Source organism: Taudactylus pleione, unplaced genomic scaffold (assembly GCF_031769625.1).
Source record: "Taudactylus pleione unplaced genomic scaffold, aTauple2 ptg000016l, whole genome shotgun sequence".
Taxonomy (NCBI): Eukaryota; Metazoa; Chordata; class Amphibia; order Anura; family Myobatrachidae; genus Taudactylus; species Taudactylus pleione.
Window position 1 is genome coordinate 30,377,724 of NW_028284418.1, and position 72,089 is coordinate 30,449,812.

Consider the following 72,089-nt stretch of genomic DNA (forward strand, 5'->3'; position numbering starts at 1 on the left):
TAGGAACCACAGACTTGTGATATGCAAGGATACTGGTCTGGTACCAGGGTAAACAGACAAGGTCCACTGGGCAACCCCTCGTTTTGTGACCTGTGATGGTCAGTAAGACCAGGAATATACTCCAGCGACAAGGGTGAACTCGCCGGCTCAGTACTGATAGGTGATGGTACAAAGGTAGATGAAAATGATATACTTGCTGACTGAGTTGAAGTGGTTAGTACAGGTTTGTATGCAGTGTGGGCACTGCAGTGCTGACAGATAACAGATCAGCGTGGACGCTCCAGCGCTGACAGGTAATGGAACATAGCGGCAGATGGAACACAGGTCTGTATGCAGCGTGGGCAGGTAATGGAGCACAGCGGCAGATGGAAGACTGATCTGTATGCACCGTGGTAGCTGTAATGAACGATACTCAGCATAAATGGTAAATAGGAAGAACCCACAAAGTAGCAGATGAAGAGGACATGGACACAGGATACAGGAGTAATCCTGGAGCATTGAATTATACGGGGTATGAATACGTTGCTTAGGCAATGGGATGCTCACAGGATCTGGTTTAAATAGGAGGTGGTCAATAGTCAATGGTCTAGCTGACCAGGTGAGTATACAGGTGTTTCAGTTAATCACAGGGAGGCATAGAGGTTGCAGAGGGAGCACTTGCTATGGAACCCGGCGGCTTAAGGGGCCTGCCAGCCCATCATGCAACACCCTGCACCCTGCCGAATCCTCCAAGTCCTGGCCGCTGAACATACACCATGTTAATTACAAACTAAAGCAGCCTCGGTGCATTGGATGGCTTCTCCACTCCTAATAGTACATAGGTCTCATGGAGAGTGTGCTGAAGCAGATGCAGGGGGGCTGTGGACCTGGCACCCCCCACTCTTATTTCTTCTCACTGCCATGGAGTGTGTGGAGCCCGCTGCTGGCATGCAGGGGGCTGAAGACCACCCCCCGGCTGTGTGTCACCCGGCTCGGATCTTACACTAACAGCGAGATAATAATACAGACCTGGGGGAACATAGCGGGGACCAGGGAGGAGAACCAGGGACTGGATGCTGCAACCCTTCACTGTGAGTACACGTTATACTTATTATTACTGCTTATATAGTAGCCGGCAGGAAGGGGGCGATCTTGTGGCTGCAGCTGCCGGGCATGGGATGGGGAGAGCACGCTGCTACTAACTTGTACAGAGAAGTGTAATCCGCTGCTGGGAATCCCATGCACTTATAATGGGGAAGGCTACAGGGGTGGGCAGCAATGTTCCCGGTTAGTAAGCCAAGCAGTACATTGTGGCATTAGTGTGGTACATGAATAATAAGGGAATATGAGAAATACTGTCCTATAGTATACCTGATTACTGAAACAGTTACCCTTATTTATATTTGTTCTGCAGTGCAAATCCATCCTACCTGCTCTCATTAGCAACCAGGCTGGGCGCTGCTTTGTACATACTGTAGGGCGATAGTGTGTGCCTGTGTTACAGCGAGTTGGGTGACAGCAGAAGGTGTATATGTGGCGCCCTGTGCATGTCACTGGCGGCAGTCCCACACGCCACACAGGCAGTGGCATAACATATTAATTACAAACTAGGTGCTGCCGTACACCGCGCGCTGGGCTCTACACGGGTAGGTGCCTTCCACCGACATTTATCCAATGATGGACTGAGGAGGAGGCGCCACTGACTTACTACTAGATCGCTGTCTGTGGCTGCGCTGTACTGCCAGCAGCACCTGACCTTCCTGACAGTGGGGAGAAGATCCCCGGAAGGGGATGTAGTCCGGAAGCCGACGGTCTAAATCCCGACCACCGGCTTCCAGACACTGTAATCCCGGCGTGGTACTAATGACAGGCGTCGAAAACTTGACACCTGTCATTAACCAGACGCTGGAAGACCGATGCCCGGCATACTGAACAAAGGTAAGCCAGGCACCGGGCGCGGGCAGCTGCAGGGGGGAGAGGGTTAGGGTTAGGCAAGGGGAAGGGAGGGTTAGGCACCCCCGGGGGGACGGTTAGGCACCCCCCCCGGGAGACTTAGGTTTAGGCAGCGGAAAGGGGGGGTTAGGTTTAGGCACTTACAGGTGGGAATAGGGTTAGGCACTTGGAGGGGAGGTTAGGGTTAGGCACCCCTAAGGGAAGTTTAGGGTTAGGGTAGGGAATTAGGTTAGCGATACTTACCTTAGGATGATCAATAATGGACACAGAAGGGGGATATAGGTAATGGACACAGTTGGGGACATAATAATGGACACAGAGGGGGGATATATGTAATGGGCACAGGTGGGGGGCAAAATAATGGACACAGAGGGGGGACATAGGTAATGGACAGAGAGAGGGACATAATAATGTACACAGGTGAGGGCATAATAATGGACACAGACAGGGGCAAAATAATGGACACAGGGGGGATGGATGGGCCATAATGGACACAGAGAGAGCATAATAATGGACACAGAAGGGGGATATAATTAATGGAGTAGCACAATACAGAACATACAGATAAGGTCAGGAGCACAACACAAAACATACTGCATATATATGTGTGGATGTATAAACATACAGTATATACACTATATACACGTATAAACATGTAAATATGTGTTTATACTCTGTTTGAGACCTGAGTTGGAGGGGGCCCTTTAACAATTTTGCTATGGGGCCCACAAAGTTCTAGTTACACCTCTGGTGTTAATCAGTATAAGGGATGTAGGGATTATTTATGAGTCAAAATCAACAATTAATGTCCTAATCATTGTCATAATCAATGTATAGTGTTTAATGTGCCCAAGAGAGATAGGGAACTGGAAGGTGGCATTGCATTTAGGCACACCCTCTTGTTTTACTACCTATATTCATGGTGGCAACTTAAGAGATGGTCCTTATTATACCACTGGCTGGACACTTGGCTGCTAGGAACATCTTTCAGCTAGATGTCAGGGTTGATCAAGGAGCCGTCTACTACTGCTTTTTTCACTGCCAGGGATGCTGTACCCAACTGGACAGCCTCCCCTATTCATTCAAATACTGCATACAGAACATTGTATAGTGATATCTTGCGTTATTTCAGCTGTGCGCTCCTGGCCTGACACAGCTGTTACATTTCCTTCTGTGGAAATGGAGAGTATTGAATAGACGTGGTGTTTACCTGTATGAATGAAAAGGTGACCTAGGTTTTGCAATTATAATATTTATTTTTCAATAGCTGGTATTTTGAAAATACCCCCTAGAAATCCTGCATTACCTCTGAGCTGGGTGTGTCTTATGAGCAAACTAAGGTTCCTCTCTGGCAGCAGGTTTAGAGGAGGCAGCAGTTTAATTGTGTCTACCTCTTTAGTTGAATTATGATCAGTTAAGGTAAACAATATATTTTATTCCTCTAATCCTAGTCATGTCATAACATTAGCATTCATTAGAAGTTCTGGTGTATTATAGGCTTCCTGTTGTATCTCATAAGGAACCATAAAACCATAAATGTATAAAGGCTCCTGGTAATGTATTTTTTCACTGGTCACAGGCGCCCTCTAGAGGAGCACAAAATTCTTTGTGTATTTTCTTATGGAAAGTTGTATGTGCTGACTTATAACTAACAACCATTACCTGTACAAATACTGAGTGGTTAGCAGTGTAAACTGCTTATACATAATACTCCATATTGTATACTGAACTACTTAATTAAGGGCATTGCTAGGCTCTCAAAAGACCAGAAGCTTGGCATCACACCACCAAACTCACCACATGAGTAGTTGTTCCCACAATGCACTTAGGAGGTCATTTATAAGCACAGTGTGCTGGAGAGGCACATAGGTTTATAGAACAAGATGGCACCTTTTGTGGAGATACAGAAGTTTGCACAACCAAAGAGGAGGAGTTGTGCACACTGAAACGGACAGTACCTAGTAAATTACGGAATCAGAACACTGCTGTCCCTTATTAAGCAGATATGGTTTCCTTTTTCAGAGCTACATTATTATTAAATAAAGGTGTTGAGATATTGGATTTTTAGGGGCACAGGGAGGCCTACAGCCATTTTCATTTTGCAAAAAAACTTCTGATCAGCGCCGTAGGGGGGGGTGTGCAAGCGGTTCCATCGCCCAAGCTGCAGGGCCCTGGGGGTGGCACCGTCACTGTCCCATGGCCCCTGCATCTGACTAGCAGGGTGCCTTGAACGGCACCCTGCGGTGGTGGCGATGCTGCAGTGCTGCTTGGAGAATCCAAAGAATTCTCTGGGCACGCACCCTGCAGAGTGTAGAGCTGCCCAGAGCATTGCGTGACAACACACGTTTGCCGCTTGTACAGGGTGCTGGGGAGCTCTGTCCTAGCGCTGCTTCTGGTCTTCACCAGTTGATGGTAATACACATTATGGGGTCTATTTACTAAGCAGTGTTAGGAGACAGAGTGAAAAGTGATAAGGTGCCAGCCAATCAGCCCCAACTGTCATTTTTCAAACACAGCCTGTGAGATGACAGTTGGGAGCCAATTGGCTGGCACCTTATAACTTTTCACTCTGTCTCCTAACACTGCTTAGTAAATAGACCCCTATGAGTCTTGAGTTACATCTGAGCAACATACTGTAATGACTTTTCACATACACATTGTATGCCTTAAATTAGGGTAAACCAAACATTATCTAAGGAGAAATTCAGAAAAGTTATATAGTATGTTGTAAAACAGGGTATTGTAAATTGGTAAGAGGTTAGTCTGTAACGTGACAGTACACCTCGAGTGAACTAACACAAGTACAATTTACAGAGTGCTTTGCAAATTAATCTTGCATATAAAGTTAAAAGTGTTAATTTTTTTTTATTGTTGTTATACTGGTCTTGGAGTCAGTCAACAGTTTAACTATATATTATTTACCATAAATCGATAATACAAATGTCTCAGAACTTGGGAGCAATGCTCGTCTATATTTTTGTATGTTTTCTCCCTCATGGAAATATAATGTAGGACACTAGACTAATGCTGGGTATACACGTAAAGATTTTCTGTCCAACCATCCAACTAGTTGATTGGTTGGAATGAAAATCTGGTAAGGTATGAAAGCAACTGACAATCAGCAATTTGCTCCCAAACGCTGGAAAATGGACAAAAAACTGTTGTTTGAACAAATTATTTAGATCAAACATTTAACAAACTTGTCTGACGACCATTTTCATCTGTGTTCTGGCATTTAGGAGCAAATTGCTGATCATCAGTTACTCCCATACCTTACAATATTTTCATTCCAACCAATCAACTAGTTGGATGGTTGGGCAGAAAATCTTTACGTGTGTATGCAGCTTTAAACTATTCTCATCTAATAAATTTTTTGCTTGTGAAAGGATTAAAGATTTTGTACATAAAGAATTATTTAATGAAAAGCAGGTTTTCATTTGGTAGCAGAGCTCATTTGTAACCTTTTAGACTCAGAATTGCAGAGAGGAACGTTTTCGCTCCATTTTGCTACTTTTTGGTTTTTTAATTTTATATCTATGTGTTAAAAATGTATCACTTTTTATATATTTCCTGTTCAATTAAGTGTAAGTTAATCTTCTATTAGAAACATAAGCTTTGAATCATGTATGACGCATGCTTTGAGTTATCGTGTAGGCGATGAGGAAACAGATCCTTGAACAACCTGTTTTTTTTTTTTTTGTTAAGGAAATAATCTATACAGGCAACATGTCAGCACATTTCAGTAAAGTTTAGTGTTTCTGGATGCATCTCTTCTGTGCCCTCTTTATTCAGTTGTAGATATTTCCTCACCATCCATATTAAGATATTGACCTAAACATTGTATAATGAGACAGTTATGTGTTTTTCTTTGTGTGAATTTTATGATAATAAAAATGGCCCAATATAGTATTAAATGTGCACATCCACTACACGATTAAAATAAGCGATTGAACGATAATTGTTCATTAAAATGTCTAAAATGACCAGCTATGCGCGCTCCCGCTGGTCGTTTTAGACATCTATCATCAGCCAAACATGCTTAACAACCTGACGATAACGTCAGGTTGAGCATGTTAGGGGATGATTGATGTGCCTACACTGCACTGCGCGTTCAGTGTAGGCACAGCACAGACTGCCAAACGACTGCACGATTACAATTTCGTAATCATGCAGTCGTTTTGAGGTCTGCTAGTGGATGTGTGCCTCTAGGGTTCAAAATATGAACAAGACCCACGTGCTTTGATTTGCTACTAGGTGTTGCCTGGTGCTTTGCCCACAATGAAATTGTTTCTGCCAACATTATTTAAGGTGTTCTAGTTGTATTACTTTATATAGGGGCCCTGTCGCAGAGTGGCCCACGTGACCATCAGCGCTATACAGACTGGTGGCAGCAGCGCCTTTACTCACCACTCACACCAATGTCACTGTGTTCCCTGTTCACCAACTGTTATGTAGCCTATCCTATTCACCCTCCACTCACACCAATGTCACTGTGTGCCCTGTTCACCAACTGTTATGTAGCCTATCCTATTCACCCTCCACTCACACCAATGTCACTGTGTGCCCTGTTCACCAACTGTTATGTAGCCTGTCCTATTCACCCACCACTCACCAATGTCACTGTGTGCCCTGTGCACAGACTGCTATGTAGCCTATCCTATTCACCCACCACTCACACCAATGTCACCGTGTGCCCTGTGCACAGACTGCTATGTAGCCTATCCTATTCATACACCAATGTCACTGTGTGCCCTGTGCACAGACTGCTATGTAGCCTATCCTATTCATACACCAATGTCACTGTGTGCCCTGTGCACAGACTGCTATGTTGCCTATCCTATTCACCCACCACTCACCAATGTCACTGTGTGCCCTGTGCACAGACTGCTATGTAGCCTATCCTATTCACCCACCACTCACACCAATGTCACCGTGTGCCCTGTGCACAGACTGCTATGTAGCCTATCCTATTCATACACCAATGTCACTGTGTGCCCTGTGCACAGACTGCTATGTTGCCTATCCCATTCAGTGACTACGGGCCCAAAGCACCTCTCCCCCCCACTTCTTACCGGCTGCTTACATGGTGTCACACCTATCTCTTGCATTGATGATGTCAATAAATATTGCTTTTGTTATTGCTCAGCTTTAACTTGATGGATCGAGATGAAACAAAGTGCAGGTTATTTCAAAGAGTTTCCACTACACAATGATGCAGTTTTCATTAAAATCAGTTCAATCAATTTTGCTCCAACTTGGAACAAATAGACAGATACAACACTCTTATTATATTATTATAGATATACACCCAGATTTGCAGTATATTATTATTGTTACCTCCAATAATGAAAATCTTTGTTTTGTAAATATATATGGCATTAATATTGCCACACAGCTGGCACCATGTACAATATGGGTGAAACTGAGCGCAGGCAAATTTCTTTTCTATTTAGGGAATAACCTAAGTCACACTCCATGAATTTATAGAAAAACACTGCTAACTGAACCATGCGGTTCCAGAGGGTAAATGGGTTGTTTTCATAAAAAAACATAAATAGCTTTACAGTTCCTGTAAGTTATTAGGTCAAAGTGTAGTCAGATGCATTACACAGACTGGGATGGAATCGGCATGAAATACTGAAAGCTGAATAGCCGGCTGAACCTCCAACGCCGGAAGCCAGAAGGTTTAAGATCCCGACTAGAGGTGTGATAGTGTTAAATACAAGAAATAAAAATATAACCCTAGCCCTCCCCTGTCCCCCACTAACCCTAACCCTCCCTTGGTGGTGCCTAACCCTAAAACTCCCAGGGTGGTGCCTAACCCTAAGACCCCCCTCCCCACGCCCTAAACCTAACCCTCTCTGGAGGTGCCAAACCTCAACCTTCCCCCGCGGTGCCTAACCCTAAATCCCACCCCAGGGATGGCTAATCCTAACTCTCTCCCCCTCCCCCCCCAGCGGCTAATGCTACCCATTCCCGCTTGCCTTTTTTCGGGATGCTGGCTGTTGTGATTTTGGCGTGGGGCTAAAGATAGCTGTCAGGATTTTGATGCCTATCTTTAGTCCTGGGTCGGGATTCCACTGTCGGGATTCCCACGGCCAGCATCCCGGGCTGCCGGTAATGTCACCACATCTGTTTACACACCATTCAAAATGCTTCAGAAACATTGAAAGGTAAACAGCTACTATATATCTCAGTAAAAGAGCCAGGTTAGCTGCTGTCTTTTCTTCAACAACTCTAAAGTCTATAAAAGTAAAAAAAAAGAAGAGTTTGTCTTTAGGCTGTGGGAGTTTTGTTAGGTCACTACCAGAAGGGTCACTATTAGAGCAGTGTGTTGATTTAATTTAACAAAAAATCTATCTATCATTAATGTAGAGAGAACATCACTCCAAAAGAGGTCACTGCATAAACTGAAAAGTTTCAGATCACAAAGATCCTTTATCAAGCTTTACCTTTAACTTTTTGCATCAACTACCTTTGTTTGTCCTGTCCACTATTACAAATCTATCTATCTATCTATCTATCTATCTATCTATCTATCTATCTATTGGATATATCTAACTTTTCCTGTAAAAGTATTGTATATAGCCTTACATCTGGCAAGTAGTGAAGTCATCACTTATAATTTGGTACATGGCTATACAGTAGTAATAGAAGTAAACCTTACCTGGACATAAACAGCACTCCATGGAAACATCTTGGTGTCTTTTAGGCTTTGGCCTTCTGCTTTTATATCGTCTTGGACCTCCTCAGTAACTTCTAGTATCCTTAGCTTATCATGTAGGGTTTACATTATTCTCTCTAAATCAAACACAGTTCTACGTGGTGCAGGCAATATGCTACACTGCATAAGTAACCTTGCTCCCTGCCACCATTGCTGCTGCTGCTGCTGTTTATATAATTTTACTCGCACAAAACACTCCCATTGTGCTCTTCTTCCCAAAAGAAATAGTTATTTTTGTGTTAAAACAAAGACTACTCGATGCTGTAGATTCTGTATGTGTTTATTCAGTGACACTAATGAAAAATATTAAATGTTAGAGCATGGGTTTTCAGGAGCGCATAGGTAACATCATGTTTACAGACTGTTCTTTTCTTTTGCCACAGTGCACAAAACATTAAGCTTTCTTTATCTTCTTCTAGCTGTCTTATTACATCATCTAATTTCTCTCTTACTGACCAGTTTAAACTTTGCCTGCTTTCCATTTACACAAAAACCACCACAGAGAGCTACGGTTTACATTAACATACAAGGGGAAGCCTGGCTGCTTTATAAATAGAGCACATTGGGACGTGGCATTGATGTGACCTGTGCCATTGGCTGATAAGGAGTCACAGTATTTTGCAGATGTTTTCAGATGGCTTAATGAGGTTTGATGGCCATTGGGACAGGTCATATCTGTAAATTCTCATAAACCTACAGGCTGCAGATATTTTTGTCCTGGGGATCTGTGGCTTTAGAGTTCATCTGTTTCGCCATCAACGGGCACGGTGATTTCAGTGTTGTAGTTTGTGTTGTCACCGGATCCCAACCAGCCAATTGGTGTCCTGTTGAAGGACGGTCTGTTGGTGACAGTTGCGTTGAAGACAGTCACAGGCTCTGGTTCTTCAGGTCCAGCATCAAATTCAGGCATCTGGAAAGTCATCAGTTTTGATGCTTTTTCGTACCCTCCAAAAGGCATTGCTGACCTAAAAATAGACAATAAACATACAGTAACTGGTGAGCTGTGGCAGAGCCAGGTTAATAGATGTATTATACATAAATACATGTATACTGTTCTGTATGATGTTTATAAAAAATAATGAAAGATACTCTGGGGGTCATTCAGACCCGGTCGTTAGCGCTGATGCGCTCGGACCGGGTCGATGGCCCCCCACAGAGCATGCGCACGACGGCGCCGGCGTGCGCATGCGTGAGACCCGCTACGACCGACAGCGCCAGTCGTAGCGGGTCTCGATCCAAAGGGGGCGAGCTGTCGATGTTGATTGACAGCTCGCCCCGTTTGGAAGGCGGGCCGGGGGGTGGCAGCCCAAACGGGGTCGTTCCTATGGGAACGCCTACAGTTTGGGGGCGGCCCCACTGACATCACTAGTGATGTCAGTGGAGTGCTTCCGGCTCAGACAGAGCCGAAAGCTCTCCGGGGCTTACGACAAGGGAGACCCTACCCTAGGGTCTCGTCGTAAGCCCCGATGGTCACGATGGTCTTGACCATCGCAACCATCACCTTAGGGGGTCGTTAACCCACAGCCTTACCACCGCAAAGGAGGACGTCTTGAAAATTCAAGAGGTCCTCCCCTCATTCAGACCGACCGCACGCTCTGTGCGACCGGCTCTGAATGAGGTCCTCTATCCTTCACGTTGCTTGGTTTATTTTATTTTTCTTAGTATCCTGTTTACTTTTTGTCATCTTAACATCAAGCCTAAAAATTAAAGTAATGGTGGAGGAATAGTGTGTTTTGTTTTGATTGAGAAACAAATGGGAAGAAAAAGCCTTTTATATCATCCTAAAAAATAATAATTCCAGCATTTCAACATCCTTCCTTTTGGCTTGTTACAATGTTTTAGACATTTAGAAAGCTGTGTTATCTGAACACTATTATTATTATTATTATTTTTTATTTGCTAGACTGTACCAATGGTCTGTAGTGCTGTATGTAGTTGTGAACAGGGAACACATTTAACAGTATAAAATAATGCACAGACAACAATTAATAGTACATAGTAAACAGTACAAAAGTATACACTGACCAATCAACAAGTATAATCAGGGCATAGAATTGCAGATCCAGCTAATAACAATGCAGTGAGCATCAGTGCACCTGCGTGAAGTATGCCAGAGCTCAGGAGCACGGTCTCGAGAGACAGGGCTGGTGAGATGTGCAGTTGGGGGAAGGTAAACATAAGGAAAGAGGGCCCTGCTCATGCCAGCTTTCATCTTAGAGGGAAGGGGCAGGCACAAATAGGGTGGCACTAATAAAGGGGGTAGATATGATAGCAAAGGCAGAAGAGTTTGGAGGGCTTATAGGTTAAATGAACACATGCATTTTGAAGGCACTTTTGACGCCTTGGAGACTGGTGGTGAAACTAATGTGACGTGGGAGTGTGGTCAACAGGTCAGGCAAAACCCAGGAGGTGGGCATGTGAAGTGGTAATTAGTGTGGTAATGAGACAGTAGTTGTTGGAAAAGTGTATGGGGTGGGAGGGAGTATAATTAGTAGTGAGGTTGGAGATGTAGGAGGAAAGAAGTGGCTGTGGACATTGTAGATCAGGGAGAGGAGTTTGAACTGGGGAGAAGTGGTCAGGAGTAGATACAGAATAGAAGTGGATAGTGAGGTAGGAGGTAAATCAGGACTGGACAGTGTCACGAATGCTGATGGAATGGAGGGTTTGAAAGAGAAGAGGTTTGTTGATGAAAGCAGCAAAGTGGTCAAGAAGGATAAGGATGGAGAAGTGACCCTTAGACTTATCAGTGAGCATATCATAGGTGACTTTGATGAGGACTGTTTCCATGAAGTGGAAATAGCAAAAGCCAGTTGAAGTTGATCAAGGATGGAGGGAGGAATCACTGTATTAGTCCATAAATATCTTGGATAGTGATGGGAAAGCTGATATATTTCAAGGACTGCACATGTGGCCCTCTAACCACAAGAGGGATATGCGTATTACCCTTCATTTTAAGAATTAAATATGTACAAAATCAACTTCATACTCCACATCACTCATCCCAAAATACCCCCACATGCCCCTTACTTGCTCAAAATTACACCACATGCCACTCAGACTCACACACATGCATTCAGATCCATACAAACCCTCAGATCTAACATGTGCTTTAATGCTCCACCTCATGCCTCCAACATGCCCTAAACACATGCCCCCAGACCTCATCACATACTATTGAGAATTCCCTACATGCCCCTCACATGCCAATTGGACCTCCTTATGCTCCCATTACAATAAGTCCTACCGCGCATGCCAATCAGGCCTCTCCCACATACCACTCACATCTCACCCACATGCGTCTACCATGTCTCCCACTTCTACTTCTACTATCTACTACTCTCGCTCCTGCCTGAAAACAAAGCAGGTAGAGCATACAGCACCCCAACCTTTTCTGGTGTGATGAGGAATCTTCCTGCATTGTGCCAAAGAAGAATGTTTAAAACACATGCAAAAAGCAGTATGGTTTACAGGGCTGGATTAAGGGGGGGGACAGGGCGGTCGTCCCGAGGCCCCCACCACTAGAGCATGGCACGCTGATAGTGACAGAACAATTTCCTCTGCTAGTGTGGCCAATGTGGGGGTGGAGCCAATACGACAAGCCCCGCCCCATATGGCACGCGAATTGTGGGATTACGGCGCCAGGGGCGGAGCCTAATGAAGGGAACAGCAGCTGTATAAAATGTAAATGTATGTGTACTGTTTTATTGTTTATATTTGTGTATGTATGTATATATGTGTATATGTATATGTATGTGTATATATGTGTATGTATGTATATATGTATGTTTATATGTGTATGTATATATTAGGGATGAGCGGGTTCGGTTCCCTGAGAACCGAACCCACCCGAACTTCGGGGATCCGGGGCGATCCGAGCCCAAGCTCGGATCTCCCTGTCTGCCCCGGATCCCTCTCCCGAGGCAAAACCTCGAGATCTGCTGTCGGATCTCGAGGTTTTGCCTCGAGCGGCCATTTAAAAAAAAATGCCTTTGCCTTTAATGGGCAAAGTGCTGATTGGCTGACAGAGCCGTCTGTCACGGCTCTCAGCCAATCAGCATTATGGTGCTCATTTGCATGTAGCACGGACTCGTGAGATCCGTGCTACATGCATCTGTGTGATTGACACAGAGCACTAACGGGTCCGTGAGACCCGTCTGTGCTGCTGTGGTAAATAAAAAAAAAAAAACCTGTGTAAAAAGAGAAAAAAATGGCGTGCCCCCCCCCAAAAAAAGAGCAACTAGCCCCGGGCATTAGTGACCCAGTGCTGGGTGTGCTTAAATACAGGGGACAAACGACGTAGGGGTCCCCTGTACTTAAACACAACCAGCACCGGGCTAGTCAGAACCAGAGCTGGTTGCCAAAATACGGGGGACAAACGACGTAGGGGTCCCCCGTATTCTGCGCAACCAGCTCTGGGCTCTGATCCGGTCCTGGTTCTGGAAATACAGGGGAAAAAAATAAGTAGGGTTCCCCTGTATGTTCCAGAACCTGCACTGGACTTTTTCTAGCGGGGGGCTGATGCCACAGCCAGGGGAGCCCTTTCACCGGGCCCCCCAGCCACAGCATCAGCCCTGACCGCTAGTCAGCCCAGGCCGGGGATCCCTGGAGAGCTGGGGACCCCCCCAATAAAGGGGTCACCCTCTCCAGGGCACCCCAGGCCCAGGCTGATAGCCCGGGGCTATCCCCGCCACCCCTGGTGGCGGTGGGTGGCGGGTTGATTGTGTGGTGTGGTGTAAATAAAGAATATCAAACATTGTCTTTACAAGTAGAACTGCAAGTCCCAGCAAGCCTGCCCCGCATGCTGGTACTTGGAGAACCACAAGTACCAGCATGCAGGGCATTAAGGGCCCACTAGTACCTGTAGTTCACCTGTAAAAAAATGTTTAAAAAAAACACAGGACACACACACCGTGACAGTATAAGTTTATTAAACATACACACACACACACATGTACACATACTCACCTATGTAACCCTGTAGCATCGGTCCACTTGTCCGGTAAAGTATCCATAGGGGACCTGTGAAAAAAAACATACTCACCATCTCCTATGCGAGGTTCTGTCCTCTTCGTTCCAAAGTAGGCATCCCCAGACTTGGCAAAAAAAAAAAAACGAAAACGCGATCCACGAACTTAGTACCGTTCTATAGAACGGTACTTCCCGAATGAGAGCTTAGCGGCGGGGTATCACCATGGAAACCCCGCTGCTAAGCGTTCATTGGCTGAGAGAGGTCATCTCCCGTCTCTCAGCCAATGAACGGCTCCCTCCATTGTAGTCAATGCTGGGAGCCGCAAGGTTATTAAAGTTTACCCTGAGGACAGAACCTCGCATAGGAGATGGTGAGTATGTTTTTTTTCACAGGTCCCCTATGGATACTTTACCGGACAAGTGGACCGATGCTACAGGGTTACATAGGTGAGTATGTGTACATGTGTGTGTGTGTGTGTGTATGTTTAATAAACTTATACTGTCACGGTGTGTGTGTCCTGTGTTTTTTTAAACATTTTTTTTACAGGTGAACTACAGGTACTAGTGGGCCCTTAATGCCCTGCATGCTGGTACTTGTGGTTCTCCAAGTACCAGCATGCGGGGCAGGCTAGCTGGGACTTGCAGTTCTACTTGTAAAGACAATGTTTGATATTCTTTATTTACACCACACCACACAATCAACCCGCCACCCACCGCCACCAGGGGTGGCGGGGATAGCCCCGGGCTATCAGCCTGGGCCTGGGGTGCCCTGGAGAGGGTGACCCCTTTATTGGGGGGGTCCCCAGCTCTCCAGGGATCCCCGGCCTGGGCTGACTAGCGGTCAGGGTTGATGCTGCGGCTGGGGGGCCCGGTGAAAGGGCTCCCCTGGCTGTGGCATCAGCCCCCCGCTAGAAAAAGTCCAGTGCTGGTTCTGGAACATACAGGGGAACCCTACTCATTTTTTGTCCCCTATATTTCCAGAACCAGGACCGGATCAGAGCCCAGAGCTGGTTGCGCAGAATACAGGGGACCCCTACGTCGTTTGTCCCCCGTATTTTGGCAACCAGCGCTGGTTCTGACTAGCCCGGTGCTGGTTGTGCTTAAGTACAGGGGACCCCTACGTCGTTTGTCCCCTGTATTTAAGCACACCCAGCACTGGGTTACTAATGCCCGGGGCTGGTTGCTCTTTTTTGGGGGGGTGCACGCCATTTTTTTCTTTTTTTACACAGGTTTTTTTTTTTTTCTTTACCACAGCAGCACAGACGGGTCTCACGGACCTGTCATTGCTCTGTGCCAATCACACAGATGCATGTAGCACGGATCTCCCGGGTTCGTGCTACATGCAAATGGGCACCATAACGCTGATTGGCTTCCTGTCTGCCACTGCAGTGCCACTCCTAGATGGGCCACGTGTTTGTGCCGCCCCCTTGTGTCGCTTAGCATAGTCATCCAGCTTCCTCGGTACAACCTTTTGGCCTAAAAACAATATTGTGAGGTGTGAGGTGTTCAGAATAGAGTGGAAATGAGTGGAAATTAATGTTATTGGGGTTATTAATAGCGTAGGAACAAAAAAAGGCCCATTTATGTGATTTTAGCGTTTTTTTTTTATTTTTTAAGAAAAAATCCAGATCCAAAACACAAAACCCAGAACCCAAAACACGGAAGGGTGGTTTTGGCAAAACCAATCCAGATCCAAAACACGAAGAAAGATCCAGATCCAAAACCAAAACACAAAACACGAAAAGTGTCCGGTGCACACCCCTAGTATATATGTCTGTGTATATATGTGTATGTATGTATATATGTGTGTATGTGTTTGTGTATATATGTGTGTGTTATTGTGTATACAGTATGTGTTTGTGTGTGTGTGTATATATGTGTGTGTGTGTGTTATTGTATATACAGTATGTGTATGTGTTATTGTATATACAGTATGTGTTTGTGTGTGTATGTGTGTTATTGTATATACAGTATGTGTTTGTATACTGTGTATGTATGTGTTTGTGTGTGTATATATGTGTATGTGTTATTGTATATACAGTATGTGTTAGTGTGTGTATACTGTGTATGTGTTAGTGTGTATATATGTGCTAGTGTGTGTATACTGTGTATGTTTATGTGTTAGTGTGTATGAGTTTGTGTGTGTATACTGTATATGTGTGTGTTAGTGTGTAAGTTATATAAAATATATGTTTGCTATATATATATATATATATTATGTGTGTGCGTGTTTAATGTGTGGCGGGGGAAGGGGGTACGCTCCATGTGGCTTGGTGGGGGCTCCCACAACTTAGTTGCCCCAGGGCCCCCACAAGCCTTAATCCGGCCCTGGTGGTTTATATGTGCTTCTATTTGCATTTCTATGTGCTTCTATTTGCATTTTATCATACGACAGAAGACGCTTTGCAATCACCAGTGTGTAGCCTAAGGCTTCTGCTGTTTACCAGTATGTGACCTGCTGCCTGTGGTGCATTCCGACACCAGCTTGTATCTCATAGAGGGAAATGCTGTTACTACTTAAAAATCATTTCTTTTCTCTCTCTCCAGCCTGTCAGGTATTAGTGGATATATACTTAGAATTAAAAGCAGTAGATTGTTGTAAAAAGTTTTATTATCAGTATAAATATTATACAATCTTTTGAATATTTTCATACCTCCCAACTTTAAATGAAAAACTGGTGCAATATAGGGCACTCCCTTTGTTCTGTCTACGTCACGAACCCTACTCACGATGATTTCATAGGACGCTCCATATTTTTCCACAGGACTGTGAAATAAGGGCTGTTACATTGTAACCGCTTACCTGTTGAATGATTTATATTTGCAAAGTTCAGCCTTGGCACCATAATCCAGTAGGTTTATGTTAAGTTTTATTGCTTCTTGAGGGTCCATACCCATGGCTTTTTCCCAAGGGGAGAGGTAGGTCTTAATTATAGTAATATGTTTCCCACCTTCACCTGCTGGTTGGCCAGATTGACCATCTGAAAATATACAGTAAGTAAAGCAAGTTATAAAAGAAATAAATACATACACCTATCTATCTGTATGTCTGTCTGTCTGTCTATCCATCCACATAGGTTAGGTTTTGTCTGTCTATCCACATAGGTTAGGTTTAAGGTACGGGGAGGGAGAGTTAGTGTTAGGTTAGGAGTACTTACCTTTAGGCGTCGGCATTGTCACCTGGATCGGAATGCCGGTGTTGGGATTCTGACCTTCGGGTTCCTGAGCACAGACATCCCGTATCCAACCCGCTTAATACATTTGTGGTGCTGGGAGTATTTACACATTATACTTTTTGATAACTTTGCCAGTATATCATATTGACAAGTTTATTTGTAGAGGCCCCCTCAAGTTATTTGCCCAGGGGCCCCCACAAACCTTAACCGGGCCCAGAGAAAGAAGTGTATCCACAGCCTTGCAATTTGTATTTGAGACTTTAGCTGAGAGCGCCATTCTTTGTCCACTATCAAGATCAGATCAGTCACTGTTTTTTTTATGAACATTAAATTCAATAGAAAATGTGTTTTCTGCAGATCAGTTTTGACAATAAATATTATTCAATAGCAAATGGAAACCCAGTTCAAGGTTCGATAAACAAAAAAAGGTGAATCCTTTTTATTGATTAAATGTATGCAGCCTATTTAATAGTGATAAAAATAAAAGGAAATTAACACTTTTTTTCTTGCTTGAGCACCCACAAACATATGCATATTGATTTCAGAGCTGAGTGGAAACAGCAGCCTACCCAGGTATCCTGCCACTAGGCCATCCCCCGACCCAGCCCCAGCCCTTCCACAGAGTCAGACACAGGGTGGACAAGAACTAGAGGATGCTTCTGAGGAGAATAGCGACTATGCCCTGAGAAGGATAGGGACCTGGGTAACAATTGGAGGGATTGGGGCTATTATCTGAGGGATGATAGGCACTGGGGAATGTATATAAGGAGAAATCATTTAGGATGGAGGAAGAGACCTTAATCTAAGTATCTTTGGAGAAGTAGAGATCATAACCTGAGGATAATACAGACCACAGTCATTATCTGAGTATAGGGTTACCACCTTTTTATTTTCAGATTCCTGGACAGGGGATGTGGCCAAAACCCCAGTAGGGTTACTACTATTTTGTTTCTCAGATTTTAGGACCATATTCGCCTTTTATTTGGCATCTGCTCCACATATACCTTGTATGCCTCAGAGCCCCCTTATTCCCCTGTGTATGCCTCTTGCCCTCTATATACCAGTCAGTGCCTCTCAAGAACCATCATGATTGCCAATGCCATTGCCAGAGCAGACCCCTCATATCAGAGCCAGCCTACGGTGGTGAGATCAGTAATAAACAGAAGCCAGTCCTTTGCTGATATCATACCTCCTAGGCCCAGTGAGAGAAATGATTAAGCCGCCAATGTCTGCCAATCAACATACCATAATTGGCAACACAGGGGTTTAAAAAGTAAAAACAGGAGAAAGTTGGGAGACTATTTGCAACATGTGCCAAACTTTGATATAGAATTACAGTATAACACTAAAATCAGCTCAATCAGTCAGATCTCAATTCTGAAAAAAAGATAATTTCTATTCAATATTTTGAAAATTTATTTCACAGTGGCATTTAACACAGTCACTATAGGCAAAACCTACATCTATAGTATGGGCAAGTTTGTCTATTTATTACTAACACATAATAAATATAGCAATTATATAATATGTGATTGGGACAGACAAAGATAAAACTATATCTCAGTAATACATTATACATTGCAGAAAATGATTTCAAAGAAGTCATTATAGACCTTTATGGACTATGGGCCTGATTCAGCACGAATCGCAACTGTGATCGCAGCTGCGTAATCGCATGCAATGAATCTGCGAAAATATGCTAATGTCTGCCACTGCTTAGCCAGAATAGAGATGCCCACTATTGTCTCCTCCCATCTGTAATACCTCGCAGTCCTGCGTATACATCCATACCATTGGAGAATATCGGCCCCTCACGCACAATTACAGCAGGTCTGGCCTGTCTCAGAATTTGCAAGTCCCGTTGCACGCAGTGAGTAGACAATCGCAGCGGCTAATTAATGCATGCTCATGCAACGGTGCCCAAAAGGAACAGGCATGCCTGTGTTCCTGCAACCACTCCCCCGTTACCACCTCCAAACATCCAAATAATCGCAGTGCATGCGCAGTACGCAACAATCAGCTGATCTGAGTACGCTTTTGCAATTGCGATCCATGCTGAATCAGGCCCCATGTCCTTTTTTCCAATGGGATCACATAGCTTAGATCTATCACTTAGTTGAATGCAGCACTTGCCTGACATGATGACAAATGGGGTATTGGCAGTGAATATTTAATACAAATAGGTCATTTATCCCTTTTATACTATGCCAGCATGATAGCTGACAGACAATGTCCTCCATCCCAATTTGTGATTTTTATGAGTGGTCAGTTGTGTCTAATTTGCCCACCTTTGTGTGTTACCAACTGGAAATGAATCCTGCCATTTCATCCCGTGAGTGATCATCAGGATTGCCCGTGTGGCACAGCTTAGTAATCTTCTTTTGCAAATATTTATTGACACAACTCACATGTAGAGGTTTCCAGATAAACATAAGTTTCCCTAATCACCATGTAAAATGCAATAAATGCACTTTCCCTGTATACTATATTATCCTGTATATGGTGCTATTACTGTATTTGTGAATGCATTGCTTTTGGGGGAATAAAATATTTTCAATATAGAAGTCTACCTGGTCATATATGATATGCGTAGGAGTAAACAAATTAATAAAGTGAATTGCAAACAGAGTGATCATGATATAATTACCTTTTCCTCCAGCACCATCAACAGCTCCAACTCCCCCTTGTCCCCCACCACTACCACTGGTGCCTTGCTGACCTTGCTGACCTCCTGCACCAGCCTTGCTTCCTGGTTTTGGTGGAGGAACAGGTGGTGGACCTCCATGCCCATGCTGTCCCCCAGAAAGACTTGACACGAATTGTCCACTGCCTTGTATTAAGCCATAACCACCACCTCCTGTTTGGCCACCAACACCTAGCTGTCCTCCAACAGATGGTATAAACTTCTGGAAGTGGTCCTGCAGAAGATAAAGGAGTTAACGATGGGCTGTTCAATTTGAAAGTACTGAGCACCTATCTGCCATGGGTCTATTTTCACACCAGATTCAGAGCAGTGATAAATTACTTGAGGGTCAACATGTCACAATTATATGAACTTCATAAAATTATTCTGATTTATGTGATTGAAAATATGCCAGCAGTACAATTTGATGACTTCCTAGAAATAAAGTATTGCATGTTAAACACATTTGTATAACCCATGGGAATTGCATTTATTCAATAGCAGGTGGGTACCATCCTGCACACAATCATTACTTATTTCCCTGATTCTGTGTCATATGCAAGTCTAAATGCAAATGTTTCTCATGGCTATTAGCACACTGTGCAAGCACCACAAGAAGCAACCGCAGACTGCGCCATGCACACACACCTTCACAGAGGGTACAAGAGTCAGCATCTGGGCAGCCACTTTGTGAACGCATGAAAGAATCAGATTCACATCAGTGTCATTGGGAGTGTCGTGGGCAAGTAGTCAGACTTCAGTGCACATTTAAGGCGTGCATACAGAGAAGTTATTCCTAAGGACCTTTAGCACCCTGCATAGGGTGGGTGCAAGACCCAATACTGTTGATGCCATGACGACGGTCACCGGGTATGGATGTTCACATTAGCATTCGGCAGTAAATCTGCCAGCGATGGACGTCCGCATATGCCAGCACTTTTCGTCTAACTCATAATCAGGACCATATTATGATCAGAGACTCTTAAAACATTCAAATAACTCCATGTTTACAAAGTTTACCTCAACTAATTTATATTTCAATCATAATAATGGAATATATAGAATACAGCCGCACACATCTTTCAACATGGAATGCTACTAGGAGGAATAGCCATGGCCACATAATGATACTGTACCCTCACTAATAGGGAGATACTCATAGTCAGCTCATTGTTGGACCACTATTGGTGCAGTGTTGTACTCCTAGGAAACGAGGACATGCCATGACCAAACCTCTTGCATAGGGACATACAGTACTTCATGCCAGTTAAGTTTAGGACCACCATTGGTGCCCAGTTGTACATCTACCCTTTAGGCCCATATTCAATTTGAGGCGAAAAGTCCCGACTTTTCGCCTGCTGGACTTTTCGCCTTCTTCGCCTGTCTTCCAGGCAGAAAAGTATCGCGCGCATGCCCACTATTCCCCATATTCAGTTTCAAAGTAGGCGGAGTCGGCAAAGCTTGTGTAGGCAAAAGAAAACGATAATTTTCAGGAAATAATCCTAGGACCCCTCTAAAGATGTTCAGACATGGGGGATCACTATGGGTACCCCTGTTTTTGCCTGCAGAAGAAAGTCGGGTTTTAAATAGCCGCGGCAGGTGCATAAATACGGCTTTGAAGAAAGGGATGCAGAAGAGCATTTAGAAGTTTTTTGGGGAAAAATAACTATGGCCATCAAATTTGGGGTACTTGAAAATGGGTGCAAGCATATTTTTAAGTCCCTGAAATTATTTTTTTAAATTCTGCAAAAATGCACCTGCCACTACTAGCCACTATGAGGAAAACACCTGCCGCATATAAGGGAACCCCTCTGGACTCAATTCCGCTAATGTAGAAGTGTGTTCCCTATTTATTATTTTTTAAACCCCAAAATGTAAATTTTTTTAGGGGGTGTCCCTATTTTTTTTTCTTTACTTTTTTTTAACACAGATCCTTTTAAGGGGGCATTCCCACAGGTGCAGGCTATTTTTTTAAGCCTGCACCCCTAAACCTCAATTCTGCAGGGTTTTTTTCGCCAGCAAAAGGCTGATGAAAAATTATCCCTGTTTTTTAGCATTGACTTCCCACCGGTGAAAAGTCAATGTAATTGAATACGGGGATATTAGAAATAGGCGAAAATTACAGACTTTTCGCCCCATATTGAATATGGCTCTTAATCTCCTTCAATTCTTTGCTGCTGTCTTTGGCCTAGTTTGCCCCAAAATTAATACCTGTCTCTTTCTCCTCATGACACAGGTTAATCAAGAGCTCCCACCTGTAGACTCCGGTGCTCCATTACTCCACACAGGGCCTTTATTTCCCGTGTCTGGATTACACATCTCCTCACAGAAAGTGGCATAAATACCTTCCAATTCTCCCAATTTAGCTGCCGAGGGTCAGAAGAGCAGGATTGACCCCTCAAGTTCGGACTGTCCTGCTGTTCCAGTAACATGGGCCTTTCCTATAGCATAGACTGTGCATTATTGCTGTATGTCCTTAGCAATCAAACTGTTTCTTTGTATGCAGTTCTTCTTTATATGCAGTTCTCAGGCAGCATATTCATTTTCATTAGTAACAATAATGCAAGGAAATATACCTAGAACATGCAGAACACTGTTCCTGTAATATGGCTTTAGCCATAAGTAATCTGTAAACTAGTATTTTGCCATGCTCGGTTAAATGCAGGCTCTGCAGAGAAAATCCATAAACCAGCTCCAGGAACAGCTGTTCCAACTGCTAAATATAGACAGAAATCAAGAAGTAAAAACCAGGAGCCTCACTGGGATTATATAACCTTGTGCGATTGGAGCTTAAATAGTAGGACATAATTTACCAGGCAAAGCAGAGGAAAGGTGCAATCGGCAATAAACAAAGCAGCAACTATTACATTGTGCTTCGACTAAATGTGTTCTAATCACTAAATCACTGAATTTTATTATAATAATGCTAATAATAATGAAAGAAAAATATTAAATCAATTAAAAGTAATATTTTAAGAAATACAATAATTCCAATGTTGTATTAGCATAGTCTCAGCGATAGAAACCAAACCCATTTGAATGTAAGCTGTTTTTGTTTTCTAAGCTTATTTAGCCTACGTTGTACAGTATGTGCCTGTCTCATGACTGATCTTTTCCCTGGTGTCTAGTGCTGCCGAGTAGTCTGATGCATTACAAACCAACACCAATAATTATTGTACTAACCCTCGTTGCTTTATATGTATGTTCAGTCTATTTTCTGAGACTGAAATTAAATGTCTACATCCTTAGCAGAGGTTAGATTTTGATGAACACTTCAGGAGGACATTAGATCCTAATTATGTTGCTTAACACATTTGAGGTTCTAGATTTTTAACTCATTTCAATATATTTTTTTCATTCAAACCACTAAATGATTGATCTTGTGTATCTATAAGTGTCACTGTAATAAACTATAAGGCTTTTGGGGTGAACTGAATGACTGCAAAGAAAGTAGAGTTCCCCATTTTTAGCATGCTAATGCTGCCCATCCACTAGGCGATTAAACCTAGCGATTGAGCGATAACAACCGTCGTTATCGCTCAATCGCTTGGTAATTGCCTGCAAATCGGGCAGTTTATTGTCAAAACCGACCAGCGATGCGCGTGCCCGCTGGTCGTTTTTGCTATCTATCATCGACAGTACAAGCTGGTCAACCTGACGATCACGTCATGTTCAGCATGTATGGGGATGATTGATGTGCCTACAATGAACGACTGAACGTTCACTGTAGGCACATCACAGACATTGAAACGACAGCACGATTACAATGTTGTAATCGTGCTTGGGTTTCTATGTCGTGTAGTGGATGGGCAGCATAAGAGGGAGCCATGGTGCTCTACTTGTAAGAGAACACATTTAGAGATTGACCCTATTTAATTTTGCCCTGCTAACTACAGTAACATCTTTATCAATGCTATTCGCATTGATAACAGATGTTATATTAGGGTCATTTACCATTCTTCTCATGCCAGGTTTGCCACTCTGAAAGCATTTTCCCTGCTATTGGTAAAAAGTACTCTGCCTTTGATCACAGCAGCAAAAATGCTGCCTTTGATCACAATGCTTACCTATCGCACATGGGTGATCCTCGGGTCATACATTATTGGTTGCCAGTGGGGGCCCTCTCTATCAAAACTATAGCCTATAGGCTACAATGGCTAAACCATTTGGAAATGGAATTAGCTATGGGGGCCAGGCTATAAAAGCTATATTTGTCAGACGTTGGTAAATTGGCCAAGACTGCAGGTCGCATTGAGATTAATGGGTACTGAGGTGTCTTTTGTTACTTAACTGAATGCAGACGATTTCTCGGATATCGCCTGTGGTTAGTTTTTGGTAAATTGCAGAGATACTTAAACCATGAGGAACAAGCATTACCCCATTAACAAATACGTCCCTGAGACTGCGATTTCTCTTAAGGACAAAACATTATCCTGAGATTTACAGAAGTCGCAATGTTCACTACCAAAGGGCCTGATTCTGAGTCACACGCTATGCCGATATATGCGCGGTTGGACAATGTCTTTAGTACTGCGCATGCATGAGTCGCACTGCTCGTGCATTCCGATTGTTACTCTACGTAGGCGCAGAATGGATTTGTATGAAGGGTGTGAGGATTTTGGTGGGCGCTCCTGAAGCTAACAGGGGAGTGGCTAGGAAGACGCGGGCTTGGCTGCGGCAAAAGACACAGCCATGGCTGCGTCTGCAAGTAACTGTGTCAGAGACTGTAAACTTATGATCATCAAAAAGATGATAAGGGATGGAGAGAAGATCATGATCAAAGTCAATTTTAGGAGGGGTAAGACAGACTTTTTTTTTAAAGATGATTGAAGATGCCATGTGTGTTTCTATTTCCACCATCCTGTTGAACAGCCTCCTAAAACATCACACAGGCTCTTCTAAATGTTACTGTCTCTCAGCAACAGATGCCAGTGAATATAGACAACTCTCAAGTAGGACCTTCTGTTCATGAGCCAATCCATAGTCTCTTAGCATGCTACACTACTACATGCCACCTCTGCAAGTGTTCCATGATTTATGCTGCTGAACTTGTCCCAGTGGAGCTGAATAGCTATATGTATGTACTAGGTAGAAGGTGAAGGAACACATCACAAGTGGAATTTCATGTTTAATAGTAGTGGAATTTATGAAGGTATTCTGCACATTGACATTGTGCTATACTGTTATTTGTGTCTTCGTTGTGTCTGCTCTTACTCAGGGTTATATAGATGGACTATATACTGTATATGCAGCTTCTATGCAGAATCGCAAAGTCTTTGGATGAACAGTGGATGGATCTGAGGGGGATAATGGTGTAACTTGCTAGAAGATGTAACCAAAACTAACAAAACATATATAAAAGATGTGTTACAGTAAAAATAGAATTTTTATTACATCTTAAAGATAAATAAAACACCCACAGCAAACATGCATTCACACATAACATGGCAGCGGATTATCAAAGTATAACTAATGAAAAAACAATGGAACAACTTAGCACTGGACGCATCATGCTACAATGGAAGTGGTAAATATATAGATATTTTTTGCATGCCTAATTAATACTGACTTTTGCATGTAACCCACAAACACTGAGCACCTTTATTTTTACACTGAAATTTAGAGTTACACTAGGACAGACTCCTCCCAACTGTAAATTTCGCTGTACATTTTACATCTGCCTCACCTGCAGTGCAACATGGTTATGCAAAAGATTCTCTTATATCGTATAGTGACTGTAGGAGAAGGCCCTTGGTGATCACATCTGAGCATATGACATGATCAGCCAGCAATAATTGCTCACGGATCCCATAACTTATATGAACTATGGAAGTTTTGCTATTTGCTATACTTGCCATGTATTTCATTCAGTGGCTTATCTGTAATGGGTGCAGGGTGTGCAGTGCACATGGGGCCATGAGTCAGTAGCTGCTTACCCTGTACCCAGAGCTGTATAATGCATCAAGTGTGTCCAGGGAGCCAGGAGGGAAACAGTCACAAATAGGAAGTGACAGCCAGGCCATCAGTAGTAATCAACTGGTGTAGATTGGGAGGTGGGGGACAAGCTTGCCAAGCTGCACCGATACGGGACATCAGGCTTCCACCACCCAGACACACCTCTTTTAATGCAGTAGCCAGGAGGGGAGAACCTTTCTCAGAGGCAGATCCTCCCCCTAGCTTCTGCATTGACCGAGAGGTGCGGTCAGGATGCCAGAGCTCAGAATACTGACACCAGAATCTTGACAGCAGTTGGAATCCTGGCACCAGAATCCCACCAATAAGTATTAGAGCTAGGTTTAGGGGTTAGGGTTAGGCACTAGGGGGAGGGTTTTGCTGTAGGGGGAGATGGTTAGAGTAAGGCTGAGGTTGGGGGGGGGTTAGGGATAGACGGCAGGAGAGGTAGTTTAGGTTTAGGGGGAGGGTTAGAGTTAGGACACTTACCTAATTGGGTTGGGATTCTGACGGTCGGGGTACCACTGTCAGTATTCTAACTGCCGGCTTACCGACCGCCAGGATCCCATACAAAGCTGCCATGAGTACATTGGTAAATAAATAAAATGACGGTGGATGCATAACAGGAGGAAAAGGATTGTGAAGTGGGGTAATGAAAAAACAGAGTGTGCTATAGTGAAAAGTGGCAATAAAAAATAGAGATAATGAGGGGATGTGATAAATTACAGGGGGAGTGTGATTAATAACACAAAAAATACAGTTTGTTATCTTTAGTCTATATACCTGTACATTTCCTAAAACAGAAAAGGTTAAAAGAGAACCCCAGGAAATATATTTGCATATTTGTTCAATAAAACCACCTTTCCCCATCTGAAAAAAAATCACAGGAGTACAATGCGCCTAGCACCCCAAAAAGGCAGAAGCTTCACATCTCTACTGGCAATGGTAACAGTTGTCTCTCAGAATAGAGTCTAGAGCCCTAATAAAATACTAGCTGGAATACCCGCTGTTGCCCGAGTTTAAGACTGGACCCTGAAGTACACCTGCAGCCTTCATTTTGTTACATTGTCCTTGTCTATAACCTGGATAACTATGCAAGTTAGGAGTAAATGACAGTGTAGGTGACAGGCCACCCCCTCCCTGGCCAGAAATAGTCAATCACTAACAGTCTGCTGCCGGGCTCTGTGCAGGATCGCAGACCCATACTGCCTATGCGCAGTACGGGTCAGACACATGCGCAGATTCCTGATAATTGGGAATCTGTGTAATCCCTGTCACTGCGTCTACAGCTGAATCACCCCCCAACATTGAAGATCATGTCTCGCAGGGCTGCCATCAGGAGGGGAATGCCCGTTTCTGGGCAGGAGGGGGCCCACCTGCAGTGGCACTGTGTGGCTGCGATCAATCGCCACTGGCGGCTGCTGTAAAATGAGACACTGAGTGAAATGCTAATAATGCACACTGTTTAAAGTCAGAATTTATCATGCAAACACAAAGGGCTGACTAACTCCGTAATTTCATATATGCGGCTGTTGGAAAAGCAATATAACACAGCTCTTTGGAAGAGATAACAGTGTGACAGTGTATGGAGCCAGCTGCCAGCCCCTCATTCCCAGAACCTGTAGAATTTAAGAGTGTCCCGGTTTTATGGGATTGTGTGACAGTGCGTCAACCTGATGAAGTTCAAACCTAGGCAATTGGATTGGGCAGCTAGCACAGATTAACCAATCAGATGTTTAAGGAAGGGGAGTGATGAATATACAGTAGATAACCATGTGGACTGAAGCACTACTTTTGCTCACAGACCCATTGCATTAATAAAACACTCCTGGTTCTGTAAAAAAATAAGCTAAAAATTAAACTAGAAATGAATAATAAAACCTGCACAAACACAAACAATGTCATGTATAGAAATATGTTTTATTTTATGATTTTTTTTGTTGATGTTTCTGTACTGGTAACGACATCCTGATATGGCGTCCCTGTACTAACTGGCATATCAAAGGTATAACTTTTGCACTCGTAAAAGACAACAGCATAAATGTGACATGATTTTATCCAGATACGCGTTATTCAGATGTTCAAGCCGAGAACCTTCAAATTCAAGAGTTTGGATGCCACAAAGTAATGACAATAAGCAATTCTTCATTAACTTACCAAGGAATTGTCAGAGAACACGTCAGGATTATTCTCGTAGATGAATTTTTCCACTCTCTTTTGACGTAGTTTAAACATCTTGGAGCCCTTATTACTCAATAAAGAAAGCTCCTCCAGCATAATATCCCTGGGGACACTGATCTTCTTTCCCAAATTCAGTCTGGAGACATCCTGTTCTCCTTCACTTGAAGCTAAAACAATTATTGTAGTAATAATTTATACTTTCCTAATTAAGAGTCTTCCTAGACAGTATTATCTCTAAGCATGTTATATATAACGCATTACCAAAGGTTCATAACTACTGTAGCGTTAAGGGACCATAACCACTTCTTTTTAGTCATTTAGAAATTGTTGAACAGATCCTGGCTCCAGTCTCTCAGTCTGCACTACAGGAAATATATCTCCCAATATGTCCTCTAAGTTCTATTTGTTATAATTGCATTGGATTATACTACAGTACATATTTGTTATCATTAATAATGTTTTTATTTCACTTAACCACTTGTGATATATATATATGTACAAGTTCCGTCCGACACTCCCCTCCAATATGGGAAAAGCTTGCTCCCGGTGCCCTCCTGTGGGGTGTGAATCCCCCACAATATAGAAATAAGATGCTGGCGGCACTCAGAAGTCTTTTAGCAAACAATGAAAAACTGTGCTTTAAAGTACACTTTTTCATTGTTTGCTAAAAGTCTTCTGAGTGCCGCCAGCATCTCATTATATATATAATTATATATATTATATAGATCGTCAGCATACACAAATGGCGGCACAAATAAATCGTGTATTCACGTGTAGTGAAAAAGCAGTACCAACATTTTGGGGCACTACCGCCCCTTGTCAAAGTTGGTACTGCTTTTGGTTCCAGAAGGCACCAGAGCACAACGATTTCAGATACAAGAGTGCTGGTCCGTATGTGATCTTATATATATATATATCGTGGGTGCATCGGCAAGTGTGTACCAGCGAAGTGTCTGTGAGCGACATCGTTCACAGACATATCGTGTTGACTGTGCAGCACAGCCGATGACCAATATATCTGCAGAAATATAGGCACATAGTGCTGTGTGTACAGGTGGTCAGCCGACCCCCCGTTCACTTGTTGCCGGTGACTGACATCACATGTAAATGCCCGCCCAGTTGTGACGTCAGACATGACGCATCGGGCCGATGATTGGTAAGTGTGTATGCACTTACCAACCGTTATATAGCACAGTTGCCCTAGTGTGTACACAGCTTTAAGGTTGGACGAGTGGGGGCGAGTAAGATGATGAGAGGAGGTTGGGCTGGATGACAAGTGGGGGTGGGCTAGATGACCGAGTGGGCCAATGCTAACAAGAGAGGGAAGTTCTGTATGAGTAGGAGCCTAACCCCATGTGCCTCGGGTGTCCTGAAGGCTTTATCTGGCCCTGTCTAGGTCATGGTTATTATACCCGCCAGCATGCAAACTGCAGCTTGTGAGAGGTTTTCATTAAATCTTTTTACAGCAATCACGGGAGCTTTACTTACAGGCGATATGCATGTAAAGACCAGAACAGTAGCAACTATCCACCTTCACTGATTTTTCTTTGCACCCCATTGAGAATTTGCTACTTTATTTCTCAGTAATGTGCACAGCCGGAGATCGTGGTGACAAAGCCACATAAAGAACATCATTTGATAATTTGTAGTGCTGAGTGATCTTGTGTATGAGTGAGAACATCATCACTTACAGAAAGCATGTGGCACCATCAGATTTAGGGAGGGACCACAGAGACCTGAGCATTGGGAAATATTTATTTGTAAATCAAAATTATTTTCTTTACTACTTATGAAATGTATATCTGTACTTCTTCATGGGTGGGTGGTATAGTATAATAAAATATAATCTCTAACTAGTAATAGAACATATTCATCTTATACTGAGCAAAAGTTTGTATTTCCTAAGTGAATGCAGAATTCTCAATGTGAGCAAGATGCTTGTGGCACAGAGGGTAACTAATTAAATGATTTTAACTAGCCATTGTGACTGACTAAAGTGCCCCCGCCCTTTACAACGGTAAAGAAACCGCACTGATAGCCGTCCCTAATCTTCTGTACTGAAGTGGGTGGGCTGTGATGAAGCGATTGGCCACACTTCCCAATATGACCACACCTCCTGCTATACAATGCTGTGACTATTGACATTTAGAAGTTGGGGCTGGGCCAGGAGAGGAGTTCCCACATAGGCCCGTATTCAATATGAGGCGAAAAGTCCGGATCCGCGATACTTTTTCGCCGATGATGTCATTTTCGCCTGTTTTGCTTTTATCCCGTATTCAATTTGAAAGACTTTACGCCTAGGCGGAAAGTCAATGCAATGTACTAGGCGAAAAAGTTTCGCCTATGAATAGCAGGCGGAAAAAGTGCAGAATTGGGGTTTTGGGGTGCAACGTTGCGGGAACCCCCGTGCAGCCTTCAGACAGTCCCCCAAAGGTACACTGCATCAAAAAAAAAAAAATCACTTTGCGGGCAAAATAAAAAAATGTTGGGGTACAAAGTTAAAAACTAGCGAACTTGACTCTGGGGGGGTCCCCAAGTATGCCCCAAGTGTTTTTTTGATTGCAGGTGCTTGCAGCAGGTGGATTTTTCACAATTTTTTCAACTTCACTTTAGCAACTTTTAAATATGCTGACCCCCATTTTCAAGTACCCCAAATTTGATGGGAGAAGTTATTTACAGGAAAAAATACTCCTGAATACTATTCTGTACCACGTATAGAAAAACGCTATTTAGCAGCTATTGAGCCTGTTTAAAATACCTTCAGCAAGCCAAATCGGGGGGTTCCATAGGGAACCCCCATGTCAGAGCATCTTTTGGGGGATGTCAGGCTGATTTCCCCAAATGTTTCCGCCTGTTCAAGTTTCGCCGGGTCCCATTTTTCACGTACTTTCAAATTGAATACAGGGTAAAGCGGGCACGAGCGCGATACTTTTCCGCCTGCAGAACAGGCGAAGTAGGCGAATAGTCCGGGCCGCGAAAAAGTATCGCGGCTCGGCTCAAATTGAATACGGCTCATAGTCAGCAACTATGAGTAAATGCCTAATATCCAATATCTCTAATATAATAGGAAAGTGATATGAAATGAGTGCACAGTACAGTATAATCCTTATCTTGTGTCCCCAGGAAATAATATATTTGGTCACGAAATATGAAATATATACACTTACCATTAAGCTCCATGATGATTTTTGTGGACTTTTTCCTCTTGTTTGGTGCTGGAGTTCCTGACAATGGCATCACTGCAATTTGTGTAGCTTTTTCTGTTCAGAGACAATGTAAAGGATATTAGGAATGAGTATTTAATATAGAAATACCAAGCGATGTATGGTACTGGTTATTTAGACAATCTTTTCTAAATTGTTTATCTTCGAGTTATATGTTCTATCATTGTCTTACATACAGCACATTCATTAGTTATATACCACATGTATCTATGTAACCGTTTATATATAATTTATTGATACAATGCATATTTTAATCGGCCAGCTCAGTATTTTTCCGGGAAGCTATTTTGGTCCCCTGCACTATTTTCTGCATCAGTTCCACTTCTGTAGAGTACAACTTTTCTTTATCAACTGGATGTCTGATATTCTAGTAATTTGCTAATCTGTACAAGTGAACAATTGCTCAGTACCACTTAAGGGTAAATTTACTAAAGTGAGAGTTTTTAGAAGTGAGTTTTAGAAGAGATGTTGCCCATAGCAACCAATCAGATTCTACTTAACATTTAACTAGCACCTTCTAGAAGGTAATAACTAGAATCTGATTGGTTGCTATGGGCAACATCTCTTCTAAAACTCACTTCTAAAAACTCTCACTTTAGTAAATTTACCCCTTAATATCTTGTTGTCTATGGTGGCTGTGATTTTCAGTATTTCATCTAATTCGTACCATGAAGAAATGCTCAGTACTATTTCTCTTTTTCTCTTTACTTGGGGCTATCTTCAGCACATGTTCTTCTTTTAGGAGTCAGGCCAATTGGGCATTTCCATCGCTCTTGTCCTGTACACATGTTGTAGGTTTTATGTACAGTTTAACCAGATAAGGCAGATTCTTCAACTTTGCCCTTGGTCCTGTGTAGCCTACAGCCACCCCTTTATATTTTCTACTTGTATTTATAATTCAATCATCTGTGTTAATGATAGGTCAGCCACTTATGTATGTCATAATGATAAATAAGGTTCAACAATAAAGACGTACTCTTTCCATAATAGGTCATCTGTTTTTATAGGTTAGCTACATATAGTGGAGGCCTGACTACAATAATGTTGTTCACGTAAATTAGACTTTAGACATTTTCAAATGCTATAAAGCTGCTAATATAAATTATAAACATACCTCCCATCTGCCACGGTTAAGACGGTTGTGGTATGATTCATAATGTCGATATGATCATAATGTCAACATTGACCATATTGACATTCATCATGTAGACACTGATGAAATGTCAACATGTTAGAATGTCAACATATTGTCCCTAGTCGGCCAGCTGTTACTTAGCTGCTACCGATAACTGCAGTGGCTGCAGCGTGGCTTCCACGTCATCTGATGCTTCAGCGTCCACTCTAATTCCTACCCCTAATTGTCCCTCTAGTGCCTAACCCTAATTCCCCCCCAATGTACCCTAATCCTTACCTCCCCGTGTCTAACCCTAACCGCCCCCCTGTAGCCTAACCCTAACCTCCCCCTAGTGCCTAAGCCTCAAGTCCCGCAGCCTAATTTTAAGGTCAACATTTCACATGATGACATTCTGATGTCAACATGTTGCCTATCAACATTTTAAAATTATGGTGTCAACATCATGAATGTCGACATTGTAAATAGTGACCTAACCACTACATCCCTGTTGACAGTCCTGATTTCAGGGCTCTATTCTTCCTTCCCGATAGGGACAGCTTTGTCCCGATCCAGCTGACAATTGGGGAGGCATGTTCTGTTCTCATCTGCAGAGCACAAATGCCATGTTGTGCACGGCATTGAAAAGTAAGGGATTGGGACAAGGGGTGGTTCAGTGTGTTGGAAGTGTTTGTCTGGCCCCCAATATGAGTGGTCACACCTCTTTTCCCGAATCCTAGTAACCAAAAGTTGAGAAGAATGATATACAGACAGATAGACAGATAGACAGATAGACCAAATCCTGTTATATTTCCGTTCTCCGTTCATTTGGTCTGATGGCTGGATCACTAGACCTGTATTGAATTTGGCAGACTGGATACATTGAATTGAGGCCTACATTTTGCAGCTGTGGATGGGCTTGTGCTACCATCTAAGCATGTCAACATTCATCTATACAGATGAAACTTGTGTTCTCTGTGAAAATTACTCTCACTTAGTCCTTAAATACAGTGAAACGCTGTGACAAAAAAAAGAAAAAGGGGTTCATAATTATTGCTCAAGGCAATATATTTGCTTGTTTTTCATATTTTCACTTTTCTTCGGCTACAATGGCACATCTTAAGAGCAAGATGAGTTCTAATATTTATATTGGATGTAAAAAGTTCCATAAATTCATGCCTTCCTCTTACAGTATGAATAGCAATGTGCAACAGTGCGCATATCTGGTCCTTAGTTCTTCGTAAGGATATTATGCTTCTATAATATCCTTACAAAGAACTAATGATCATATAGGGGTGAGGTTACCAAAATGTTAAAAAATGGCAGACTAGATTAGTACTTAAGTTTCAGTTTGAAATTTAAGCATCCATTTTGGTGTATGCCTCAGGGGCATATCTATAATGTGCAGGGTGTGCGGAGCACATGGGCCCATGGGTGGCCCACACCACACACACTGCACCCATATTATCTAATACTTACCTCTCCGAGATCCCGCGCTGGGTGTCTCAGCGCTGCTGAAAACGCCGGAAAATGACCACCGTGGCCATTTTTATGGCGTTTTATGCATGTGCAGTGAGGAAATCGCCAGGAAAATGGCACCACACCATTTCCCCAGCGATCTGCGCATGCGCAGTAGACTCTGGGCACACTCTACTGCCCAGAGTCTACTGATGCTGCATTGGCCGGCCAGCCGCATCAGTCAGCTGCCAGCTGGCGGGGAGAGAGGAGTGGGCCCCGGACGGGGAATGCACACGGGCCCCCTCCTCTCTTAAGACGCCCCAGTTTGCCTGCCATGATATTCAAAAACAGTTGGACACAATCAAGTTCATCTAGTTCTTTATAACCTTCACCATGTCAGATTAAAGTTAATTTATTTATTTATTTATTACCAGTTATTTATATAACGTACACATATTCCGCAGAGCTTTACAGAGAAGAATTGGCCATTCACATCAGTCCCTGCCCCAGTGGAGCGTACAAGCTATATTCCCTATCACATGCACACAGGGGTGTATCTACGGAACCAAGCGCCCCTGGCAATGTAATGGACTGGCGCCCCCCTCTATGCAGTGCCCCCAGTAGTAACACTCCAGTAGCAATCCCCCTATGATGCATTGCCCCCAGTAGTAGACCCCAGTTGTAGTCCCCCCTATACAGTACCACCAGTAGTGGCAACCCCCCCTAAGTTGCCCCCAGTAGTGGCCACCCCCCTAAATTACCCCCAGTAGTGGCCACCCCTATACAGTGCCCCCAGTAGTGGCCACCCCCCTAAATTGTCCCCAGTAGTGGCCACCCCTATACAGAGCCCCCAGTAGCAGGCACCCCCCATAAAGTGCCCCCAGTAGCGGCCACCCCCTATTTCAGTGCCCCCAGTAGTGGCCACCCCTATAGAGTGCCCCCAGTAGTGGCCACCCCTATACAGAGCCCCCAGTAGCGGGCAGCCCCCCATAAATTGCCTCCAGTAGGAGCCACCCCCTATTTCAGTGCCCCCCCCTACACACACAAAGAAAAAAATATATAACTTACCTGATCCCCGCTCCTGACGCGACCGCCGCTGTCCAGTCAGAGTCCCACCCGCTCTTCTCCTGCATGGGAGAAACGTCATACGTCATGACGTCCCTCCCAGCACACGGTGCTCATTAGTGAGCTCCAGCCGGCTCCCTCTGCGGACAACGCAGCCGCTGGCGGCTGTGTGTTTGTAAACTGTGTAGGGCAGACCGCTCTCACTGCGGTCTGCCTTACACTTGTGGGACCGGGGGACTTGTCCACCCCTTGGCTGTTGGTGGCACTTCCGGATGGTGCCCCCCCCTTTGGTCGGCGCCCCTGGCGAGTGCCATCCTGGCCAATGGGTAGATACGCCCCTGCATGCACACACACTAGGGTTAATTTGTTGGAGCCAATTAACCTACCAGTATATTTTGGGATTGTGGGAGGAAACTGGAATACCTGGAGGGAACCCACGCAATCACAGGGAGAATATACAAACTCCACACAGTTAGGGCCGTAGTGGGAATCAAACCCACGACTTCAGTGCTGTGAGGCAGTAATGCTAACCATTACATCGTCTGTGCTGCCTAGTTCTTTATAACCTTAACCAGGTCAGATTGATAAATACTTGTTTTAATTACTGTACTTTTCATACTTCTTTGGTAAATACATGGATATAATAAGTCATTCTTCATCGGGATCTTATTCTTTGCATACTGTATACTTACATTAGTTCAAGTCGGTGCTGGCATGTTGCTGAATTCCAAAGGGACAGCACCCCTAGTGGCCATATTGCCAAGTAACAATTGCAGATCACTTCTTTATCACTATCAAGCAATAACTGTAGAACAACACATCTTTTACAAACAGCTGTTGGAGTACCTTTGATGTATTTAGCAAAAAGTGAGCTATAAAGCATTTACTTTCTTTAATATAAAGTAACATTTTAGTGTAATGTCCTCTTAATAGCTTTTAATAGCTTGCACACAGATAACTAAAGCTGGCAATATTTCTTGAAGGGGTACTTTAAAATATCTATAAACATCAATAAACTGGGAGTTTATCAGGAGCTATCCTGGAATATATTATAATAATAATGCACTTGTATTTACAATGTATTTATCATTTATTTATAGCACCAGCATATTCAATTGCACTTTACAATTTGGAACAAAGCAATAATAAAATGAGACCGGGGAATAACAGACATAAAGGTAAGAGGGCCCTGCTCGTTATATATGTATATTGCATGCGCTATATTCTTTTTAAACTGTACTTGCTGTAATAAAACTTGTGCAGGTTCCTCAGTAGCCAGCAACACAAAGTTCAAGCCATAAAAACAGAGTGTATTTTTAATCAAAGACCGACGATATAACGTCATTGCTGACACACACGTGGTTTAAAATGTCACCAGAAAGCTCAGCTGGGCTTGTCATGATGTTTGAAATGTTTTATTGTACCGTTAAATCCTGTCAAAGGATGTAAAGTGGCAAAGCAGAATTCTGACAGCCTACACAACACAGTTAAACTCAAAATTGTGAAATGTAAAATGTAACATTTGTAGAATACTGTAGATTAAATGATAAAATGCACAATTTATTGGTAGAAACATAGAATCGGTTATTAGAGTCTTATGTAGAAAGATTTCTGAGACGATAAATGCAACAAGACAGAGTGATAGACTTCAATTAAATAAATGACTAAATCAATTGCTATAAAATGTAATATACTCACAATTTCAGGGGTTTATGTGTCTGTAATAACCCTGATCAAATACAAGAAAGTTTCAGAGACAGGTTGAACAATATTTAAACTAACTACCCTGCCAAGACCTGGGAAGCCAGAAATATTATCCTGCCTAAATATGATCTGTATAGTAATAAAATGCCCATAATAGATGTTACATTGTTTCTAAAGTGACTTTAGAGGATATGACCTATTAGAATAATTGCTTTTACAATTGTGGACACATATTAGAAATTAGTGAATGCTAAATAATTATTTAAAAACTTGTTTAAATAATTTACAAAAATAAATACAAAAAAGTAATAAAAAAAATAAAAATCAGTATATACTGTACCACTTTATTGAAAATAAAAATATGCTTATTGCTACAATGTTTCTAAAATACATACTAAGATTGAACATTTTTATTAGACAGATCGATAATTACCCAGAATAACGTCTTAGAGACACCAAGTACCCAGTTCATTTTAGCCGCATATAAACAGCGTTTCCAGACAAATCACTGTGTAAATCGAAAAGTTTTTGTGGTATAAATATCATGACATTCTTGGCAACAACACAAAACAGCAAAGTACAAAAAGTCAGGTCTCAATCTCAACAGGGCATTAAAAGGTCTACAGAGAATTGAGCCAGCCTAGAGGAAACCTCTCCAGGGGTCTTACGTTACCCAAGGAGCATTTGGCTGCAGTCTATATTCATCCCATACTCCAGCATTTTGCCTTGCAGCCTCAGCAGTATTCCCTTGCACACAGCTTCAGTTTCAGCCCAAGCATTTCAGTACTTTATAAATAAATGTGTTCATTTTCCTATTATAGCATTCTCATATTATAACATAAACGTATTTTTTATACAAACATTTTCACGTAATGTTTTTCCGATTAGCTCACAGCTGCTGTGTTACTATAATTCTTACCTTGGCGTAGGATTTGGGAGGTCAAATTGCAAAGTCAGTTGTATTAATCTTCCTTCTGTAATAATGTATTAATCTATTTGTCCCTCTCTTGGTGGATCTCCTGTCTTGGTTTCTTGGGATCCTGCTTTGCAGGGACCAGCAGCAGAAGGAAGGACGTGTGCACTGGGGTGTCTGCACAGCACAAAGTGCTGATGCAAAGTGCAGTATATTTGACTCTTGGATGTTGCTTGCAATGGCATCCTGAAGTTTATTAATAGTCAAAGGAGTAAGGGGGATCTCAGATGGCAAGAGCACAGAAGAGGAGAGGAAAAATATTGGATCTCAGCAGTCCTGAAGTCCATTAAATCTCAGTTTCTAGAGTGACATGTATATTAAGTCCTATGACATATTCTCTTTTACTACTGAAGAACCGACTTATGATATATTGATTAAATGATCAATGTACAAGTGTGCCTAGTGTACTTATTATATTTACTCAGCCTAATTATAATAGCATGTTTGAGATTATTCACATGACCACTTGTCCCGTTTGCTGAATGTGGGCAGTTGAGTGAAGTAATCTCAATCATTTGCTATCTGTTGTTGTTCATTAAGTCTCGCCTAATTCTTTGTTACTCTTGGCTTCTGAGACATCTGAAGAAGGGCAGTCATGTAAAGCCGTTTGCACCACATTGGTAGAAAAGTGATAATGAGCAGTGGTTAAAAGGGCAATCCGCTAACAATCCTTTCTGTGCCGTTCTCCTATTTCATGTTCGTTAACGGAGCAACATACAGTATATCTGCTTATATCTGACACCTGGGAGTTTTTGTTGAGTACCTGTATAATAAATCATACTTTGTCAGGCTTGGAGGGGCCTGCTGCTTTCTTCTGACACATACATGGACAAGAATATGCTCAGTGCAAAGCACTAACTAATATTGTGTTGATGGTCTATAAAGGTTGTGGATGCATACACAAAGATGTTGGACATGGCATTATTCCAGGTAAAAAAGAATCTGTTGCATCCAAATAAAGAGCGGTGAGAGTTGTAACAGCTTTGTATCGCTAATATAGCATAAAACATGCATGTGTCCTACCACGGTAGAATATTGGAGAACAATGTGCACCTGCCCTGTATCCGATCACAGTGTTCTAGGGGGTTGGGTACGGGATGCTGGCACTCGGGATCATTCAAAATCAGGGTCAGGATACCGACACCTGCAGGTAAGTATCCTAACCCTCCCTCCCCGCAGTCTAAACCTAACCCTCCCTCCCCACAGTCTAAACCTAACCCCCCCCTTGCAGCCTAAATCTACACGTTATCCCCCCCCCATAGCTTAACCCTAACCCTCCCCCTAGTGCCTCCCCCTAACCCCAATACTTACCATTGGGATGCCGACAGCCAGGAACTACATCTCATTCTAGGGACTTTAGAAAGTATAGAACCTGTTCTAAATTTGCTACACAAATTATATATTTCTGATATCTATGTGGACAGAAAGCAAATTTTAATGTGCATTAGTATCCTATCCTATGTATACAGCACAGTGTCAAACTGACCCATTGGGATACTTGGGAAATCCCCAGTAGGCCCCTGTACAAACCTAAGCATACACATACAGTACTGTATGGTGTCTTACACAGTCTTGCATTATCTAAGTATCCAGACCCACTTTATGTATAAGTATGTGTTTACTTTCAAAAGGCAGCATATGATAAGCACAGGGCAACACAATGGTGCAATGGTTTGCTTTGCTGGCTCAAAGCACTAAGACCATGGGTTTGAGTCTAACAAGTACTCTATCTGTGTGGAGTTTGTATGTTTTACCAGTGTTTACATAGGTATCCTCTGGGCGCTCCAGTTTCTTCTACAATCCAGAAAATAGATTGGTAGGTTAAATTACTTCTGACAAAAAATACAGCTAGTGTGTATGTGGGTATATAGGATAGGGAATATAGATCGTAAGCTGCACTGGGGCAGGGACTGATGTGAATGACTAATATTGTCTGTAATGCACTGTGTAATATGTATATGCTACATAAATAACTATTAACAATATTTTATAGAATAATTCCCTATGGTCTGTCCCGTCTCTGCAATGAGTGGCCATGGCAGCCAGAGCACGTGCTCTAATCACTCCCACGGCAAGAGAGACAGGACAGACCTAGCCCCACAGAAGAGGAACGGGGTAATTATGGGGGCGGGGTGGAAAGGGGGCTAAAAGGGTTATATAATCCTTTCTGGATTTAACAAACAGCGGTAATCTAAGATTCTAAGATCTTTAGATGGTGAGAGCGATGCGGTCCCCATTGCCGGCACTGGAAGCCTTCACAACACTGCCGGGTCCCCGTGTCATGTACATGTACAGGCAGACCATCGCGCATGTGCATTACACAAGACCCCCGTTGATAGCAGCGTTAGGATGCCAACAGCCCGGCGGACAGCCTCGCAGATGAGGAATGCTTGGCTGGATGTCGCTGGACCTCACCGGAGGGGTAAGTATTGGTAAATACCAGTGGTTTGTATCACTGTGATACTAAACGAAAAATTGCGCTGGTGTTGATAAATGGGGCCCTATGTCTCCAGCAGGGAAAACAACCACAGCTTTTGGTCTAGTCAGCCTTATGTAGGGAACAAGAAAGTTGTTAGGAAAACTTGACAATGAATCGAGTCAGAGCTGGGGTGGAACTCAGCTCTATATAAGCTTTCTGTTTCCTGTAGACAGGGCAACCAAAGCTGAACCAGTTGGCCGGTGACTAGTGAGGTCTAGCCAGCGTTAGGGTGGCAAGAAAGTGTTATTTGTTTCAAATGTTTTCTTTAACTCTGCCATCTTGTCAATACCAGGCAAGAGTTGGGCTATTACTGTACCGATTGAAATATGGAGTGTGCTACTGCGCTACCTCCATGAATGCTCCTTACTTGAAGCATTCTACTTTACCAAGATGGCTGCTGTTTGGTCTTCTGCGCATGCCGGCACCATGTTGTCCCTGTGTATGAGAACCACAGTGGGACATGAACATTATCCTGTGTATGCCTGCAGTGTTACCTTCATACATCACAGGCTGGAGCTCTGTATGTTCCTCTCAAGCTCTGCTCCATCCTGATTAATAGGGGAATTCAATATGGAGCGATAAGTCCGTTTTTTGCGTTAATATCGCACCTATGACGTCATTATCGCAGGTTTTAGTTTTACACTGTATTCAATTTCAAAGACTTTTCGCAGGTTCGAAAAGTCTTTGGAAAAAAAAGGGAATAACTTTTCACCACTGAATAGGTGGCGAAAAAAAATGCAGAATTGGGGTTTAGGGGTGCAGGCTTAAAAAAAATAGCCTGCACCCCTGAGAATGACATTTTAAAAATAACTGTCAAAAAAAATTAAAAAATAAAAATAGGGACACCCCAAAAACTTGATTTAAAAATTGGGGTTAAAAAAAAAAATGGGAAAAATTTGTTTAACAATAGGGAAATAGGTTCAGGGCTATTCTGCTAATATGTGGCAGATGTTTTCTAGAATAGATTAATAGCGGCAGGTGCACAGTTGCAGAATTTAAAAAAAAAATTACTTTAGGGACATAAAAATATGCTAGTACCCATTTTCATGTAAACCAAATTTGATGGGACCACTTAAAAAAACGAAAAAAAAACCTAAGTGCTCTTCTGCATCACTTCTTCAATGTCGGGAAAAAAACACCTGCCGCAGCTATTTAAATCCCCGACTTTCATTTGCAGGCTAAAACGGGGGTACCCATAGTGAGCCCCCATGTTTTTACAGCTTTAGGGGGGTCCTACAATTTTTTTAAGGAAAATTTCGGAATTTAATGCAAATCCCACTTCGCAGGCTCCCGTTTTCGTAGGTTTCATATTGAATACGGGGATAAGCGGGCGCGCGCCCGATACTTTATCCCAGGTAAAAGCTCCGATATGAAACATAAACTTCGACAGCGAAGTTTACGTTTCATATTGAATACCCCTCTAAGTGTGTAACTGTGCGCATGGCTGTACCAGTAACTACTACTACATTTCAATAAACCTGATACTAACAGGAGCATACTAGGTAGACAAATTAAATGCAGACATGAAAACAAAGAATAGGGAGGGCCCTGCTTTGATGTACTGAAGTGTATTCAGGGGCAAATGCAGGATTTCTAGAGGGGGGTTTCCAAATGTTTGATTTTTAAGCAAGTGTGGTCAGTCCATGAAGAGGGCATAACAGCTATAATATGTGCCATACAAAGTGCATCTTATGTCATAATGCCGACATCTACAGGGCCAGCAAACAACATAGGGCCATATTCAATTAACTGCGATAATTTGGCAGCCGTCGGCGGAATGTAATTTTCGTCGACTTCGCGTGTTTTGGACACGAAAACACTTTGTGGGCGTTCCCGCTTTTCACCCTATTCAATTCCAAAAGACGCGAAAACGCAAACAGGCGAAAAGTGCTGTCAGATTTATGGAAATCAGCCTTACACCCCCCAAAAGATGCACTAACATTGGGGATCAGTCTAGATGCCTCCGAATAGCCCTGCTGAAGGTTTTTGGGGTACTTAATGCTTTCTATAGCTGCTAATTAGCATCTTTGCACAAGTGGTGAAGAATAGCATGTAGCAGGTTTTTTGGGAGAAAATAACTAGTCCCAGCAAATTTGGGGTACATGAAAATGGGTGCAGCATGGTTAAAAGTCGCAATAGTGAAGTTTTAATAAATGGAAAAAAAATGCACCTGCAATCAAAAAAACACCTCCCCCATGTTTCCAGACCCCCCAAAAGCTTATTTTGCTAGTTTTTAAGTTTGTACCCCGAGTTTGATTTTTTTCGGCCCCTTTTTCAAAGTAAAAAAACCAAAACACATAGGCTTTGCAGAAAAAAAACACACACATGGGCCCCCACATGAGAAAAAAAACGCACACATTAGCACCCACATAAAAGTAATAAAACACATAGGATTTGCATGAAAAAAACACACACATAGGCCACCACATGAAAAATGTATGAAGTGTAATAGGGCCCCTATATAGCAGGAAAACCCTGGGTGCTAAGCTACAATTACACCCTAAGATACGTATTCAGGGAGAGGGAGACAGCCAGTGGGTGACAGGGAGAGGGCGACAGCACTAGGTGTCAGGGAGAGGATGACAACAGGGAGAGGGTGACAGGGAGAGGGTGACAGCACTGGGTGACAGGGAGAGGGTGATGACAGGGAGAAAGTGACAGCACTGGTTGAGAGGGACAGGGCAACAGAACTAAGAGAGATAGGGAGAGGGTGATGAGAGGGAGAGGGTGATTACAGGGAGAGGACAACAGCACTAGGAGACATGGAGAGGGTGACAACATGGAGAGGGCAAAAGCACTAGGTGACAGGGAAAAGGTGACAGTGAGAGGGTGATGACAGGGAGAAGGTGAAAGCACTGGGTGACAGGGAGAGGGTGACAGCACTGGGTGACAGGGAGAGGGTGACAGCAGTGGGTGACAGGGAGAGGATGACAGGGAGAGGGTGATGACAGGGAGAGGGTGACAGCACTAGGTGACAGGGAGAGGATGACAGCAGTGGGTGACAGGGAGAGGATGACAGCAGTAGCTGACAGGGAGAGGGTGAGGACAGGGAGAGGGTGACGGCACTGGGTGACAGGGAGAGGGTGATGACAGGGAGAGGGTGACAGCACTGGGTGACAGGGAGAGGGTGATGACAGGGAGAAAGTGACAGCACTGGGTGAGAGGGACAGGGCAACAGAACTAAGACAGGGAGAGGGTGATGACAGGGAGAGGACGACAGCACTAGGAGACATGAAGAGGGTGACAACATGGAGAGGGCAAAAGCACTAGGTGACAGGGAAAAGGTGACAGTGAGAGGGTGATGACAGGGAGAAGGTGACAGCACTGGGTGACAGGGAGAGGGTGACAGCACTGGGTGACAGGGAGAGAGTGACAGCAGTGGGTGACAGGGAGAGGATGACAGGGAGAGGGTGATGACAGGGAGAGGGTGACAGCACTAGGTGACAGGGAGAGGATGACAGCACTGGGTGAGAGGGACAGGGCAACAGCACTAGGAGACAGGGAGAGGGTGATGAGAGGGAGAGGGTGATGACAGGGACAGGGCAACAGCACTAGGAGACAGGGAGAGGGTGAGGAGAGGGAGAGGGTGACGACAGGGAGAGGGCAAAGCACTAGGTGACAGGGAGAAGGTGAAAGTGAGAGGGTAACGACAAGGAGAGGGTGACAGCACTGGGTGACAGGGAGAGGATGACTGCACTGGGTGACAGGGAGAGGGTGACGACAGGGAGAGGGTGACAGCCCTGGGTGACAGGGAGAGGGTGACAGCACTGGGTGACAGGGAGAGGGTGAAGACAGGGAGAGGGTGACAGCGAGAGGGTGACAGCACTGGGTGACAGGGAGAGGGTGAAGACAGGGAGAGGGTGACAGCGAGAGGGTGACAGCAGTGGGTGACAGGGAGAGGATGACAGCACTGGGTGACAGGGAGAGGGTGACAGCACTAGGTGACAGGGAGAGGGTGACAACATGGAGAGGGCAAAAGCACTAGGTGACAGGGAAAAGGTGACAGTGAGAGGGTAATGACAGGGAGAGGGTGACAGCACTGGGTGACAGGGAGAGGATGACAGCACTGGGTGACAGGGAGAGGGTGATGACAGGGAGAGGTTGACAGCACTGGGTGACAGGGAGAGGGTGACAGCACTGGGTGAGAGGGACAGGGCAACAGCACTAGGAGACAGGGAGAGGGTGATGAGAGGGAGAGGGTGATGACAGGGACAGGGCAACAGCACTAGGAGACAGGGAGAGGGTGAGGAGAGGGAGAGGGTGACGACAGGGAGAGGGCAAAGCACTAGGTGACAGGGAGAAGGTGAAAGTGAGAGGGTAACGACAAGGAGAGGGTGACAGCACTGGGTGACAGGGAGAGGATGACTGCACTGGGTGACAGGGAGAGGGTGACGACAGGGAGAGGGTGACAGCCCTGGGTGACAGGGAGAGGGTGAAGACAGGGAGAGGGTGACAGCGAGAGGGTGACAGCAGTGGGTGACAGGGAGAGGATGACAGCACTGGGTGACAGGGAGAGGGTGACAGCACTAGGAGACATGGAGAGGGTGACAACATGGAGAGGGCAAAAGCACTAGGTGACAGGGAAAAGGTGACAGTGAGAGGGTAATGACAGGGAGAGGGTGACAGCACTGGGTGACAGGGAGAGGATGACAGCACTGGGTGACAGGGAGAGGGTGATGACAGGGAGAGGGTGACAGCACTGGGTGACAGGGAGAGGGTGACAGCACTGGGTGAGAGGGACAGGGCAACAGCACTAGGAGACAGGGAGAGGGTGATGAGAGGGAGAGGGTGATGACAGGGACAGGGCAACAGCACTAGGAGACAGGGAGAGGGTGAGGAGAGGGAGAGGGTGACGACAGGGAGAGGGCAAAGCACTAGGTGACAGGGAGAAGGTGAAAGTGAGAGGGTAACGACAAGGAGAGGGTGACAGCACTGGGTGACAGGGAGAGGATGACTGCACTGGGTGACAGGGAGAGGGTGACGACAGGGAGAGGGTGACAGCCCTGGGTGACAGGGAGAGGGTGACAGCACTGGGTGACAGGGAGAGGGTGAAGACAGGGAGAGGGTGACAGCGAGAGGGTGACAGCACTGGGTGACAGGGAGAGGGTGAAGACAGGGAGAGGGTGACAGCGAGAGGGTGACAGCAGTGGGTGACAGGGAGAGGATGACAGCACTGGGTGACAGGGAGAGGGTGACAGCACTAGGTGACAGGGAGAGGGTGACAACATGGAGAGGGCAAAAGCACTAGGTGACAGGGAAAAGGTGACAGTGAGAGGGTAATGACAGGGAGAGGATGACAGCACTGGGTGACAGGGAGAGGGTGATGACAGGGAGAGGGTGACAGCACTGGGTGACAGGGAGTGGGTGATGACAGAGAGAAAGTGACAGCATTGGGTGAGAGGGACAGGGCAACAGCATTAGGAGACAGGGAGAGGGTGATGAGAGGGAGAGGATGATGACAGGGAGAGGGCGACCGCACTAGGAGACATGGAGAGGGTGACGACAGGGAGAGGGCAAAGCACTAGGTGACAGGGAGAAGGTGACAGTGAGAGGGTAACGACAAGGAGAGGGTGACAGGGAGAGGATGACAGCACTGGGTGACAGGGAGAGGGTGACGACAGGAAGAGGATGACAGCCCTGGGTGACAGGGAGAGGGTGACAGCACTGGGTGAGAGGGAGAGGGTGACGACAGGTAGAGGGCAACAGCACTAAGTGACAGGGAAAGGGTGATGACAGGGAGAGGGTGATGACGGAGAGGGTGACAGCACTGGGTGACAGGGAGAGGGTGGCAACGGAGAGGATGACAGCACTGGGTGACAGGGAGAGTGTGGCAACAGGGAGAGGATGACAGCACTGGGTGACAGCAGGGAGAGGGTGACTGCACTTGGTGAGAGGTCAAAAGCACTAGGTGACAGAGAAAGACTGACGACAGGGAGAGGATGATGCCAGGAGAGGGTGAAAGCAGTGAATGACAGGGAGAGGATGACAACAGTGGGTGACAGGGAGAGATTGACCAATGGGTGACAGGGACAGAGTGACAGATATACAGGGTATTTCAATTTCCTTACCTGGGGCCAGAACTGCAGTGCGTGATGGTGACTCCTCCTTACACACCACCTAACGCCGGGGACGGTCATGCGATCATGATGTCAGATCCCCGGCATCCAGCATAGCCTCAGAGAGAGAGGAAGCTAGGGTTGGAATGTGGAAAGGGGAGGAGCAGAGGTTAGGGGAGAGCGCGGACCCTCCTCCCCATCCAGCTGGACACAGACTCTCACTCTTGTAAGCTGTGTCACTCATGGGGGGACAGGCAGCAGCTGTGGCACTGGTGGCTGGCTGCACAGGGGCATATAATAAGTCAGTGTGTGACTCATTGTAATGCCGGCGGCTGTGGGGGACCACGGCGGGTTTTCAGGAGATGACACGGCCGCCCTTACAGCTTGGGCCCCTGCATACATGGCGTAATGGCCCGGCTGGCCCTGTCCATAAAGCAGGCAGCACAGCAATCCTTTGCCCAGTGTCCATCAGCACCTCTCAGAGTCAAACTTGGTGAGATCCAGCAGACAGCAACACCCCTCTCTGCCCAGTGCCTGCCCCTCTCCCAGCCTGAGCTAAGACAGACTCACTCTAGTCTGGTGGTGGTCTGACTGTTCTGCCTCTTCTTCAGCCAGGTCTGTGAGTGGGAGTCGGGAATGTGCCTGCTGCTTCTCTTGATGCCTGGACAGGCACTGGGCGGCAAAGGCGAATGGAGGTGGAGCAATGAGTTAGCAAAGGCCCATACGAGGAGTGGCCACAGCTGGGCACTTAATTAGGGGTCTATTTACTAAGCAGTGTTAGGAGGCAGAGTGAAGAGTGATAAGGTGCCAGCCAATCATTTCCTAACTGTCATTTTTCAAACACAGCCTGTGAGATGACAGTCAGGAGCTGATTGGCTGGCACCTTATCTCATTTCACTTTATCTCCTGACACAGCTTAGTAAATAGACCCCTTAGAATGCCTACGGCCGGCACTACCTTCCACCAGATACAAAATGTTCTGCTCCTGGAATTTCCTCTTAATGTATGATTACAGCCACCTCTGTTGAACTACTTAATTGGTGAGAAGAGTATTTTAACACAGGTGGCTGCAATCATAAATTAAGAGGGAAGTCCAGGAGCAGATTATTTTGTACCTGGTGGAAGGACCTGTTGGAGGGCCTGGGACAAGGGTGCTCAACCAATATCCTCAAAAACAACAAACAGGTCATGTTTTGAGGATTTCTGACTCTGCAAACAGGAGGGATAGTTACTGACCCACAAAATAGATTAATACCCATCTTCCACCAAAATGCCATGTCCAACCTGGGTCCACAATGCTCTGCTCCTGGACCTCCGTCATAATTGATGATTGCAGCCACCTGTGTTAAAACACCCTTCTCATAAATTAACTAGTGTAATACCCTGCTTAAAGGAGTCCCTCTACTTATAGTCTTATCTCCTGACTAGCGATGGATGTCACTGACTCTAAAGCTGGCCATACATCTAAAGATTATCTGTCCAACCAGCCAACTAGATGCTTCGTTTGAATGAAAATCTGGTAAGGTATGAAAGCAAATGACAATCAGCAATTTGCTCCCAAACGCAGGAAAATGGACAAAAACTGTTGTTTGAACAAATTGTTTAGATCAAACATTTAACAAATTTGTCTGAACGACCATTTTCACCTGTTTTCTGGCATTTAGGGGCAAATTGCTGATCATCATTTACTCCCATACGTTACCAGATTTTCATTCCAAACTCTCTCCATTGTAATGGTTTAGGCCGATTCAGTTAAGATGGTGGGCTGATGTTTTCAACTGTTTAGTAAGTATTGAGACAATAAAGCCCAATTTTTGTCATTTCCTGGCAACAATATCTCTGAGAAAGTTGCAACTTGGCTTCATCGTCAGATATCTAGGTTAATTGTACATGCACTAAGGACCTCAATCAGAGCCGCTCGCTAAATGCGAGCGTTCGCTCTGAATTAGGGCGGCCGCTTCCTTTTTAAAATCCGGCCTCCTAGCCGCTCGCTAAGCTGTGGGTGACCACCCACAGCTTTAGCGAGCAGCCAGGTTAATGGTCGCAATGGTCAAAACCATCGCGACCATCGGGGCTTGCGACGAGACCCTTGTGGTAGGGTCTCATCTGCCGCAAGCCCCAGTGAGCTTTCGGCTCTAATAGAGCCGGAAGTTCACCACTGACATCACGAGTGATGTCAGTGGGGCTGCCCCCAAATGGCAGGCGGAGTCTCACAGCTGAGCTGCAAGGGTTGAACTGGATCCTCTAACTGACAGGCAGCAATGATTACGTAGTGGCAGGGATGTATTGGGGGTATAGTAATCTTATAAAGTAGAGAACCACTTAGGAAAACAAGAGGGACTGGGCTGCTTTTACCTGTCAGCATTCACTACAAAGACTGCAGGGCAGACTGGCCTTTATTACATTTATTAGCCAGTAAGAGAAGCCTATACCTAGGGGCAAGACTTGTGGAGCAGTCATATTAACCAACAAGGGCTTTGGGGCTGGGCTGACTGATAGGCAGGCAGAAGGGCAATGCGCCGGTATTGGGAATCCTTCCTCATCCAGCTGTTGTCACTGAGATGCGGCTTCACATACACAAGCACAGTCGCCAGCAGCACCGCAGCCAGGCCATTCAGCGAGCACCTCAGAACTTCCTGGTGCTTCAGCTCTAACAGCCGATAAGTCACTGCCCGCACTGCCACCCTGACAGGCGGCACTCTGGCAGCGCAGCTCCTGCTGCTCAGAAGGTCACCTCAGCTCTCCCCTCATGGTCAGTGAGAGCTGCTATATATAGCCTCTGGCTAGGTGCCAGGATGTTTCCCGCCCACCGCACAAGCAGATTCAAATTCTCTCTCAGCCCAACTGTCAATGGCTCCCTCAGCTGCAGTGTATCAGGGGATAGGGGGAGGGGAACCCCTGCAGCAACATGTCCCTAATGCAGCTCACACACTACAGTTTATTCAAAGCAGAGAAAGTAAATTTTATTGCATGTAGTGTAAATACTGGCTGCTTTTACATGTAGCCCACAAATACTGCACAGCTTTATTATTGCTCTATAATTTAGATGTCAGTTTGGACACCTCCCTCCCAAATCTAAATCTCTCTGCACATTTTAAATCTGCCCCACCTGCAGTACAACATGGTTTCACCAAGATGATCAGTTAAGTGCTAAATCTCACTCTATTTCCAAAGCTGAATCAGGCCCATGGTTCCAACTTGTGTCAGAGCCGGCTGAGACCCCTTTCACACTGCACCATCGACCCGGATTATTCCCGGATCAGCCCCGTTCACACTGAACCTGTATCTGCCCTACAAAAAAACTTGTATGTGTCAAGAGAAATGGACATTTTTGTAGGCTCACAAAGATGAGATCATAAAGAGAAGGTGGTGACTGCTAACTGCATTGCATCAATTATGGCCAACGAGTTACCACTGCGTAGCCTGGAGTTCCTGAATTTTTGAAGATTACTGTTTTTTGACACAGCAAGTGAGAGCATTATGCAGCTTGTGAAATTGTGCTACCTAGAGGAGGATTGTGCAATTTTTAGGTGATGGGTCTAATACACTACTTAATGCCAAAATGGGGAGCAGAGCCTTGAAATCATCCACTAGTTCTTCTATTTTGAAAATGAGCATTGCAACAAATAGAAGAATGTGGGTCATAGAGCGAAAGCGCAGAGAAGCTTTCATGACGAGTGTGGAAGCTTTTCAGGACGAGCAGTGGATGGCATACTGTTGCATGTCGTGTGCAACATATAACTATGTACTGGAACTTCTCACTATCTGCTGGAACTTCTTACCCCAGCACTTATTAAACAGACAACCAACTACAGGAAACCCATCTAGGCATGCAGGAGACTAGCCATTGTGTTGAGGTGGGTTGGGTACAGGATGCTGGCGCTCAGGATCCCAGCAGTCAGAAACCCAATGCCGGCATCCCAACAGGGTTAGGATGCCGAGACCTATCGGTCGGTATCCTAATCCTTACCCTCTTGATACCCCTAACCCTCCCTCTCCAGTGCCTAAACCTAACCTCCTAGAGCCTAAACCTAACCTCCCCACACTCTAAACCTCCCATCTTAGTGCCTAACCCTCACCCTAGTGCCTATCCTTAAACCAGGGGTGGGGAACCTCAGGCCCAGGTGCCGTATAAGACCCCCGGAAGCATTTTGTCTGGCCCTCTGAGCTTTTTTCTGCTAGCCTCATCTGGCTAGCAGGGTGCCTAGAATGGCACCCTGCAGCCAGAATCTATGCAGCAGTGCCACCTGGAGTGTCCTTAGGACAGTAGACACAGCTATGGCAGGTGCCCTGGGCCATCCACAGGCGACATTGCAATGCCCTCTGTGGCCCCATCTTCAATTGTGGAGTCATCGGGGACTGTGCAGGCTAAAGAGGTCAGGGAGCAATACCTGGACTACTTTAATGGACTACCATGGCAGGAGGACAGTATCCGCTAGTGTGATATGGACAATAGTGGACTAGTGAACTTTTAAAAAACATTTGGCATGGTGTGTATGCACTACGTCTGTACTTACCACATCCAAAGAGGATGGTTGTTCTGTTTCAGGAGGGTCCTCTTGCTGCTTCTCAGGGACACTCTCGACCATGAGCGCTTGTGAAGCTCTCTGCGGCTTCTGCTCATGCAGGAACTTGAGGAGGTCGAAGTACCACAAGGTACTGGTGTATACCTCATCTGCCCCTGCTCCAGATACCCGCGACTCCTGCTATTTTTAATATTCTTTGATGTACACCATACATAAATTCTGTATTTTAGCTTTCACCCACTTCGGGGAAGCCTCATCGTGGAATGACTTGCTGAAAGTTACGAGCTCTTCAATTGCAGCAGCTCTCTTGTATTTATTGCTGTAGTCTGGCCCCTTTATGTGCCACAGACATTCATAGGTGCGATAGCGCTCGAGAAAACCGGTGAGAAATTGGTGCTCTCTTGCACTGGTCATTTCTGTCGGAAAACAGAAAAAAAAATGTTTTTAAAATGTGAAAGTTTTAATGTTTTAACAGTTGAATTATTTTATTTAGTTGATATGTTTTTAATGTGTTCTTATTACATTTTAAGTTTGAATGTTTTACGAGTTGAATTATTTTAATTAGTTTAATGTGTTCTAAATAAATTTTTAAACCTGTGTCAGTTTATTTTCATAGTACATTTCTTTTTTTTTTAAACAATTGGGAGACAACTTGCATTGTGCTACACTGTCATAAAAAGCATTGGGGTGCAGGGGTTAATACACATTGGGGGTGCAGGGGTTAATACACATTGGGGTGCAGTGGTTAATATGCATTAGGAATGCAGGGGTTAATAAACATTGGGGGTGCAGGGGTTAATACACATTGGTGGGGCAGTGGTTAATACGCATTGGGGGTGCAGCGGTTAATATGCATTGGTGGGGCAGTGGTTAATATGCTTTGGGGGTGCAATGGTTAATATGCATAGGTGGGGCAGGGGTTATATGCATTGGGGTTGCAGTGGTTAATATGCATTGGTGGGACAGTGGTTAATACGCATTGGGGGTGCAATGGTTAATATGCATAGGTGGGGCAGGGGTTATATGCATTGGAGGTGCAGGGGTTGTATACATTGGAGGTTCAGGATGTACATAGTAAAATACAGGCGATTACTCACTTCTTATATCTTCACTCCATCATCTGTCACAAAATGGAGGAGAGGAGTGGCCAGGGACATCGTAAATTATACATCACATCATACATCAAGCAAAACGCTGTACGATGTGTGTCAAATCCTACACGATAGGTCGAAATCTTTCTGCAGGTTCAGTTGATCTGTGATGCCGATACACGAGGCCGGGTACGTGCATTGTCATCATAATCGTACTGGAATATGCCACTTTTTACACGAATGGTTATTGCGAATGATCGAAAATGGCCAAATCATGTAAAGAATTGCACCGTGTATGAGCACCTTTAGTCCTTTTTAAAATGACCATATATATTAGTCAGCCCTGTGTTTGCATGCAAGGGCATAACTAGAACTTTGTTGGTTGCATAGCAAGATCTTCAAAGAGACCCCCCAGAGGTAAAAAACACATACAATTGCCCCAACACAGAGCCCATTCATTTTATGCCACACAGAGCCCATTCAGGTTATGCCACACATTAGTACCCCTTATACACATTATGCTATGCAGTAGTAGTGCCCCTTATACATTATGCCACACTGTAATGCCCCTTACACATTATACCACATAGTATGCAACATAGTAGTAATACCCCTTATAACGCATTATTCTACACAATAGTAGTACCCCTTACACATTGTGCTACACAGTAATGCCCCTTATAACATTATGCCACACAGTAACGCCCTTCACACATTATGCCTTCGCAGCAACTCACTTCCCGCAGCCTCTCACCTCCCCGCGTGTCATCAACAGCCAACAGGTGTGGATTTGGTGCCGGGCTAATTACAGCTGGCGCACTGAAAAGCAGCAACAGACATGGACAGACAGCGCAAGGGCAATTTGAATCTCACACAGGTCGCAAGACAATTGGAGCTCGCAGACCACCAGCCAATCAGGAGCCGCCACTGCTGATTGGCTTCAGTCAGCTAGCTCTGATTGTCTTGTGACTGGCTGCATTGTCACTCCATGCCTGCATGCCGGTGCACCAGCTGTAATCAGCTGGTGGACCGGCACCAAATCAACACCGCTTTATATTAACAAACAAGTATACCTTGGCACCCGGGAAAATAATCTTCTGTCATCCTCTAGTACTAAGAAAACTGATGAGGTTCAAAGCAAACTGTTCCTCACTGCCATTCAGCAATTGGTGGAGCAGTTAGGTATGTCACAGCATAAAGCAGTTAGGTAAGTCACAGCATGAAGGAGACTACAGAATGCTCCAGATCTTCTCAGGAATAAAGCAAGTCCAAAACATGGAGTGAGATGGTCTGCCAATACCTGAAGGAATGGCATTGCTCAGAACCATACAAGAGACAGCAGGTCATTGAAAGCTTGACAGGATGCATGGGAGAACTAATCCAAGCCATACTCCCAGGCCACAGCTCAAGACTCATTAGAGGCTCTAGATCAGGAATATGGGTCAGCAGAGGATTCTACTGATCTGCTATATCAGCTACATCACACCTGCCAAGAGTCAGGGGAGAAATTGTCCAGTTATGTATATCGGCTAGACAAGCTGATCCATCTTATTATGTCAAAGAAATGGATACCCCAAGCAGAGGTGGAAGACAGCTATATGCAACAGTTGATATTGATACAGGGAGCAATGCCCTTTGTCCCAGTAGCAATGAAGATAAATGCTCAAGTGGGAAAAAGGTCACCTACCTTTCACCAGCTGATACAGGATGTTAAACAAGAGCAAGCTATAGTGTAGTCCCGAGAGAAGGTGAACAAATCAGGGCCATGCAGCCAAAGCCTGAGGCTGACATTCCCAGCACCGAGCTAATGAAGATTGTGAAGAAGCAAGGTGAACAGATTGCCCAGCTATTGGAGGTGCAGAAACAGATCCAGCCCCAGCAGAAGGACCACACTGTAGAGTGACAGAACCCACACCCAACACAAATCAGAAGCTGACGTAAATGTTTCACTTGTGGAGAAGAAGGGCACTTCACTAGAGAATGTCCTCAGAGGGGGAAAGAAGGAGGTCTCCCTCATCACCCCAGAGGGATGGGAAGCCTTTGGAAACATGATGGGGAGGACCAGAGTACCCCACACTGGCCCTCTAAAGAAAGGTATCATTAACACTATGGGGAACATTACTCGGGATGGAGCCTAAACAGGCGACCTTGTATGGCCTTGCTAGATAGTGGTCCACAGGTGTCCATTGTTTTTAAGAAGTGGTACTGAGAATCTGTCCAGCTTGCCCATCAAGTCGTTGTGTGGACTGACCACCTGGGGTCTGAGTGACAAGTATTAACCTTGCCTTGGGTACATCGCTGTACCATTGAAGTTCCAACAGGAAGTAGCTGGAGTAGAAGAGGAGGTAAAGGTGGTGGCACTTATTTGTCCTGAGACTGAAGTAGAACCTCAAGATGTCCCCGTGATTATTGGAACTACCTGCCTGGCTGCTTGTAAGAAGAAAATTAAATAAGAAAGAGGGAAAGCGTTCTTTGCAAGATACCACATTATAAATAGGAAATTTTGACCAATGCTTTGATGGAAGTGATGCTAGTCAAAAAGACAGACAATGGCTTGTTGAGCAAATGTTGCAAAGGGAGGCTGACCTCTTCAAAGAACTGGGATTTGGGCATAGCAACAGGGGTGGAACAACATATCAGACTGATGGATGACAGACCTTTCAGAGAACAGTCAAGATGCCTAACACTCATTGATTTGGATGATGTTTGGGAACATGTAAGGGAGATGCTAGAGAATTATGTGATTGAGAAATCAAAAAACCCCTACACTTCTCCTATTGTGGTGGCTAGAAAGAAGACTGGGAAAATATGGATGTGAGTGGACTACTGGGCCAAGCCCTTCTCTGTCTTCAAGAAAGCAAGTGGTTTTCTGTGCTAGATCAGATAGAAGGATGCTAAGAAAATTGCTTTCATTTGCCCAGTTGGATTCTTTCAGTTGAAAAGAATTCCACAAGGAATATCAGGGATCCCAGCTACTTACCAGAGATGTATGGATACCGTCATGGGTGACAGGAATTTCAGAGAGATACGGACCACCTGAACAATCTCATCGTGTTTGATCAGACATTGGATGAGCACAACAAAAGAGTCCTCCAGGTACTGGAACACTTAATAAAATAAGGGATTCAATTTGTCTCTTGACAAGTGTAGTTTCTGTAATAACAAAGTCAAGTATATGGGATATGTTTGGACCAGGACGGAGTTTCTACAGATCTGGCAAAGATAGAAGATAGAAGTGGTGACAGAATGGCCTCAACCCAGGAAAGTCAAGGTCCTTGGGGTTCTGTGGATACTACAGACAGTTTGCCCCTAACTACAGTAAACTTGTCAAGCCGCTTACCAGCAGCTGTGCAATCTCCATCCATCTAAAATGCAAATGCAGCAGGAGATGTCTGTAGGACACAGATACCTTCTTGCAACCTCTGTGATCCCAGTGCAGTGACTGAGGTTGCAGCATGGGATCACCATCACAACCATCGCCACGCTGCGGTAGCTGCAGTTTACCACAGCCAGACTTGGTCCAAGCAGCTTGCAATGTTAAGAAATCTGCATCCACCGACACAGACCCTGGCTCGTCCTTCCCGGAAAATGTGAACTCTGGCCAGAAACGCCCCCGCTCCGCCTCCCAAATGCCACAACATGTCAATCAAGGTGCGGCTGGGAGCACTGCGGACTCGCAGATGGAGGGCTTCACATGTGCAGTACACATCCTGCAAATGCATAGTCCTCTAACATCTCAGAATCAGGTTTTTTGACCGCTATGCAGGGCCATTGCAAGTACAAGGATGAGCTTGTATCCTAAAAAAAGCATGCAAATTGTGGATGAATAATCTGATACTTGCATCTACTGTATGTCTGACTCGGAATAAGGTCCTTATGGCCTTATTTAATAACGAGTGATATGCTTGTTATCACTCATTACTAATCTTAAATGGTGCTCCAACCAATCAGCTCCTAATTGTCATTTTTCAAATACAGCCTGTAAAATTACAGTTAGAAGCTGATTGGTTGAAACACCATTTAATTATTATTATTATTATTATTATTATTATTATTATTATTATTATTATTATTTAAGATTGCTAATGAATGATAATCAGGCTCTATGTGTTCTGGTGCTAGATGATCTATACTGCTGTCAGCACCAGAGCCGTAACTAGATTTTTTGGTGCCCTGTGCCAGAAAGAGCATTGGCGCCCCCCTATTTTTTAAATTGAGAGATACCAGACCCAAAAAAGGCCATGGTCTCATTGGGAAGGGCCAGGGAAAAGATAGGGGAGGCCTGGAGATGCTGTGGCCAAAATAAGATGAAGCTACAAGCGAGATTGATAATAAACAGAAAATTGACAGGCTGGAACAGCGCCCTCTGCCCTGCAGTGCCCTGTGCCATGGCACATGTCGCACTACCCTAGCTCCAGCCCTGGTTAGCACTATAACATGTACAGCACCTGTGGTGTAACAAGGGGGGTTGAGTGGGGCACATGCCCTGGGCACCGTGGCAGGCCCAGCAGAGGGGGACACTGCCGACCAGAGCATCATACCCACAGTGCCTGCCCCGCCGCTGCCATTGCGCCCAGACCAAAGACTAGTCTAATCATGTAATGAGCAGGCAACTGTGCCTGCTGGTGCTGACTGTAGGGGGAGCTACAGCAGAAGCCCGCTGCCCCTCCCAGGTAGTCATTCCCATCCTGAGAGCCGCCGGGTGACAGAGTGACTCTTCCTTCCCTGGCACTCTCTCAGCTCCGGAGCACGCACCCAGGTTTTTGCTGGGGGTGATGTGGAGAATGAGGGGGGCCGAGCTAGTGAAGGGGGAGGAAGAGGAGAGCCGGACTGCCATGAGGGGAGGGGGGGCGCATTTGTGTGAAAGAGGTATATGTATTTGTGTCATTGTCTGTGTCAGTGTGTGTGTGTATCTGTGTCAGTGTCTGTGTGTGTGTCTGTGTCAGTATGTGTGTCAGTGTGTGTGTGTGTATCTGTGTCAGTGTGCGTATCTGTGTCAGTATTTGTGTGTATCTTTGTCAGTGTGTGCATCTGTGATGGTGTGCTGAGAGACAACACAGGGGGGAAGCGATGGTGTGGCTGAGCGACGATGCAGGGGGAGGCAATGGTGTGGCTGAGAGACGATGCAGGGGGAGGCAATGGTGTGGCTGAAAGACAATGTAGGGGGAAGGCAATGGTGTGGCTGAGAGACAATGCAGGGGGCACTGGTGTGGCTGAGAGACAACGCAGGGAGGAAGTGATGGTGTGGCTAAGAGATGATGCAGGGGGAGGCAATTGTGTGGCTGAAAAAATATGCAGGGGGAGGCAATGGTGTGGCTGGGAGACGAGGCAGGGGGGAGGCGATGGTATGGCTGAGAGACAATGCAGGGGGCAGGCAATTGTGTGCCTGAAAGACGACAAAGGGGGGGAGGCGATGGTGTGGTTGAGAGATGACGCATGGGAAGAAGCAATGGTGTGCTGAGAGATGACGCAGGGGGGAGGCAATGGTGTGGCTGGGACACGACGCAGGGGGGAGGCAATGGTGTGCTTAGAGATGACGCAGGGTGGGAGGCAATGGTGTGCTGAGAAACGGTGGGGGGAAGCGATGGTTTGGCTGAGAGACAACACAGGGGAGGTGATGGTGTTCTGGGAGACAACACAGGCGGAGGCGATGGTGTGGCTCAGAGGTAACACAGGGGGGAGGTAATGGTGTGCTGAGAGATAAAACAGGGGGAGATCATGTGGCTGAGAGATGCAGAGGGAAGGAAGTTACACAGGGGGAATGAGTCTGGTTGAACTGCTGTTATATGATGATGACCTTCTTAATATTCCTACACAAACAGGCATCTTCCTTAGGATGTGACCTACATGAATAGTGAATACCGACTGAAGACACCATCTTCCCAGGGAGGATACGTTTCTTCAGAGTTCTACATTGTGAGAAACTACCATATAGGTAAGGTGCATATAGAATTGAAAGGAACCCAGATTGATGAGAAATGGGTGGCGTGTCCTTTTGGTACCCCCCATTTTCAGTGTCCACGCCCCTTCGATGTGTGACCATGCCCATTTTTTTGCTATGTGTTTGTGTGTGTGTGTGTGTGGGGGGGGCGTTCTTTAACTTGCCCTGGGCTCCAAAGACCCTAGCTATGCCACTGGTTCAGCATTACATAAGTTCCTTGATTCTGGCTAATTTAAATTAACTTATAGTTGCTGGTGATGAAATGGTTTTAGCTATCCCAGTCTGCACCATGGGATTCACATCTCTCCCTTTCACTGATTACTTTGCATGTCTGGAATAGAAGTCATCCGGATGTCATAGGTTTTCTCTGAAACAAACCCCTTTAATGAATCTGTTTCCTTCCCCTACACTTGACCTTGGATTTGTCTCTGTATAGACAGGCTCACTGTAGACTGAGTGGGTGATAATTATTGCTCTAGATATACATTACTGTTGTGCCTATGTACTATATATATTAATATGTGTTATATTACAAAATGTCTGTGTCTTGATATTTTTTCCAATAATATACCACATAAAATGGTCACAACGCAACACTCTATACACATCAGATACAAATACATATAACATTAAAGTGTCTGAGAAGAATCTTTTTAAATATGATAGATTATGCAGGGGTAGGGATATCCCCCATTGCCAATCTTATCCTATATGTAATAAACTCTAAAAATGTGATAATTATATAGTAATCCAACTTTATTTTTCGCTCTGGAAAAGTTTATGAATTCCATTGGAATTTAAAATACAGTAACTGTATACTTCCTAACATTTAGAGGTCTCTAAAGGGATGAGACCAGGCATGGTTGTGACATATTATTTGGCCCTGCCACATCCTTGATGGTCAAACCCTCACTGGTGTTTTGTTTTTTTCGCAAGTAGTATTTTATTGAAAATTTTTTTTTTTTTTTTTTTTTTTTAGAATACATTGACAAATATAAACAAGAAATATATATACGAGTCACAGTGGCAAAAATTCTTCAAACAAGAAATGATCTCATAAAGTTGGGAATCTAAGCATGACTCTAATACTTTAGCCTAAACAAAGGAAAACAGAAATTGATATATTCTATATTCTTGAAATACACATTCTATAAAGTTTCCATAGATAATTATAAACATAAAAAGAAATAAAGGAAAAACATAACAAAGTCATAGACAAACAGAGACAGAAAAACTAATTAAAAGAGAAAAAGAAATGAAATAGGAAGGGTAGAGGAGGGGTTGGGGTGCCTCTGCGGGCTAGGACACGAGAAGCCGAGTCTCATACAACATGGTTTTATATTTGTCAGATTCGCAGAATTCCAACGATTCTTTCCAAATTGATGTGTACATCTGAAATTTATCAGGAGAGGACACAATAATGTCATCCATGGATCTGTATAACTCAATTCTTCGAAACCAGTCAGAAAGAGTTGGGGGGAGGTAGACTTCCAGCGTACAGGGATGACAGCCTTGGCTGCACTATTCAGATACTTCAATAACGATTTTTTGTAAACAAATAATGGAGAGTTATGAAGGTTTAGTAGTCAAAACTCTGGGCCATCACGGACATCTGAGCCCAATAAATCACACGCTATTGAGATCACATTGTCCCAAAAAACTCTTAAGACAGGGCAGGTCCACCAAATGTGAAAGGGGGTTCCCAGATTCATTCAACATCTCCAACAACAAGCTGATACCCCAGGATACATTTTGGATAAAATGGATGGACATCTATACCATGTAGACAAGACTTTAAAATGAGTCTCAAGGGTAAGGGACATTGGTGGAGCTACTCCATGATTTCTCAAATATAGACGTCCACTGAGGAGCACTGATCTCCATGCCAATGTCCCTCTCCTAAATGTTAGTGAAATTTGATAATATAGAGAAATTATTTTCAATTAAAAAATTTTAGAGAATTGACAATGTGTGGGAGGACAGTGACTGAGATACTACCAACTTCTCAAAAGACCTTAAACCTCGAGATCCCACCGATCGAAGATTGTTTGACATAAAGAAGTGTTTAATCTGGAGATATCAGCATATCTCGCCATTAGGGAGGGACCATTTGGCCTGGACATCAGCAAAGGGCAATATTCCGGATGGACCATATAGCTGTCCAACTCATACAATACCAAAGTTCAAAGGTCCGGTTCGAGATACCAGGGGGAAATTTGGGGTTATCAAATAGTGGAGTTAAGGGGGAGCAGGGTGAGGAAACACATCCCAAGCCCCTCAGACGCTTCCATATAGCAAGAGTTGGGCCTATAGTAGGATGTGAGACCCTAGGCAGATTAGATAACCAAGGTAAAGTGGTAAGTGAACACTCTAAAAAGGAGTTCTCAATGTATATCCATTGTTTTGGGGGGTTCGGCCTAGACCAGTCATATATTCTATTCAGCATTACTGCATCATAATAAATGCCAAAATGGGGTAGTTGGAGATACCTAAATGTCTTCTTCTAAACAAAATATCATGTTTGAAACAGGAAGCCCTCCCACCCCATACAAATAGTCTCACCATTTTATGGAGATCTGCGAACCAACTACTTGGGATCAACACTGGAAGAGCCTGTAGTAAGTATAGAATGCAAGGCAAGATATTCATCTTGACAACATTCACCCTCCCAATCCACGAGATGCCCCTACTGGACCAAGAACTAAGCTCATGACGAATTTTTCCTAAAATAGGAGTGAAATTAAGCGAATTAATTTTGGAAAGGTTATTGGGGAGAAGAACACCAAGGTATTTCAAATATGCGGGATTCCATTAAAATGAGAAAGCTTGACTTCCGGTTGTGGTGAGGATGTGGTGAGACGCTTCAGCGCTCAGCTCCGTTACCACCCAGCTTCACACGGCGTGCATGGCTGTTTATCAGCCTCCATCGGAGAACAAACGCTTACCTCACTAAGCGGAGACACTCGTCCGGTGTATGGAAAAATATTTCCCCCCACAGATGCCCAGACGACACCAGACTCAGAAAGCTGAGAAGCTGCGCTCAGAATCCAAGATGGCGGCCGCGCCTGAATCGCTGGCGTCTCAGACGGAGTTGAGCAGTGTTATGTCTCAGTCTGATACTCAGCCTCCCCCAGCACTACTGCCTAATACAGCCACAGTGAGTACTCCAATCACCTATGACACTATGGTGAAAGCCATACAAGACACTATGAAACCCTTAATGCAGGAGCAAACTGCACACTTTACACAGGCAATCAAAGATATTAAGAATCAAGTACAGCAGCTTTCCACCAGAGTGGAATCCTCTGAGTGTAGATTGGGGGAGATTTATCAAGATGTATATACTTTGAAAGGTTCTGTCTCTCAAACTACTAAAATACAAAACCAGATTATTAATAAAATTGATGATCTGGAAAATAGATCCAGGAGAAACAACTTGAGAATACTAGGCCTGCCAGAAACCCTTAAAGGGGCTGAGCTATATTCTTTTCTTCAATCAACACTCCCTGAGTTACTGAAAATCTCTGACTCCTACCCTAAGATCATTGTGGAACGTGCACATAGAGTTGGTCCAATCCGAGATCATTCAAATCCTAGGCCACGGGTAGTGATTTTTCGCTGCTTAAATTATGCACATAAAGATGCACTATGGCTAGCATCTAGGAAAACCAGAAATTTATTGTGGAATGATAGCAGACTCCTCATTTTCCAAGATTTTTCTATTGAAGTTACTAAGGCGCGTAAAGCCTTTTCCCCGGTGTGTACTCGACTTATCAAAATAAGCCGCAAGTTTGCGTTAATGTTCCCTGCACGTTTAAGAATCTACAGTGGTTCCTCGTTTATTGATTTTACAAGAGCTATGGATGCAGAGGCATATTTGGATGAAGAACAGACCGCAGAAGAGGCAAATGAATCCCATAATGACTACTCGTGATCTCCCTACAATCTCGCATGTTATTTCATACCTCACCTCGCTTTTACTTGTGACGACGGTGGCGGATGTCACCTCCATTTTTCTCTCTGGGACTCTAGTCAATTCATGACATCAGACACCGGTTTAGATTATATTGTTATATGGTTATATTAGTATTCTATGTTTCGTTCAAAGCATCTGTCATATGACACAATTTAATAGAATACTTTCTTTATTATGCTCCTACATTTTCAGAACATAATTTGTAATGTTTCTGACATTACCGCTATTGATAATGCTATTTGTCTTCAATGTTCTCTCATAACACTTAATATTCTTATATATTGAGTTTAAAAATGAAGTTGGATGTGGTTTAGGAGCGGATGTCGCAGAGTTTGTTATAACTTAGTTTAATAACTTACTTATTTGCTCTTATACTGGAAGTTATATATATATATCTACATAATTCTAATGTGGTTTCCTCTGTTCGAGACCATATTCTTATCATTTTTCTTTTTCTTTCAAAATTTACATTTTTTTTTTATTATTATGATCACCATTTTGGTAGTTCTGTGTGATAATGATTTTTCTTTTTTTTATAACAGTCATGTACTTCCATGGAAATTAATGTACCGTGAGTTCAATTTAATTATGCCTTGGTATTTTCAATGTCACAAATTAAAGTAGGAACTTTAAATGTAGGAGGAATCCACTCACCTATCAAGAGAAAAAGAATCTTGACATATCTAAATAAATTAAAAATAGATATTATATGCTTACAGGAGACCCATTTGTTAGATATTGAAATTCGTAAACTCGGTATGCTGAGGTGGTCAGTGGTTGCCTCAGCTCCTTACTCGACAAAATCAAGAGGTGTGGTGATTTTAGCACAACGACACCTTAATGTTCAACTACAAAATTCGTACAGTGATCCGTCAGGTAGATTAGTAATTGCCGATATGAAAATAAATGATACCCCCATTGTTTTGTGTAATATCTATGCCCCGAATGTATATGATAAAACTTTTGTGATGTCCCTATTGACAAAACTGTTCCCTTATTCTTCCTCTTCTCTAATTATATGTGGAGATTTTAATGTAGTTTCCTCCGCAAAACTAGATAGAAAATCACAGTCCAGACGTTGCACACAGACACCAAAATTTGGTATTCCGTATATAAATGAACAACTTAACCTTATTGATATATGGCGGGCTAAGCACCCAATTGATAAAGAATACACATGTTTGTCTGCGGCACATGGATCCTTATCCAGATTAGATTATATTTTAGTCTCAGATCATTTATGTACACGGATTAATACGACAGAGATAGAACCCATTTCTATATCGGACCATGCCTTGGTATGGTTTTCGTTGTCTATGGCTGCTGACTTGGGGTCGCATAGACAATGGAGATTTCCGTCATACTTAACACAATCTCTTAAATTTAGAAGTAAAATAGAAACTTTTTGGGAAGAATACAAGATTAATAACTCAACTCACGAATCAGAAGACCCACTTCTGTTCTGGCAGGCCTCCAAATCTGTACTACGAGGAAATATATTATCATACACTGCTTACACAAAAAAAGAATTCTCTAAATCTTACATGGCGGCTCAGAGAGACCTGACAGAGGCCTACCAAAAATACAAAGACACCCCTTCTACCATTCATAAGGCTGACTACCTCCAGAGAAAAACACAGTTTGAAGAAATTCTTAATCAGTTAGGTGATCGATCCTCATTCAATAGAGACTTCCAATTTCACAAATTAGGTAACAAATCAGGACGACTGCTATCCAACTTAATACGGGGCTCGCTTCCTTCCACCACCATCAAACACATAACTAAACCTAATGGTACTATCACTTCAGTTAGCTCACAAATTTTATCAGTCTTCTCCTCATTTTATGAATCTTTATATACCCAAAAATCTTACGATGATAAAAATCAAACTTCTTTTTGGTCCAATATTAATATACCAAAACTACCTGATACTTTGGCAGAAAAATTGCTTTTACCAATCACAGTGGAGGAAATTCAGAATGCCATTAAAGCTTTAAAACCAGGGAAAGCACCTGGGCCTGATGGGCTTACAGGTGATTATTACAAAATTTTAGAACCAAAGATTATAAATATACTTGTTAGTGTGTTTAATATTATATTGAACGATAAAATTATACCTAAATATTTTAATGCTGCTCTGATCAAATTACTTCCTAAACCGGGAAGAGACCCTACTTTACCAGGGTCATATAGACCGATTTCTCTGTTAAATACGGATTACAAATTATTCACTAAAATATTGGCAGAGCGTATTAAAATTTTAATGCCACAACTAATTCATAAAGACCAATCTGGCTTTATTTGGCAACGTCATTCAGTGACTAATATTCGTAAAGTACTGTCTGCAATTCACTACATAAAACTTCATAATCCAGAGACTCCCAGTGTTCTTATTTCACTGGACGCCGAGAAGGCGTTCGACCTAGTATCATGGGTCCACCTATTTGACACAATGACAAGATTTGGCTTCCCTAATGAATTTGTTAATATTCTTAAATCCCTATACTCAAACTCATCTTCCCAAATTCTATGCAATGGATTTTTATCCTCCCCTTTCCCGATTCTTTGTGGAACACGTCAGGGATGTCCATTATCACCACTGCTATTTGCCTTAGCATTAGAACCCCTGGCGGTGGCCTTACGACAATCCAAATTATTCAGTGGTATCAAAATTGGACATTTAGAATTAAAAGTCAGTCTTTTTGCAGATGACATGATGTTACTTATTTCCAACCCATCACAATCCATTCCAAACATTTTAGATATCATTTCTGAGTTCGGGTCTTTCGCTGGTTATAAAATTAATGTTGATAAATCGGAGATTCTTACGGTCTCGGGATGCTCAACCCACAATCCCTTACCCTCACCCCTTTCTATATTCAAACGTGCTAACTCAAAACTGAAATATTTGGGTACCTTTATAACGTCAGACCTGAAACATCTATATACAAGCAATTTCACACCATTACTTAAAAAAATGTTCCATCTCTTAGACCTCTGGAAAAGCCTCCCTCTTTCCCTGTTGGGGCGAATTGCTTTAATAAAAAGTATAATTATCCCTAAAATAACATATATCATACAGATGTTACCCATATCACTTAACAAAACAGACCTTACATCCTGCACTCAAGCATTCTCCAAATTTATCTGGCAGAGAAAAAAGGCCAGAATAAATATGAATAAATTATACCTTCCACGAGCAGACGGAGGGTTGGGTTTCCCAAATCTAAAAATTTTCTCGCAGACAATTTTTTTCAGATATATATCAGATTGGCTGCTTGACAGAGATCTATACACTGACATCTCTATAGACAAGGCTATATTAGCCCCTTTCTCACCAGCAGCATTACTACACTCTCCCCGTTCATTAATTCCTCGAGATATACTCCACAATCCTTTGTTTTTCGATACATACAATGCCTGGTTATTTATTAACCGTAAACTTAATAGAAACTTCAGTAGCTCTCATTACACTACATTTTGGGGAAATCCGGCTTTCACACCTGCCTTGGAAAATATCAGATTTTTACAATGGAGAGACAAAGGAATAATGAAAATAAAAGATATTTTTGATCCTGGAGGAAATCTGAGATCTTTTGGTGATCTTCGAATAGCTTTCGATTTACCTCACGCCCAATTTTTTATGTATTTACAGGCCCGACATTTTGCAAACTCCCTTCCTTCGTTAGGGTCTCTTGATGACTCCACAGACATCTTATCTGATTTACTTGTCTTTATTAAAAGTAACACATACCATACCAGACTTCTCTATGGAGACTTACTAGACAGAGATGTGAGGAAGATATGGAGGGTCACCAATGCTAGATGGGCATCAGATATGGCATGCAACCCAGAATCCTTGGATGTATTATCACGATTTGATTCCACCATGAAATACGCCCAATCGGCTCTTCTTCAGGAAGTCCACTTTAAATTTATAAATAGGTCATATATAACACAACAACAACGCAAACACATGGTTCAGGATGAATCTGGAGTCTGTCCTAAATGTCATCATTATCCAGCTACTTATTACCATAACTTTTGGGAATGTCCAAAGATTAGACTATTTTGGAATAAGATTGTGGCATATATTAACGTATTGTTTTCTATTAATGTTCATCCTGATCCTCTGGCACTCCTCTTTGTTATATTCTCGAATTGGGATCTAGGTCCCAATAAACGGGACATTATTCCCCTCCTTACAGTTATATTAACGGTAGCAAAAAAGATTATATTAAAAAAATGGATCTCTAAAAATTCTCCATTTCTTACTCAACTTAAGTCATGGCTATTAAAACTATTATATTTCGATAGGAGATCCACACTGCCTAATATAGAGAAAGGAGTTAAAACTTTCTATAAAAAATGGTCCTATTTTATAGACCAACTAGACAATCATACACAACATTCGATTTTAAAATTGTTTGAAGGTACCGAATGGTATGTAATAAGACAACTTATTAGCTCTTCTTAGGGATTACTGTGGTAGTGTATGCCGCAGTGATGCATTTTCTGGTCACATTAGCTTTTTTCTTTTTTTTTTTTTTTTTTGATTTCTGGAATGGTGATATTTTGCCTACTTTATATATCTCTTGTGATTTATGTTTTATATTTTATTTGTCAAGATAGGATGCCCATATGGATACATGTGACAATTCATACACTCTTGATAAAAATTAAATGTACAATAGATAATAGGAATATGTGACTGTTCTTCTTTTTCTTCTATTATTATTTTAATTCCTACTGTAATGCAAGGAAAAAAAGAAAATTATATATTATATTGTCTGTATAACTATGTCCTGTTCAACCATTAATAAAGAGATTTACAAATAAAATGAGAAAGCTTGCTGTAACCCAATGAGAGCCATCTGGGGTATGTTGATATTTAACGCTATTGATTTAGAATAGTTGATTTTAAAGAAAGACAAATCACCAAAAGTCCGAAATTCCTGCATCAAGTTAGGCTCACTGGTGTCTTTTATCAGGAAAATGCCAATGTTTGCATGGATTACCAATTCACTGCAATTTGTGACAAACTCCTGATCGCAGGACAGTCCTCCAAGATTTGTACTCATCGACAGCGGGACAGGTGACAGATGTGCCTTACACACTTTACCAACACCCCTGTGCTAGTCTATGTGATGTATTCAGTTTTCTGCATGAGTGGTTTATCAACTTTGAGAGGAATTCAACAAACGTAAAGCCCAAATTCAGTTGCTTAGCAGAATATGCAAAAACACAAAAACAAACTGCACTACTAAACGTATATAGACCAATAAAGGACCAGTTTTCCAAACCTCTAAAAATATCACCTGGCATGGTCACTTCCTCACCATGGCAGTCAGATACCTCTCTTATGGAGCCTCCTGCCCTTCATCTTCTGAATTACAAAACACATGTCTAATTTTAATTAGGGGTGTGCACCGGTCACTTTTCGTGTTTTGGTTTTGGATCTGGATCTTTCTTCGTGTTTTGGATCTGGATTGGTTTTGCCAAAACCACCCTTCCGTGTTTTGGGTTCTGGGTTTTGGATCTGGATTTTTTTGAAAAAAAGCATAAAAACAGCTAAAATCACAGAATTTGTGGGTTTTTCTGCTCCTATGCTATTATTAACCTCAATAACCTTAATTTCCACTCATTTCCAGTCTATTCTGAGCACCTCACAATAGTGTTTTTATGTCCAAAAGGTTGCACCGAGGTAGCTGGATGACTATGCTAAAAGATACGAGTGGGTGGCACAAACACGTGGCCCATCTAGGAGTGACACTGCAGTGGCAGACAGGATGGCAGTTTGAAAAACTAGGCCCCAAACAGTACATAATGAAAGAAAAAAAAGAGGTGCAAGATAGAATTGTCGTTGGGCCCTCCCACGCACCCTTATGTTGTATAAACAGGACATGCACACTTTAACAAACCAATCATTTCAGCGCCAGGGTCTGCCACACGACAGTGGCCGAAATGATTGCTTCGTTTGGGCCCCCACAAAACAAGCTGGCAATTAATCTGTCCCTGCACAAACTGGCTCTACGGAGGCAAGATGTCGTCCTCATCCGCCGATTCCTCACCCTCTTCAGTGTTGTGTACATCCTCATCCTCACAGAGTATTAACTCGTCCCCGCTGGAATCCACCACCACAGGTCCCTCTGTACGTTCTGGAGGCTGGTCTCCCTGGAAGAGTTGATAATTCATTTTTATGAACATCATCTTCTCCACATTCTGTGGAAGCAACCTCCTACGCCTTTCGCTGACAAGGTTCCCAGCTGCACTAAACACACTTTCGGCGTACACACTGGAGAGGGGGCAACTCAGGTAAAATAGAGCCAGTTTGTACAGGGGCTTCCAAATTGCCTCTTTTTCCTGCCAGTACAGGTACGGACTGTCTGACATGCCTACTTGGATGCTGTCCCCGATGTAATCCTCCACCATTCTGTCAATGGTGACAGTATCATATGCAGTGACAGTAGACATGTCAGAAATTGTTGCCAGGTCCTTCAGTCCGGACCAGATGTCCAAACTTGGTCCTGCCTGCCCTGCATCACCGCCAGCGGGTTGCTTAGGATACCTACGTTTTTTCCTGGCAGTCCCAGTTGCGGGAGAAAATGAAGAAGGAGCTGTTGACGTGTCACGTTCCGCTTCAGCTGACAGTGTTTTCACCAGCAGGTCTTTGCACATCTGCAGGCTTGTGTCGGCCGGAAAGAGAGACACCACATAGGCTTTAAACCTAGGATCGAGCATGGTGGCCAAAATGTAGTGGTCTGATTTCAACAGATTGACCACCCTGGAATCCTGGCAAAGCGAATGAAGGGCTTCATCCACAAGTCCCACATGCCGAGCGGAATCGCTCCGTCTTAGCTCCTCCTTCACTTTCTCCAGCTGCTTCTGCAAAAGCCTGATGAGGGGAATGACCTGACTCAAGCTGGCAGCGTCTGAACTGACTTCACGTGTGGCAAGTTCGAAGGGCTGGAGAACCTTGCACAACACGGAAATCATTCTCCACTGCGTTTGAGTCAGGTGCATACCCCCTCCTTTGCCTATGTCATGGGTGGATGTATAGGCTTGAATGGCCTTTTGCTGCTCCTCCATCCTCTGAAGCATATAGAGAGTTGAGTTCCACCGCGTCACAACTTCTTGCTTCAGGTGATGGTGGGGCAGGTTCAAGAGTGTTTCCTGGCATTCCAGTCTTCGGCACGCAGTCGCTGAATGGCGAAAGTGGCCAGAAATTTTTCGGGCCACCCAAAGCGTCTCCTGCATGCCCCTGTCTTGTTTTTTTTTAGAAAATTCTGCACCACCAAGTTTATTGTGTTAGCAAAACATGGGATGTGCTGGAATTTACCCAGATGTAATGCCCGCACAATATTGGTGGCGTTGTCAGATATCACAAATCCCCAGGAGAGTCTAAGTGGGGTAAGCCACTGGGCGATGATTTCCCTCAGTTTCTCTAAGAGGTTGTCGGCGGTGTGCCTCTTACTGAAACCGGTGATACACAGCGTAGCCTGCCTTGGAACGAGCTGGCGTTTCTGAGATGCTGCTACTGGTGACGCTGCTGTTGTTGCTGCGTAAGGTGATGCATCTACCCAGTGGGCTGTCACAGTCATATAGTCCTTAGTCTGCCCTGTTCCACTTGTCCACATGTCCGTGGTTAAGTGGACATTGGGTACAACAGCATTTTTCAGGACACTGAGGACACTTTTTCTGACGTTTCTGCACAGTCTCGGTATCGCCTGCCTAGTGAAGTGGAATTTAGACAGGATTTGGAACCGGGGACACACTACCTCCATCAATTGTATAAATCCCACTGCACTAATGGCGGATACCGGACGAACGTCTAACACCAACATAGCAGTCAAGGCCTCAGTTATACGTTTGCTTCAGGATGACTGCTGTCGTACTTCATCCTCCTCGCTAAGGACTGTTGGAGGGTCAATTGTTTAGTAAAAGTAGTGGCGTTCCTACTTCCTCTCTGGGATGATGAACGACTCCCAGCAACAGCAGCAGCAGCAGCAAGAGGCGTAGCAATGCAGGATCCACCGGAGGAATCCCGGATAGGAGAGTCAGTCATGCCAGTGACATGGCCTGCAGGACTACTTCCGATCCTGACGAAGGAGGAAATTGACGAGGAGGGAGTTGACGGTGTGGTTTGCAGGCACTTGGATACAACAGAACAACGGGATTTAGGTGTCCCTGGACCGCTTACGGTCTTAGGCAAAGTTTCTGAACTTGACAGTAACTTTTTATTAATGCGCTGCAGGTGCCGTATAAGGGAGGATGTTCCTAGGTGGTTAACGTCCCTACCCCTACTTATTTCACCTTTACATATGGTACATATGGCAAGACAATTGTTGTCCGGATTTGGATAGAAATATTGCCAGACCAAAGAGGTGGAATGTTTGATCTTCTGCCCAGGCATGACCGTGATGGGCTTTTTCATCCTACGGACAACAACTGTCTCTCCCAGTGCCTGATTTAAACAAACCACATCACCATCAGAATCCTCCTCGCCAACTTCCTCCTCAGCGCCAGCTACACCAGTATCCTCATCCTGTTGTACTTCAACAGTGACATCTTCAATTTGCATATCAACAAGTGGACTGTGGGTGCTCCTTTCAGCAGTTGCAGGGGGCGTGCAAATGGTGGAAAGAGCCACCTCTTCCCGTCCAGTGCTGGGAAGGTCAGGCATCGCAACCGCCACCACACTTGGACTCTCCTTGGGGATTTGTGATATCTTCTTAGAATGCACAGTTCTTCGCTGTGCTTTTGCCAGCTTAACTCGTTCGATTTGTTTAGCGGGAGGAGGGCTTTCATCGTCATGTGAAGCTGAACCACTAGTCATGAACATAGGGAAAGACCTTAGCCGTTCCTTGCCACTCCGTGTCGTAAATGGCATATTGGCAAGTTTACGTTTCTCTTCAGATGATTTAAATGTTTTTTTCAAGGTCATTTTCCTGAACTTTGTCATTTGGGATTGTATGTGCCCTCTACTATGACATTGGGCATCGGCCTTGGCAGACGACGTTGATGGCATGTTATCGTCTATGTCATGACTAGTGGCAGCAGCTTCAGCACTAGGAGGAAGTGGTTCTTGATCTTTCCCTATTTAATTTTTATCGGAGAAAGTTTGGTCCTCTATTTATGTTATATTGATATATACGTGCGGCTAAGGCGCACACAAACACAGAAAATAATTTTTTATTTTTGTTGGAGACTAGTGCACTTTGTGGGTTACACCACCCTTTAAGAAATGAGCCAGCCGGCTCTTTACTTATGGGACACAGGCGCACGCTTGGCGCTGCTCCTTTGTTGATGCACGTGCAGCTACAGCCCACACAATTCACAAAGACAGAAAAAAAAAAGAAGAATTTTTTATTCTTTGTGGAGCACACTTTGGGGGTTACACCACCCTTTAACAGACAGCCGCACGCTTGGCTCTGCTGCTTTGAGGATGCACGTACAGTGCAGACAATTCACAAACACAGAAGAAAATGTTTTATTTTTGTTGGAGTGCACTTTGGGGGTTACACCACCCTTTAACAGACAGACGCACGCTTGGCGCTGCTCCTTTGTTGATGCACGTGCAGCCATAGTGCACACAATTCACAAACACAGAAAATATTTTTTTATTTTGTCTGGAGTGCACTTTGGGGGTTACAGCACCCTTTAACGGTCAAGCCAGTCGGCCCTTTACTTATGACACAGGCGCACGCTTGCCACTACTTTGTTGATGCACGTGCAGCTACTGCGCACACAATTCACAAACACAAAAAAATATATATTTTTATTTATTTTGGAGTGCCCTTTGGGGGTTACAGCACCCTTTAACGGACAAGCCAGCCGGCCCTTTACTTATGGGACACAGGCGCACGCTTGGCACTACTTTGTTGATGCACGTGCGGCTACTGCGCACACAATTCACAAACACAGAAAAAATATTTATTTTTTTGCACTTGGGGGGAGCACCCCTGATGGACAGAGCACCCCCTGGATAACACTACAGCACCCCTTTAGGACTGGGACACTGCACGGACTTTGGTGTGGACACAGCCCCTATGGACAACTGACTGCACAACACAGTCCAGCCAGCCCCTATGGACTTTGGAGGAGTGGACACAGCCCCTATGGACAACAGCAGCACAGCACAACACAGCCAGCCCCTATGGACTTTGGAGGAGTGGACACAGCCCCTATGGACAACAGCAGCACAGCACAACACAGCCAGCCCCTATGGACTTTGGAGGAGTGGACACAGCCCCTATGGACAACAGCAGCACAGCACAACACTACACTACACTACACAGCCCAGCCAGCCCTAACTCCCACCCTCACTCTTCACTGTCCACAGCCGAGTGAGAAAATGGCGCTGACGCGGGTACCTTATATAGAATCCAAAACCCGCGAGACCCGGAAGGCGGGATGATGACGTTTTGCCTCGATTTCAGATCCGAGTCAGGCGGGAAAAGTCGAGCCTGACTCGGATCGGCCTCAGATCGGGTGGCTTGGGGGGGTTCGGATTTCAGAAATCCGAACCCGCTCACCCCTAATTTTAATACATTTTTGCAACTGAGGAATTTCCACTGCAAAAACAAAGTCCAACTAAGTAATCAATCACTATCTGCTTTATTATCGCTCTGCATGTGACAGGCATCAACCAGATGTCTGGTTTCTACTTTATGCTCTCAGCTCAATCCCTATAAATCTTCCTCAAGGGGACCCTGGACCTCATTCAGAGGCGGTCGCAAGCGCTGAGCGCTCGCAACCGGGTCGATGTTTTAGTCCTGCGCACGCGCAGCGGCCACACTGCGCGTGTGCAAGCCCTGGAGCGAGAGATAAACTCTCTCGCTCTGGAGCTCACTACAAAAGGGGCAACT

At 44.1% G+C, this 72,089-nt stretch overlaps 1 protein-coding gene across 1 annotated transcript; it reads right to left on the bottom strand.

Annotated features, from left to right (window-relative positions):
• Nucleotides 1–8,920: 8,920 nt before the first annotated feature.
• MYOZ1 (myozenin 1) lies at nt 8,921–37,302 on the bottom strand. Its single transcript, XM_088473459.1, has 6 exons — nt 37,098–37,302; nt 30,784–30,876; nt 27,593–27,783; nt 19,448–19,718; nt 16,428–16,605; nt 8,921–9,621 (listed from the first exon to the last, which is right to left on the bottom strand). Exons 2-6 carry the CDS (start codon nt 30,851–30,853, stop codon nt 9,390–9,392), a joined length of 942 nt encoding a protein of 313 aa, XP_088329585.1. The 5' UTR covers nt 30,854–30,876; nt 37,098–37,302; the 3' UTR covers nt 8,921–9,389.
• Nucleotides 37,303–72,089: the final 34,787 nt, after the last annotated feature.

Excerpts from the sequence above, each read along its gene's own strand:
- MYOZ1 (XM_088473459.1), bottom strand. The coding sequence starts at position 30,853 with ATGCCATTGTCAGGAACTCCAGCACCAAACAAGAGGAAAAAGTCCACA. Across the intron at positions 16,606-19,447 it reads TGATGGTGCTGGAGGAAAAG|ATGGTCAATCTGGCCAACCA; the intron begins GTAATTATATCA and ends GTATATTTTCAG. Across the intron at positions 9,622-16,427 it reads AAATATAAATCATTCAACAG|GTCAGCAATGCCTTTTGGAG; the intron begins GTAAGCGGTTAC and ends GTCTATTTTTAG.